A 54,218-nucleotide genomic window follows, 5' to 3' on the forward strand; every position below is an offset into this window, starting at 1 on the left:
CTCTCTTGGGACTTTTCACCATCTTCCTCCTTTCAGTCCTTGTGCATTTGCTTTTTGGCCTGAAACTCCACGTTTGTCAGTCACAGCTCTGTTTGCAAAGATTGGATGGCAGCTCACATGGTGAGAATTGGACTGCATGGATGTTTCCATTTCCATGAGACCTCCCAGGGAGCTCTAAAAAATGTAGGGGAACTGAGACCTGGAGAGGCCACAAGGGCACACAGTTTTTCTCAAGACCATTGTCTTATATGTGAGAGTTGAAATCCCCCCGGGTATCCCTGACGGTGGTCAAGAATTTATTCTCTCTAGGTTTTTCTCTTGAGAAACCCCAAACAAACAAAACACCCCTGCCACAAACCCAAGCATAAAAGCTCAGATAAAACCCCTGCACCTATTTTGGCCCACTGATAGCTTTGAAAGTTAATGTGACAGGATCTGCTCTTGGGCTTACCTGTGGATATCCCAGGGTGATGGGGTCATCATCGGTGACCTTATTGCTGTCTACAACTACCTGAAGGGGGGTTGTAGACAGGCAGAGGTTGGTCTCTTCTCCCAGGCAGCCAGCACCAGAACAAGAGGACACAGTCTCAGGCTGCACCAGGGGAGGTTCAGGCTGGAGGTCAGGAGGAAGTTTTACACAGAGAGAGTGATTGCCCATTGGAATGGGCTGCCCGGGGAGGTGGTGGAGTCGCCATCGCTGGAGGTGTTCAGGAGGAGACTTGATAAGGTGCTTGGTTGCATGGGTTAGTTGGTTGGGTGGTGTTGGATGATAGGTTGGACACGATGAGCTTGAAGGTCTCTTCCAACCTAGTCTGGTCTATTCTATTCTATTCTATTCTATTCTATTCTATTCTATTCTATTCTATTCTATTCTATTCTATTCTATTCTATTCTATTCTATTCCTTTCTAGGGGATGCTATGGGTGCTTGTGGTCACAGATGTGCAGAGTCTCCTCCTAGCTGCTGAGTATGAGAGCTGGGTCCTTTCATATTGGACCATGTTTGTTCTCTACAGTTGCTTTGGCCTCTGTTGGTGTAGCCCTGGGCTCTTTCTGAGCTTTGCATGCACAGAGGCTCCTCTTCTGCTTACCTCCTCTGAAACTGGAGTTTCACTGTCCATATGAGTTCTTCATCCTCCCCACCCACACATACAGCCTGACTTTTCTTTCCACCCATTTCCAGTGACTGGAAGCATTCAATTCCCCTGCTTGCAACCAATCTACCAACCTACCTCTGCAGGGACTTGGGCTTGGCATTACAGCCAGTGCTGATAATAGAGAGTGCAGAGGGGTCTGGAATGAGTGACACTTTAGTACACAGTGCAGGACACCGATCTGGATGAAATAATAACCCTTTATGCTTGCCACCTTCCAGTTAGTTCTTTGGGCTTACACTTCCCAAAAGGGCTTCCTTTGCTGATTGCAGTATGCCCTGCAAATTGGTAAAGAGTTTTAGTTCTGGATCTAACTGGTGGTTTAATTTTCTTTTCCTCCTTGCTGGGTAAAGATTTTCTACTTCCATGTGTTAAGAATTTCTCCACCTGGGTCGTCACTGTGTTTCTAAAGACCAATAGCAACATCTTGCTTTATCCCACATTGGGTAATTTTCTAGCAACTCTTTCCTGCAGGGCAAAGGGAAGAACTAGTCAGCCTGTCATGTAGGACATCTGATAGCAGCCTGGAAGTGAGAGCACTTAAAAAGACTTTTTTTTTTAAGCTGAAATAGGGTGTTGACAGGAAAACAAAAGGATAAGCACTGCCTGGGAACACAAAGTGCTGCTGAGCAGTCTGTGGAGAGGCTACCCAATCTGAGCAGCATGGGTACTGCTTTTTAAGGCACTTCAAGTTAAGGGTACTTCTACAGTGTTGTCTAGATTGGGGTCTTATAGCAGGATCTGGCGTGACATCTTTTCAGTTCAGGATTCCTTCCTTCTCCTGCCACTAGCCAACCTGAGGCAGGTTATGGCAGGTCATTAAAGTTTAATGCCCTGTGTGGGGCTGACTATGTGACTATGTGGCCAGGCCAACCTATGTACAAACAGTGCTGTGCCTCCTCTGCTTTTCCAGGAAAGTTTAGTTATTGGAGAAAACCAACATACTCTTTCAAGGCTTTGTTAATAATTTGTACAGGATGAAAGGGGATGGCTCTTGATTTTTGTCCTTCCAGAACAGTTGGCAGTACAGCTTAAGCACTGTGCTTCCTTTTTTCCCATTGACCCCAGCAGTCCCTGTTCAGTGGGCATCTCTCTGCTTCCTTTTGAGACTGAGCTGCTTTTCTCTGCACAGTGTGTTGCAGAGGGGTGTCTGCAGCAGGCCATCCATCCACCTGGAGATCACAAATAAGGTGAAAGATTTCCCTCTACCCCGTGGTTCAGTGACACCTAGCAGGCCCCTTCCTCCTCCCTGGTAAGTGTGCTGAGGTTGTCTGTGCTCAACTACCCTTCTCCTGGCTGGGTTTTGAGCCACAAAAATCTCAGCAGCTCTTCAGTTTCCCAGCTTTTGGCAAATATTTTACCAGATGCTTGGTTTTGCCTTGATTTTCCCCACAGCAGAGAAACTGAGAAGTTCCTCCCCACAAGGAGATAGTTAGTGTTTCTGGGGTATGCCCTGTTACATCACACATCAACAATCTGTCCAAGAATGTCTTCTGATACTCTCCCTCCTTTTAGCTGAGATTTGTTCTCACACTGCTGGCAAAGCACTGGGAATGTTGTGGGGACTGAGACAATGTTTTCAAAGCCTGGAGACTGCAAAAGCCTATTTTGAGCCACAACAGATGCTACTGGACATATGGAATAGCTGAGGGGACTTGCACCAGGGCTATAAATGTTGTGCAGATCTTTATGTCCCTGACTGGGTGGGTGGCTGGGTCTCCCGTGGGAACTGGAAGCTGGGGAGAAGTGAGCATGAATGAAAATCACTAATGTTCATAACTCTGCCATGGATAATCTGCCACAGGGAAAGGGGAATAGCATATCTTGGCTGGAATAGGGATGGTGGTGGCCAAAAAGTAGCCTGAATACAGTTCTGATGTAGGAAGAGGGTCTCATTGACCTGTGGCTAACTTGAGACTGGAGCTTTTATAGGTCTCTATGTAAATTTGAGAGTCCCAGGCTGGCATGTAAAGTCTGTATTGGTTTATTGATGTCTTTTACTGTCTGCAGTACTCCTGAAGCAGTTTTGGGCTCCATGAAAACAATCTAGACAATGGTTCTCCGATGGTAATCCCAAAGTCCCTTGCTTCTCCTCCTGTCTTCCTTGTCCTCTGCCTTCCTCTTCCTTCCCTACTATTGCCTTGCAGTCAAGTTGCACGATTTCTCACTTCCCAGCAAAATCTGTTCCCTTGCAAATACTCCCAAATCCCAAAGCAGCCCTTCTGGCAGCTGTTCCTTTGGACTAACAGCCACTGCATCAGCAAAGGTAATTGCTACTACCTGCAGCGGCTGTTCTTGTTCTCCCATCTCTCCTGGTGCCAACTCACAACTGGGTGCCACATGGCTTCTTTATTCTCTTGGCACTCTTACAGCAGAGGTGCCAAGCAATGCACATCACACAGACTTCACACTGTTTTGTGTGCAGGTCTATTGTTCACAGGTGGCATGAAGCACAAGTTGCTGGAGAAACTGAGGTGGGCTTTCCTGCACACCACTGGGCCTTTCTCTCCCTGCTCCAATATGCCTGGCTCAACTGGCAGTCAAGCCAGATTCTGTTGGCTACCAGTGAACTGTCTTTCTCCCACCCCTGAGTCCAGTGTAGAGAGTTTCCTTTGCCCAGTTCAGTGCTGGTTTAATGGCAAAATGTCAGAGCATTGCTTGTCCTCCCGTCCTCACTTGCTGTAGACAGAGGAGATGTTTCCTCCTCTGGTGCTTCACACCACAGTGTGTTCATTAACTAAATGATTGCACAGGTTTAAACCCCATTGTGTTCCCACCTTGCCAGAGTGGTGACACTGTCTGTGCCACCCCTGATGCACAGCTCAACAGTTCTCCAGGAGCAGCCCTGTGGTATCAGCGATGCCTCAGCTGGGTGTACCCAGCTGACTTGTCAGGCTGCAGCAGAGGCAGGCAGTGCTGCAGTGTGTAGTTTTTTGCACGTTTGCATTGCAAGCTTGCTGGATGCTGAACCAAGAACCTCCCATTTTACCTTCTGCTTTGTTTTCCTCAACTCTTGCTCAGCTCCATCACTCAGCTACCCAGCGCCTGTCCAGTTTGTCTTGCAATCTTGTCTGTGCAATTGACCCTGTGATTTAACTGGGTACCCAGCAGGGCTGTACAGCGTCACACTGCCCGTTGTAAGCTCTTGCTTGCTTCTGTCCCTTTGTTTTACATGTTTTTATATACAGTTATCATCAAAGCAGGAGGAACAGTCACTGGATTATATTAGTGGACCTTAAAAAGAGCCTGGTAGTTGCATCTCAGAGCTATGCCAGGCAAATCCAGCCTGTATTTAGCCCACACCACTGATTCATTGCATCAGTTCTGTTGGTAACTCACCCTGGGCTGGCTTCTTCCTAAAGAAGCTTTTCATGTGGCGTGGGGAACGCCCTGCCCAGGGGGTTTCCAGTAAGTTTTGTGCTCTGTGTTGCAGAAAAAAAGGTTCTGGGGATGGGAGTGGTATGCCTTGACCTCTTTCCTTACTCATGGTATACCTCTATAGATTAACCAACTAACCTTTCAAACCAGGCTGTGGGGTGAGCAAAACTTGAAGTGCTGGCCACTGGTGGAGGCTGGTGTTGATGGAAGAAGGTGTGCTCTGAACACAGACCACCCCTGGCCCGGGAGCAGTATTGGCATAGGAGAGGTTGGGGGAAAAGGCATTGAGAACAAGAGAAGGACCTAAAATGAAGCAGGAGGCTGAGGGGCTGTGAGAGGTGGAAGGGCAGACAGGGTGAACACTTGATAGAAGAAAGAAGAAAACTGAGGCAGGGCAGATTTCTTGGAGGGGGAGATAAGGAGCTGTAGACAGCCACCCGACTACTGCATTCATATCAGAGAGCCACAGTCCTCACCCTAATTCTTTGCTGGAGCTGCAGCCAGAACAGACATGGTCCTGTATTCCTTGTACACCAGAGTGCAGGGCAGAGACACTGTTAGACTCAGAGGCAGAAGTATCATAGTATCAGTCAGGGTTGGAAGGGACCACAAGGATCATCTAGTTCCAACCCCCCTGCCATGGGCAGGGACACCTCACACTAGATCAGGCTGGCCAGAGCCTCATCCAGCCTGGTCTTAAACACCTCCAGGGACGGGGCCTCAACCACCTCCCTGGACAACCCATTCCAGGGCTTCACCACTCTCATGGTGAAGAACCTCCTCCTCACATCCAGCCTGAATCTCCCCACCTCCAGCTTCATTCCATTCCCCCTAGTCCTATCACTACCTGAGATCCTGAGAAGTCCTTCCCCAGCCTTCCTGTAGGCCCCCTTCAGATACTGGAAGGCCACAATTAGGTCATCTCGGAGCCTTCTCTTCTCCAGACTGAACATCCCAACTCCTTCAGTCTGTCCTCATAGGAGAGGTGCTCCAGCCCTCTGATCATCCTTGTGGCCCTTTTCTGGACACGCTCCAGCACCTCCATATCCCTCTTGTAATAGGGGCTCCAGTAGGAGCACATCAGTCCCATAGCCCAGAGCTGTGTCGCACTGTGTGGTGCTTCACCTCAGGTCAGTGTTAGTATGAGCATCTTTGATACGTCACTGCTCGGTGGAGACTGATCCGAGGGCTGAGCACTAATTTGAGCCAAAATCTGCTCCATATAGGTAGGCAAAAACATATTTTCATCCTCTCCCTGCTACTGGTCACTCCAGTGCTGGCCAGCTTCTGGTACAAACTCAAGATCCAGAGTTATTTGGGTTTACACCTTACAGCAGCTGAATTGATTCTGTGCTTAAATTAGCTTGAGGTCCACAATCTTGAAATGTTTTGTGTATTACTCTCCTCCCCTTCTCTGCTTTGCACTCCTCCACAGAAGGAGCAAAGTACACACACCTTCCTTGTGAAGGAAGTCCCAGGTGATTTGGTGAAAGGGCGACACTGCCTTCTTGTCCTGTAGTGATAAAAGGAAGTGATTTGTAAATGAAAGAAGAGGGGAGGACAAGAAGAAAAAGGAGTATGCATAAAACATAATGTTCCTCGTTATACACCCTCCTTACCCCACGACCACCCCCCACCCCAAAAGACACAAAGATCTAGGTGCAAGAGTAATACAGTGTCTGCAAGGCATGGCTGTGTCTCTGCAGTGCTGCATTGCCCTGGCAAGGAAGGGCCAGAAAGCAGCTTAGGTGAAGCAAGGCTTTGGGCTACATTCAGGTGAAGCATCAGCCTTGCTTTTCTATTCCTAATATGCCTAAGCTGCTGGCAAGCACCACTGTACGTAGATGGGAGTGGGAAAAACAGATCTGCTGGAGAGAAAGCTTGTTCAGGTTGCATCTCTGCCAAGGACTGCATTTCAACAGAGTCCCATGGGCCATGAGCTGCTGAGCTCCAGGCTTGGCCTGGCAGGAGCAGGCAGCAGAGGCAGGGCTAGATTTGGTACAGCAGGAAAAGCACAGCAGCCTCTGTGGGTGATATGTGCCTGGGGCAGAGGTGAAACGCCTCACAGAGCTAAGTTAAAATCCGAGCTCTCTGTTGCCCAGACACAAACAGGGATGGCAGAAGCACAAGGGAGGGATGCAGGGAGTCTGGCCTGGTTTGTGCTGGAAGGACAGCATGGGGCGGGGGATGGGGAGTTTGCTGAGCCAACGACTCTTCCAAGCTGGAAGAAAAATTGTTCCTGCCCCCTGCCAACACTTCATGCAGGTCCAGGATACAGTTCTCAGAAGGCATGTTAGCAAGAAGGCAAGCGTCTGCACGTTTTACAGCAGGAGCATTCAGGCAACCGGTGCAGCCTTGAGCTGTGAGCCTGCGGTAATGAACCTCCTGAAGGGAAAGCTGCGGAGTACAGCGCTCCAGCTTTAATCTGCTGACTGCCAGCGAGCAGGCTGCTCTCCCCGACTCCGAGGACGCTTGCAGGCAGGACCTAGGACTGGCAGCAGGCAGGCTACCTGCCACAGAGCTGAGGTCATGTAGTACACTGCAGCCCCCTTTATTAAAGCAACCTCATTGCAGGGGCAGCAGGCTGGGAAAACTACAGATCCCAGCACGCTTTTGTGCGTGCCTCTGCAGACTACAGTTCCCAGAACTGTAATGAGCCAGAGAAGATGTCTGTGGACATAAATAATCATCTTTGCATAACACCCTGCACCCTCGAAGTGCTGGCTTGCCCTTGGTTAGTGAGAAAGGTAATAGGGGAAAACCAGGGAGCATCAGCGATGTGGAACTCTTTTGTCCACCCTAATATCCACAGCGGTATCCCCTAGCACAGAGCATCCTTCCTTCCCTCGGGCCTCCCTTGGCGGTCGCAGGCAGGACCCTGGCTCCCGGGGAACACGGCTGCTGCGGGGGGAGAGGCAGAGAAACTACAGATCCCAGCATTCTCCACAGGAGACTCCACAGCACCTGCGGCAGTCCCTGCACACCGGGGGAGGGGTGGGGGTTGAGGATGAGGATGGAAGGTGGGGAGGAGATGCAGGGCGCCGTGGGGCTGCGCCGCGCCTGGGACATCGCGCCACCCGCGGGCACCCCGGCCAAGTGGGTGAGGCTGAATGTGGGGGGCACCGTCTTCCTCACCACCAGGCAGACCCTGTGTCGGGAGCAGAAATCTTTCCTGTGTCGCTTGTGCCAGGGCGAGGAGCTGCAGTCGGACCGGGTAAGGCAGCTGGGTTGCCTCCCGCACCGTGCCCCAGCGAACATGGGGAGGGCTGGAGGGATGCAGGGACGGAGCCAGACCCCGACAGCCGCCGGAGCAACCGAGTGAGAAACGCCTGCTCTTTCTCCTCTCTCTCGGGAAGGATTTCCCCTTGCCAGGTGTCACCTTTGCTGTCTTATAGCCTGACACTTGGCTTTCCAACCGGGAAAAAGAGAGGCCATCTCCCCTACACCCCTGTTGTACTCCCTGTCTATTCCCCGCTCCTCTGGGGCTACCTCACAGCTCTGTCTACCTGACTCAGCCTTGTCTGCTCTAAAGGGGCTCTCTGCTCTCTCACACCAGGCCTGCAGGCACAGTTGCAGAAGGAGGCTCAGGCCTATATGCTTTTGCCTTTCTCAGCTGGGTTGGTCCACGCTGAGGTGGACGTGCAGAGCATACCAATACAGGAGTTAAAATCCAAGCTGGGCTGACTCAGTGAAGGACTCCCAGGGGCTTATGGTTTCCAAGGAGTGTTAGAAATAGTGGTTATGTTTGCTTAGCTTTGCACTTTATTATATTCTAGAGTATTTGAGGGTTGGTCACAGGTTTCCATGGGGTCTGTGTCTATTGCTAGGATGAGACTGGTGCATACCTAATAGACCGGGACCCCACTTACTTTGGACCCATTCTGAACTTCCTCCGTCATGGAAAGCTGGTCCTGGATAAAGATATGGCTGAAGAGGGTGAGTCTTGGAGCTCAGGAACTTTCTGCTTAACGTTGCTGCTGCAAGCAGGGTGCAGCAGGACTTGTCAGCCTTGTTGTTCCTCATTCTGCATCTAGGGACTGGTGTGGGGGGATATGAGAGGGCTATCCCTTCAGTTATTGGGAAGCTAACTGTTCTTTCCTTTACTAAAGGGGGTTGGAGTAGGTGAGGATGGCATCATACAGGTATTGTGGCTTCTTGACTGTTCATTCAGCATAGAGGTCACCAAGATGGAAGTGACAAGATCTCTCAGCCTCAATAAGCCATTTTAACTTGTTCCTGATCTACTTTTAACAAGGCTCTGTGACTGTTTTCTGTTAATGACTGAATGTTTCTAATTAGAACTAAAATCCCAGAAGGCTGAACAAAACCAAGCTCATCTCTTCTACTGACTGCAGTAAAGACCATCATTAATCAGTGACATGCAATGTATGCTAGTAAAGCTCTGATGGGTTGTGGACAGCAGCAATTCCAGTGGAGCAAGCCAGCCAAACCAAACCCTCATTTGAAGCTGAAAGGAGGTCCAGTAGGATAACTCAGTAGCATCCTGGCATTACCAGCCAGCAGTCACCAGTACCTCATTGTATTTTGGATGCTGGAATCTAACAAGTAGCCAGTTTTGAAGACAGGCTGTGCTGTCTAGCCCTTGCCAAGTGCAAGTTTCAACATGTTCATTGTTCTTCTTGCCTCTCTCACTAATGCAGGGAAAGTTTTCTTTAGAATCATCTCAAAAGTTCTAATTCCAAGAATAGATCTAAGTAATGGTACAGAATGATAATAATACACAGTTCTGAGGTCTTTCCTGCTTCACATCTCTTATAATACTGAAGTCAGAGAAAGTTCATCCACAGGTTTTAACATCAAATTCAAAGCATAAACAGGAGTCCTGTTTGTAGCTTAGTATTGCATTTTGTTCCTGCTGCAGACACTTAAAACTAATCTGCTAGACAATTCATGGCTGCTTGAGGGACTTGAAAGGAATCTGAGTGTGTCAGGTAGGGAAGGATCCATCTCCCTGCCAGCACTGTCTGTGCACTGCCCTAGAGACATCTGAATGTTGGCTCCTAGCTGCCTTTCTCTCACCAACACTCTGGAAACCCACTTGCCATTCCCTGAAGGCTTGTTAGCAAACACATGAGTCTCAGGAGATGTGATGGAGATGTGGTGTCTTTACACCACAGAAAAAAATCTAAACCACTTCTCTGTTTACCTGCTTTGAGGTGAAGCACAGGGAACAGAGCCAAAGATCTCCTGAGGTCATATAGTACTGTAATGTGGGTGCCACTCCAGCTGGCCTAGGAGAAAAGTTGGAATTTTCTAGGAGAGGCTGGTGCCTACATTTACTCTCCTTGGCCAGTTACCTGAGAAAAGTATTCACAGTCCTCAGCACAAGCCTCCACTTACACTGCCTGTCTCATAGAAAGAATGGAATGGAATGGAATGGAATGGAATGGAATGGAATAGAATAGAATAGAATAGAATAGATAAGGTTGGAAAAGACCTCAAAGATCATCAAGTCCAACCTGTCACCACAGACCTCATGACTACTAAACCATGGCACCAAGTGCCACATCCAATCCCCTCTTGAACACCTCCAGGGATGGTGACTCCAGCACCTGCCTGGGCAGCACATTCCAACAGCTAACAACTCTCTCTGGGAAGAACTTTCTCCTCACCTCCAGCCTAAACCTCCCCTGGTGCAGCTTGAGACTGTGTCCTCTTGTTCTGGTGCTGATTGTCTGGGAGAAGAGACCAACCCGCTCCTGGCTACAACCTCCCTTCAGGTAGTTGTAGAGAGCAAGAAGGTCTCCCCTGAGCCTTCTCCAGGCTAAATAATCTCAGCTCCCTCAGCCTCTCCTCGCAGTAGCAGGCAGCACAAGGAAATTGGGGTGAGCATTAGGGATGCAATGCAGAGAACCAGGAGTCCTCTTTCTGCAGTAGGAGTTTCAAGTCAACAGAAACCTGTTAAAAATTGAAGCTCCCTATGGACCTTAGGAAGCTCAGAAGTGATCTTTTGCAAGTCAAAAACAAAAGACAGACTATTAATGTTCTGTCTTTGTGGTCCTTCTGCCTCTCTTTCTCAGGGGTTCTAGAAGAAGCTGAGTTCTATAACATTGGTCCTTTAATCCGAATAATCAAGGACCGGCTGGAGGAGAAGGACTACGCCATAACTCAGGTATGGAGAGAAATGGCAGTGGGGTGGGTAAAAGAGGGGATGTCAAAAAGGAGAGATTAGTCTAGTGGAGCAACTAATTTGAGTTTATGTGCTCATGTCCCCTGTGACATCTTGCTATGACAGACTGCCACCATCTAGTTACAATAAACAAGTCACAGACTTGTTTTGCATCTGCACAGAATGATGTTGGATGCAGTCCCTGAAACCAAATCTGCTTCTCCAGCTTTTGGAAGAAAGCAGCTGGTTTCTGTGGGTTATGGAAGAATGGAGTGAAGGTTTTATGGAGAGGAGGATGCTGGTGTGGGGAATCCTGGGAGTGCAATCACAGTGAAGAGCATGGGGATGCCTGTAGAGAAACCTGGAGAGCACAGGTGGAAAGATGTCTGTGGAAGAGTCAAATGCAGCCAGTGAAGCACAAAGAATCTGTCCTGTGGCACAATCACACCTTGTTCTTGGCCAATAACCTTTTAAAAATCTCTCTTCTGGGAGTGCTGGCTGATACCTCACTTTTCACTGTGTTTGCCTCAGCTTGTAAGCCTCCAGCAACACAGCCACTTTGCCTTTGCAAAACCCCATCAGCATTTGTGGCATTTGCATAAATGGCTTTGTAACAACAAATGCAAACTCCCCATCAAAAGAGCCCAGCGTCTTCTGGGGACAATGCAGGAAGCACTCAGCTCATTACCCCCTCTCCAGAGCAGATACTCGTGTTCTTGCTGCCCACAACAGCAGAGCAGAAAGGTGGGTTGTGGTTCCCACTCCCCTTTAACCTGGGACTTGGATAAAAGGCCAGGTCCTGTCCAGAAGGGATGCTGCCACTTCATTCTTCGGGAGGGCGTCTGTAGCATCCAGCTGTTGTCATCCTGCTCTACAATTTTGTTATCAGGTGCCTCCTAAGCATGTCTACCGTGTGCTACAGTGCCAGGAAGAGGAGCTCACTCAGATGGTGTCCACTATGTCAGATGGATGGAGTTTTGAGCAGGTATGGAGGAGGTACAGAGGGTGGGAAGGAGTTTCCTACTGGGGAAAAGATCATGGATATCTTACAGACCCTGGGCAAGGCACCTTCCCTCTTTGAGAATATAAGATCAGGTTGTGGAGTTATCACACCAGCTTTCTCCTATCCCTTCTCTAGAGGTTTAGAAAATATTGTGTGAGGTTATTAAGCTGTTTTGCATCCTGGTTGACTCCTCACCTGGTTCTCTGTGCTGCCTCCTCAGCTTAGTTATGAGGCCTTTCTGTGGTGGGTATAGACTGGACTCCATGCTGCTCTCTGTCTCAATCTGTAGGTGCTGTGGATACTTGAAATAACTTATACCTGTGATTCTTGCTCTCATTTTTTTTCCCCAGCTTGTGAACATTGGCTCATCCTATAACTATGGGAATGAGGATCAAACAGAGTTCCTGTGTGTGGTCTCCAAAGAGCTGTACAATTCCCCCAATGGCCTGAGCTCTGAGCCCAGCCAGAAAGCCAAGGTGAGACCAATTTTGCTGTGGCTCTGACTGTTGCATATGTAATCCTTTGCTCTTATTTGCTTCCTCTTTCCTTCCTCTCTCCACCACACCTGTGGGGCACCTCAGTGGTGGAATGTCCTGATGTTCAGCACTGTGGCATTGTACCCATTGCCCAAAAGGAGGACTGTGTGTGTTGTGAGTGGTGGTGTCTGGCTGTGTGGCAAATGGCTTTAACAAGTCACCCTGGCATTTCTCATGCAGCTCTACTATTCCCCCTCATGCCTCTCCCTGACCATGCTGTGCCTCTAGGGTGTGATTTCCCTTAAGGTTTTACAGTGTTCTCCTGAGTCCCAGCCTAAGGGGCAGGAGATAATCTGCTCCCCTTTTGAGCTAAGGACAGAAATATGTGGGAGGAGCACTAGTGACTGAATGCAGTTGTTGGGCAGTGGGATCACAACACTTGTAAGTGGGTTAGATAGCCCTGAATGATGCTCCAGAAGAAGACAACTCTCATTGCTCCTTAACCAGAGCTGTCTTGGCCATGGGGAAAGGTCCCTTTTTATTCCAATGTCATGACCATTGCTTTATTCTCTTGTGTGTCAGAAAGAACTTCCATGGCTCATTGTAATGTGGTGGGTTGAAGTTTCCCCCCAGCATTAACATTTCATAGAATCAATAAGGTTGGAAGAGACCTCAAAGATCATCAAGTCCCACCTGTCACCACAGACCTCATGACTACTAAACCATGGCACCAAGTGCCATGTCCAATCCCCTCTTGAACACCTCCAGGGATGGTGACTCCACCACCTTCCTGGGCAGCACATTCCAACAGCTAACAACTCTCTCTGGGAACAACTTTCTCCTCACCTCCAGTCTAAACCTCCCCTGGTGCAGCTTGAGACTGCGTCCTCTTGCTCTGGTGCTGATTGCCTGGGAGAAGAGACCAACCCCCTCCTGGCTACAACCTCCCTTCAGGTAGTTGTAGAGAACAAGAAGGTCTCCCCTGAGCCTCCTCTTCTTCAGGCTAAACAACCCCAGCTCCCTCAGCCTCTCCTCACAGGGCTGTGCTCAAGGCCTCTCCCCAGCCTCATTGCCCTTCTCTGGACACGTTCAAGAGTCTCAATGTCCTTCTTAAGTTGAGGGGCCCAGAACAGCTCAGTTAGAAGCCGATGAAGCTGTATTTACAAGCAGAAACTACACTCTACAATGGAATGCAATGAATAGGTACAAAATGTCCAGTATTTACAATATTGTACAGAGATTTACAATTAGCAGACAACACAAAAACTGCCCTGGTCAGAAGACCAGAGAAGTGTCTTCTACTGCCCCACTCCAAACCCCCCTGTCCCAAGAGAGAGAAAGGAGTTGAGAGAAAGCAGTGGGTTAGACTTATCCCGAGGCCAGCCAGAAGCATGTTACCCTCTCCTGAGCAAAGCAAACCAGCCAAGATCAGAAGAGAAGAGAAAAGGAATTGGGAATGTGAAGAATTGTTATGATACAGCTTCTCTTATCCCAGACATTTATCCAGTGGCTCTGTTTGGAATGATCTTTTTGTTTCCCTTTTTACACCCAGCAGTGATTGATTTATATTTTTCTACATTTCCTGCTCGAAATCTGCAGCTAAAATTTAAAGGCATAGCCTAAAGCTACCACACTCATCTTGCAAGTATCTCCACTCTTTCTTCCCTTTGTCCTGCATGCTGGGCCACAGAGCACAGAGGAGGACCTGGAGGAGGAAGAGCAGGAGGTGGAGGACGAAGCAGAAGCGGAGGAGAAAGGTGCAGCAAATCCTTGAGGAAAATGATAAAAATACCTCGCCCCCCCCCAGGCATAGACCCAACCACCTTTCTGGTGAGAGCTCCCAGTTAGCAGCAGGCAAGGACTAGGACAGGTGTGGGATGTGGGGGCAGTCCTCTGCAGGAGTCTCTCTGGAGATAAATCCGACAGGGGAGAGCTGTTGCCATGGCTGCCGCTTTGTATTTTAAACGGTTTGGTTTATTTATGGTTATATTTTTATTTGCAGACTGTTTGTCTGCTTGGGGTTGCACTAAAATCTTTCTTCCTCCAGACCCTCCCTCCTGCTCCCCTCCATGTCCATCCCAGCCCTGCCACCTCCCTCCAGCACTGTCGCCTCCCTCCCACCCTGCCCCACACCCCAGCTTCCAGCATCCTTTCCTCTGCTCTGCCCATCAGGGCTCAGAGTGGTCCCTGTCTCTCTGCACTCCTCACTTTTCCTCCTCTGCAGGTATGTTACCTGTCTGCACTCTCAGCTCCTGCCAGCCTGAGCTCTGCATGAGTGACTCACTTTCCTCTTGTGGGTATGGTCTTGGTTTGTAGAGCTTGGGCAGGGGAAGAGGGAGGGGGAGGTTGACTCATCCCTGAGGTGGCTTTTCCAATTCTCATCCTGTGTGTGTGCCTTTACCTGCCAAGCAGGCCCTATGGCTCTGGACCAGAGGCTCTGGCAGCAGAAGGGAGAGTGCAGCTGAGAGAAATGAAGAGGGGTGAAAATGAATGCAAAGTAGGCAGGGGTGGCATGGGGAAGGAGGGGGCGTCTGCCACGTGTCTGCCTGACACACATACCACATCCCTTCTCCAGACTGCTGTCCACAGCTCTTTTGCCTGTCATCCTGGGAGCAGGTTGCAGAAGGCAGCCTGTTAGTTTTGCATTCTTGCTTTCTCTTCCCTGGGCTTTTCTCCCACTGCCTCTGCCAAGGTGAGAGCACAGTGGGAGAGGGTGGTGAAGTCACTGAAAGCAGAAGTGGCTGGTGCCTGCTCCAGATGTCCTCACAGCTGTGTGTGAAATGAGCCACTGTGTTCTGCTTACTGCTCAGAGAGAGTGCCTGGCCGTCCTGCAGGAGGTTGGGGGGCTTTTTTCTACAAGAAGCTTTAGAAGAAAGCTTCCTCTCTCATACTGGAAAACTGTGGGGCTTTGTTAAACCAGAGATGCTCAATGCAACACTCTGTCCTGGTGGAGGGCACTTGTTAGCTGGCTGACATTTCTCTCTCCCTCTGCTTGAGAGCCTCCTTGTCCATGGCTGTGAAGCTTGAGTGTTATTCTCTTAAAAGTCAATGTGTGTTAATCATGTGGACTTTTCCTTCTCTTTTCTCTTTTGTCCCACCCTTACTCCTCATCCTTCTTATTTTTCTTATGTTCTCATTTCCTCTGTCATTTCTCCCTCTCCCCTCTATGCTCAATCACTCTTTTCCCCCCTGCTGCTCATTTTATTTTTCTCTTTCCTTCCCCAGCTGTTGCAAGCCAGAGCTCTGAGGATGTGCTTGTGACACTCTGCTTCAGCCTTTTTGTTTCTTCTTTATATCTTTATTTTTGTACTGCAGTGTATGGCAGCCCCTTGCACCACAGCAGCGCCCTCCAGCCCCCCCTCACTTTTCAGGTGCAGCCACTGTTTTTTAACAGACCCACCTCGGAGGTCTGGAGGAGAGCAGATGCTCTGTGGAGTCCCTAAGCTACCGCGGGTGCTGGAGCTCACAGACCCTTCCCGTTCCTAGCACGCTGGCTTTCCTTAATGTCACAGTGGCCCCTGCTGGGGACATCTGTGATCAGCCACTGCAGCCTGCGGTCCCTTCCTCAGCGCCCTGGGTGCGACTGGGGCCCTGGCAGGCAGCGCCTGCTGCGGAAGGAACAGTCCTTGGCCCTTTGGCTGTTGGAGGCAGCTGGTCTGGTCTTGTGGTCAGAGGGGAAATGCAGAGCCTCTGCCCTCTTCTGGGCAGCCTGCACTGCTGGTGAGGTGTCCCTGTGCTGGCTGTCATGCTCCTTGGTGCCAGCCTTCTTGTCCCCCTGAGCAGCCCTGCGTTGGCAGGGTGAGGAGGACACACAAGTGCAGCCCTGGTGCCAGGAACATGCTGGCACCTGCTGTCGTGTCAGGTACCAGCAGAAGACCCTTGTCTTGGGGAGCAGGGCACTTGCTTCACTGCTGTGTCTGAGGACACTGGGTTGTAACTTCTCAATAAAATTCACAGTCTGTTCCTCCTTGCAGCCTCTCATTTCAAGTGGCAGAAATTTGGTGCTGGTAGAAGGGGGTGGGAGCTGAAGAGGAGTTTGGATTCATCACGTGGAGCCACCAGTAGCTGCTTGTGTTGTGCCTGTCTTTTGGAGGCTTGAGGCACTTCTTTCTGCAGCTGTGCTGCGTCTCCACTGCAGGCAGCTGGGCTACAGAGCAGGTTTGCTTATTGGTATCTGCATTCCTAAACGATAACAATAAGTGAGGACCGCCTATCTAGGTAATCTGTTGACCCCATTGCTCCTGGGGGCCAGCTGAGAGGTGGGGCGGGGCTGTGGAAACTTTTGTTTGGTCAAAGTGATAAAAGCTCCCAGATAACTTTTCACAGAGAAAGGCAAACTGGAGCCAAACCCCCTTTCAGATTAATTTTATTTCTAATTCCAGAGAGTGGCCCATGGTATAGACATACATGGGTGTCTTCAGTAAAAAAACCCAGACCCAGAGCAGTCACTGTTTAAGCACTGTGCCCTCAAGCCTTCTCTTTCACCTCCTGGATTATCTGAGTTAGGAGAGGTAAGCAATTGAGACACACTCATACTAAAGGTATTTCGAAGGGCTGAAGGAAGGGAATGGGAGGCTGCTCAGATGTTTATATTGAGGGCTGGGGCCTTTCCCTGAGGAAAGTGCAGCAGTGGAGGTTGGGCTCAGTGGAGGCTGGGTGCTGCTCCAGCTGGGAGGCAGGACACGCGCCTGGGGGTGTGATGCTGGACTCATGCCTGGGAGTCAGTGAGACGTGAAGAGTTGCCTGGCTGAGCTGAGCAGCACACTGAGCAGCACAAGCCAGCTCAGAAAAGCAATTAGGGAGATGGAAGAGGAGGAGTGATGGGAGGGGAAGGGGGAAGAAGGACGAGCAGCAGGAAGGAAGAGGGAGGCAGATTGATTTCACAGTTACTGGAATCTCTAACTACATCAGTCACATTTTCTTTCAGCAAAGGTTCCAGCGCAGGATTGTGGCTGAATCACATGGTTCAGGGAAAGTTCAAGTCCCCTCATTCCTTTTCTCAGAAACCATCAACTTGGGACCATTGTTGGGTATTATGTTATTGTCCATTCCCTGCCCCCTTCAACACCTCTTTTGGATGGATGGAAGGATGGATGGCCTAAAACCACCTTGGGATGCTCCCTGGAAAGCACTGAGGAGGAAGAGGGTCTGCCTGCTTCTCTCTGTAATCCCCACAGCACTTTTGTAGATTTCTGGGTCGGTTTGGTTTTGTTTTGTTTTACCATGCTCAGAAGAGCATCTTGAGTCTGGTAACATCCCACACAAACACTCTTGTCTCTGAGAGGCAAGTGAGCAAGATGAGGAATGAGTGCCATGTGAGTGTAGGTCTGATGGGGAGAGGCAGAGATGCACTTTTCTCAGCTCATGGTTTGGTTCATCCAGCTCAGCACTTGAGTGATCCTGGTGTATACTCCATAGTGATTGGGACGTGCACATCCCATTCCCCAGCTGACCAAACCTGCCAGAAACCACCTGCCACTGGGCTCCTTGCAGGCCAGAGGACCTCCAGAATCACCCTAGAGAAAAGGAGAGAGAAATGGGGTGATGATCACATAATCACAGAATGTTGTATGTTGGAAGGAACCTTTAAAGGTCATCTAGTCCAACCCGCAGACATCCACTGAATTTACAGGAACTGAAGTTGCTTAGCAACTTGCATCAAGAGGCTCAAGGAATAAAAGCACAAAAGCACTGATGATCCACCACCTTCTCTTGTTGGATCACACTGGCTTTTAGTCCCTCTGCATGAAGATTTCTGTATCCCCTTGGCTCATTCCTGGGGCATTCTTTTTTCCTTAGGCAGATGTCAAAACCCATTTCCAGTGAAAACATCTGACCCCATTGTTGCATTCCTTCAACATGCAAACTCCTCCCCCTTAATCAGGTCCCAAGAAGCTGACAGCTTTACTACTTTCTTCTTCTCAGTGTGGCCTTTCCAAATATGTGGAGGGCAAGAGAGCTGGTGAAATTTAACTGGATACTTAGAGGGATGGGAGACAGAGGAATTCCTTGGGACTGATAGTAATAAGGGAATAGACAGGTTGTTGTCTGTGACAGATGCTGAAGAGGCTGAGGGGGTTAAGAGACTAATGTAAACATGTGACTTGAAAGACTTGAAAGAGGGAGGTAAAGAGTGGAGACTGGACTGACATGAGAAAATGAGAGCTTTAAATGTAGTTGGATCCTGTTTATGGTAAAAACACTGTGAAGAAATAGTCCTGAGAGCTGCTGTTAGCAGAAGAATTGTTAAAGGAATTAAGCATTTTATGGTCTTTTCTCTCTTGTGTCAGCCTATAGTTCATCTGGGAAACTAGGACACACCCCACCTCTGGTAGTCAGCCCTGATCCCACAACTCCTCTGTCACCTGGCAGGCATCTTTTTTGCCCATTTGGTACCCAGCACACAGCATCCTTGGAGAAATCATGTAGTGATAGGCCTCATTGCAGATGTCTTGCTGGATGAGCTGCACATCCACCTTCTGCAGAATGTTGCTGATGTGCCCTGAGGGGTAGAGCACCAAAAGTAGTGCAGGTGAGCAATGGTGAAGCTTCCCATCATTTACCATGATCCTCTGGACCATGCCCATCTTGCTACATGCTGAAAACTGATATCTGAATGTCTGTTCTGCTCTTCACTGGCATCACAGTCTCTGGCTTTCAGCAGAGCTCTTCATCTGCATGGAAGAAGTAACTTTCCCCTTCTGTCCCTTTCTCTCCAGGGATGTATTATGGGGGATTGTGATTTAGGGAAACCTCTGGGATGTCAGAGTTTTGGATTTACTCCTGACTGAAATGAACATTAAGGTCTTCTACTTATGTATGCAAACAAGGAGTGTCTGTTTTCATTAGTGAAGGCAACTAAGCTGACATGGATGAGCACATCCATATTCCTGTGACAGGCACTACCAGCTTGGATCCATTTTGCTGTCTTTATGGGGAGGGAACACAAAGGAACATGCAGCTAGATTGTTCCTCACAAAACATAATGGACTCATCCATGCTACCCCGTGGGAGCAGGTCTTGGCCCGTGCTGTCCCCCAGCAGTACATGGGATGTATGTGGTCAAAATGGTTAAGTGGTACCAGAGTGCATGCCAACAATTACACAGTGTGATCCTCAGGTGACCCTGCACTGCTCTCACTGAATTTACTACTACAGGTGTTTCTGGGGGCCCCAGGTCCTAGGTTCTTTGACATAGGGAAAATGTTCCTGGGGGATCACTAATAGGTGTCTCCAGGAGGTCCATTCTCGGTTTGATGAAGAGCAGGTTTTTGATCTCCTCTTTTTCTGCTCAGTGGAATGACCTCACAGGATCCCACATATCTTGTAGGCACGCAGCTGGGCTTTGGGGCTGTGGCTGCTCCACACTGTTATCATGGGCAAATAGCCACTAGACAGACCTCTAACTCCTGAAAGGAACAAATGCTCTCCTCATATAGATTACCAGACTTCCATGCCTGCCTCTCCAAATGAGGCTTCAAGGCACTCCACAGGTAGCTTTGGACAAACTGTGAACCAAAATCAAAGGGAGCAGAGGAGGCATAATGCAATGGGGTGAACAGAAACCTATTCTGCCTACCCCAACATCTGAACATAGGATTCTGCCTTGGCTCTGCTACAGCAGGCCACCAGCAAAGACCTTGCACCTACCGCCTTCCTTGAGGGCTCCCCAGCCAGTGATCCAGCAATGAAGGCCAGGCTCGAAGAGATGAGAAGGAGCAGGCAAGCAGATGGGCTGGATTAAGGGTGAGATGATCACAGGGTGGTCCAGCTGGAGCAGCGCCACATCATAATCATGGCTGTCCTCCTCGTAATAAGGGTGAAGGAAGAGGCGGATCACCTTGAAGGACACCTCTGTGTGGCTGGTGGCATTCTGAAAGTATTTGCCCAAGTACACAGTCCAGATGGAGGCAGAGGCCAGCCTGTAGCACACACCAGAGAAGATAGCTCATCACACGGCCAGGTGGGTAAAGCCTGTCTGTTTCTGTTGCAATCTTTTGAGAAGTCTCTGGTATGGGTGACGATCTCCCTCAGAGGGGCCTCTCTCTTTATTTGGCTACTGATGTCAAGAAATTAGGTGGGATGGCTCTTTGGTGTCTCTTTTCCCCCACACATGCACCCAAATACTCATGCATGTGTCCATAGCCCTCTTGCCAGCTTCACGCCACAGAGAAGAACGGCAGAGCTGCCCTCTGCAGATGCTGCTGCCCTGCCCTGATGCTGCTGCCCTGCCCTGATGCTGCTGCCCTCGGTGATCCTCCCATCATGAATGACACGGACAGCATCGCAAATCTGTCTCCCCTCTCCCTTTCTTTACCTGTCATCCTGGAAGCAGTGTGCGGCTGAGACCACCCAGCGGTCAGCAACGAGCGTCCCCCCGCAGATGTGGCGCCCCCGGACCTGCAGGCTGGCCTGCCACGGCCATTCCCCTTCCACAGAATTGGCACCGCCCACGATCCTGCTGAGAGGGGCTTGCAGCCCGCAGTCTGAGGAGGAGACACAGCAGGAACTTCAAGGGAGGAAGAGAACATGATATACTGTGCCTGCCCTTCCTTTCCTATTTAATTGGCTGAAGACTTTGACCTCTAATCCCTGACTGCTTTACCCAGTCAGCAGATGCTTTAGGTGCTGTCCAGGGCAGGTCTAGTGAGGGTTTCCTCCCACCACGCATCCCTGCTGATGCCTGCACAGCCTTACCTCACCTCCAGCTGCAGCCTGGGGATGGCTTTGGGGCAGCCTGCTGTCTGTATTATCTCCTGCTATGTCAGGGAACACTCACAGTCATTCCCTTTCACTGCCCACTGAGGTTCCAGAAAAGCCAAGCAGGAAAATCAAACCACAAGCTCTCTCCCTGCCAGTGACCGCACAGGCACAAGTGATTTCCCTGGCTGGAGCCTTGTAGAATGGCATTACTTCACATAAGCAGACAGAGTGGTCCAACAGGCAGCCTGTGTGTAGGACCTGGCCTGTGAGATGGTATCTGGCCTGATGCCTCTGCCTGAAGGAGATGGGGAGCAGCTGTCCAAAGAGCAAATGCCTGCTGATGGCTCAGCACAGAGAGGGGGCTCGCTGCTGCTGCCTCTGCAGGATGGATCAGTGTCACTGCTGCTGAGAGGCTGGGTTAGGGTAGTGAAACAAGGGAGGGTGGGTGCTTAGGCTGGGGTGGCAAGGGGAAAAAGATGTGACTTGCAGCTATGTGGCATCCTGAACCTGCCTGGCTGAGGCGCAGCCCAGCATTTCCTCACCACAGTACTTCTCGTCGGACAGGTCCTTGCAGTCTGCCGTGGTGTCACACAGGGGGTTGGGTTTCTTCACACAAGTGCCATCCTCACAGCGGTAGGTGAAAGGACCACAGGGCACCACTGCCAAGAGGGAAGGGAGCAGTAGGTTGCAGTTGTTGCCTGAAGTCCTTTGAGTAGGGTGGGGGAAAAGGCAACAGGGAGCTTGGGGGGACTCCACAAATGATGACAGGGAATTCCCTGAGCAAGCTTTGTCATCTGCAAACCAACCAAATGTTGTGAGCAGGTCAGACACCCAGAGGGAAGTATGCTGCTGGCAGCCTTGGCTCAAGCACAGGGGAAGGTATTTGCAGCCCAGCCCTGTCCCCTCTCTACCTTCACTGCACTGCTCCTCATCACTCCCATTGACACAGTCCAGCTGCTGGTTGCAGACCCTGCTGAACTCGATGCAAGTGCTGTCCTCATGGCACTGGAACTTCGCAGGGCACACTGCATGGGAGGGAAGCACCCAGGAATTAGGCAGGGAAGACAAGGCAATAGGTGTCGGGTGAGGGTTCTAGGGGTGCCAGCTGCAACCTCTTCCCCCATCTCACAAGTTGTGCTCAAGCCCAGCTCTGGTACAGTGCAGCTGTGTAGTCTCTGCCTGATCTGTGTTGTGGGTATGCCTGCACCCCATCTTATACTTTGTTGATGCTGACCTAACTTTCCTTGACTTCTTGGCTTGGCCTCTGATCTGCCTCATGGCTGTAGACTTGCCTCAAGATCACTGGACCCTTGACAGACCTCGGGTTCCTGTCAGCAGACCTGGCCAGCTCGCCTTGTTCAGCATCCTGTCCTGTGAGGTTGCTGTTCCTCCTGCCTTGCTGTCACCCTCAGCTCATGGGTCATGTTCCCATGTAGAGTAGCTTCTTCTCTTGGTCTCTGATAGGTGACTCCTGAATAGCAATGGATTTCTCAGTGTCCTTTAGCTCTGAGAGCTGCTCATGACAGGCCTAAGGTGCCTACCCATCACAGTCTAACTTCTGGTTACACATTTTCACAGCAGGAGCTTTGTCTGTGCTTGTGTTTACCTATGCCCAGCACCAAACATGGTGGGCCAGTACCTCCTGGGCATTTTCTTACTGCAACAACTGTAATTTCTTAGTAAGTACGAGGCTTCCAGATGACTAAGGCACATGAAGGTCTGAGACCCTGTGAAAGCTGATTTTGGATGTGGAACCTATGCTATGGGACAGGGACTGTTCCATACAGACATGGAGTGAATAAGCAGAGATGCAAGAGTGGCAAGAAGACAAGAAAGGAAGGAAATAATGATGTTTCTATTTTCTTTTTCAAGCCTAGAGGGATGTTTGAAACAAGTATTTCTTTTGTTTAGTCTTGGTCTGTGCTAACCTGTGGAACACAAGATCCATCCAGGACCAAGAAGCTAACAAGATGCAAGAAAAGATGAAATATTCATAAAGATGCTTATGTGTCCATGTCTGCATGAGGGAAGCAAGCAAGCCCTCAGGTCAGACAGCTGGGTGATGGGACAGAGCACACAGTCAGCAAGACAGTGTCCCCCTGTACTTGCCACTGGTGAGGCCACACCTCAAGTATTGTGCCCAGGTTTGGACACCTGAATACGAGAGAGATGTGGAGGTGCTGGAGAGAGTGCAGAGGAGGGCAACAAACTGGTGAGGGGCCTGGAGAACAAAATCTTATGAGGAATGACTGAACGAGCTGGGGCTGTTTAGTTTGAAAAGGAGGAGGCTGAGGGGAGACCTTATTGCTGTCAACAAGTGCCTAGAAGGATGCTGTAGAGAGGCTGGTGCTAGTCTCTTCTCACAGGTAATTAGCAATAGAACAAGAGGGAATGGCCTCAGACTGCAGCAGGGTAGGTTTAGGCTGGACATTAGGAAAAAAAAAATCACAGAAAGAGTAGTCAGACCTTGGAGCAGGCTGCCCAGGGAAGTGGTGGAGTTGTCATCCTTGGATGTGTTTAGAGGTCATTTAGAGGTGGTGCTCAGGGATATGGTTTAGGAGTGAACCTTGTAGAGTAGCGTTAATAGTTGGATCTGATGATCCCAGGAGCCTTTTCCAATCTAAACGATTCTATGATTCTATTAATACAAACCCCAACCTTATCAATCCTGTGAGAGCTCTCACATTTCCACACTGTATTCAGCCTTCCTTGAGAAAGATTTCTCCTTCTTTCACTTAGACTTTGCTATACCTTCCACTGAATCTTTCAGAACTAGCTACTGTCTCCAGTGCTTGAGGGATCTTTCTGCCTGTGAAAAAACAGCTGTAGGGGACAACTAATGAAAAGTCAGTGGTGACAGCAATGTGATGAGCCCCCTACTCACACTAGGAATGGGAGAACAGATTAATTAGTTGCCATGCCTGAGCCTGAATAGCTGTTCCTAGGAATGGGGCTCTTCAGGAGCCCTGGGATGCCAGGAATGGTGTCTGCATCAGCACTAACTGCTGTTGGCATAAAGACCTGATGGCTGATCAAGGATTTCGATGCTCCAAAAATGTGGTGCAATGTATGGGTGTGGATCTCTACAGATCAAGTGTCAGAAATGGTCAGAGGGGGTGGGGGGGAAGGAGAGAGACCAGAGCAAGGGGTGTGCTCAGGCAAGTGTGGGGAGGGAGGGGGATGCTGGGTGGTGTAACAGCAGAGGGGGCTGTAGGCCAGGACTGAGGCTGGCCATCGGGCATGGGTGGGGGGAAAGCAGGACAAGATGGGGAACAGGCTGAGCAGGGGACTTCTTTCAGGATGCCTGCAACTCTTGATGCCTGGGTAGTACGGGTTCCCCTAATAAGACTGTGCTGTCAGGAATGAGAAGTGCTCTGCTCCATTCCAAGCAGGCTGAAACCAAATGGCAATGGTGTAAGTCTTTTAAGGATGCAGAGGTTTAGGCTCTAAACAGGTACAAGGCTGTACCTAGGCCAACTGAATCCTCTCCATCGCTCCCTACCTTTGAATAAGCAAGGGGCTGTGTCCTGCTGAGTCCAGGGACCAGCACAGAGAAGAAATCACTTACCACAATTTCTCTCATCCAGTCCATTGGGGCAATCTTTGATCCCATCACAGGCTGGAACACACAAACCATTTACAGAACACAGGAACTCCCCAGGGCAAGCTGTGAAAACACCAGGGAGTAGTTAGTCCCCAGTGACCTGGAAACCTCCTTGCAGAGGAGTACTGTGGCTTGAAAGTGGAGTGTGGAGCTGCACATCTTCCTGACCATGGGTGCTGCAGCAAAGGAAGCCAGGCAGGGAGAAGGCTCTTCCCCCTGCTTCCTGTTGTACCCATGGGCAAGAGGCAGGACAACCACCCACCTAGCATGCTATACCAGCAGTTTCATGGCTGCTGAATGCTGTGGGAAAGCTTTGGAGTTATTAAGCCTTGGTCAGGGTTTGGTGCTAGAGACATGTTGTCAGGTGCAGGCATTCAGGGACTGGTGTGTTACAGGCACCTTTTAGGAGGGGGAGGGAGAAACCTTGGAAAGACAGACTGTGGGCATGCATTTGCATAGGTGCATTTCTGTGTGGTTTTGGTTGTCTCTCACTTGCACGGATTCTGGGGTGAGCAGGAAACAGCTCTCTGCAAGAGCTCTTATAACCAAAATAAAGGGCACTTCAAGCTGGAGATGCTCTCTTGCTGAATTCCCAAGGCCAGTCAATGATGTGGGTATGGGGGTGAGAGTGTAGACAGCTCTCTGACCTTGAGTTTTGAGGTGTGGATACTCTGGCAATGTGAGGCAGGGCCACATATACAGAAGTGACTTTGCAGGCAAGTGAGAAGAGAAGGCTCCAGGGAGACCTAATAGCAGCCTTCTGGTACCTGAAGGGGGCCTACAAGAAGGCTGGAGAGGGACTGTTTACAAAGACCTGCAGTGACAGGATGAGGGGCGATGGTTTGAAATGAGAGAAGACTAGATTTAGATTGGGTGTTAGGAACAAGTTCTGCACCATGAGGGTGGTGGAGCACTGCAGCAGGTTGCCCAGGGAGTTAGTTGAGGCCCTCTCCCTGGAGATATTCAAGGTCAGGCTCAACAGGGCTCATGAGCAGCCTGTTCTAGTGGAGGAGCAACCTGTTCTAGTGGAGGATGTCCCTGCTGAATTCAGGGGGGTTGGACTAGATGACCTTTGGAGGTCCCATTCTATAAAGTGCCTCTTTATTTTGGGACACCAGTGGTATGTGCATCACTGCTTTGTGAGAATGTGCCTCATGGGCAGACGGCACAGGGCTCACAGGATGTCTGGTGTTTCTCCTAACACAAACATGGGGTCTGCTGGTAGCCACCACTCTACTAAGGAGCAGGGAGAAGCCTGAACTTACGGTCAGATTGGTTGTACAGGCTGTAAGCTGCCTGAACACCAGGGCCAGTTAAGGAGATCTGTGAGGTGAAGGTGATGGTGATGTCAGCAGAGGATGTGACTGGGATCCGCTCAGCGTAGTCTTGCAGGGTCCGGAGGCCACACAACCTGAGAAGCAAACCCAGGCAGGATGTCTTAGGCAGGGAAGGAGGACAACAAAGTGGGACAAGGAGGCTCAGGGGGGCTGGCTGGGAAGTGAGCCACACAAACTAGGTGTTGGGGAGGAGGCTGGGAGGGCGAAATGGCAACAGCACCAGGGCAGTGGTGGGCAGCAGACCTAGCTATATATGAATGGCTAATTTTGGGAAGTCTCACAGTAGGAAATAGCTGAAGTCAAAGCAGGAGATATGGAGCTAGGTGGAAGATCTGTACGGAGGTGTATGCAAGGCAAAGGCTCACAGAGGTAATATTGCAGAGGTTGTGACAGGCAGGTTTGCAAACCCGGGAGACGTGGGAGGACACCAAGGTTACACACAGAGGAGGAAACTAGGAAGAATGATACAGACAGCAAGACAGAGAAGGCAGGCTGGTAGCTCAGAGCAAATCTGTAAGAAATAGACACACTGGGGAGCCTATGAACAAGAGAGGCTGAAAAGAAGTAGAAAAGCCTGAGGCACCAGCATAAACAGTGGCCACTGAGGGTGGTGATAGGATCTTCTTCCTCAGACCAGGTGTTTGAAGACAGTGGGGAATTTGCAGAGGTTTAATCTCAGTTTAATCTAATGTGAAAAGTGAGAGACAGAAACGGGACCCCGGCACACACCTTCTGTTCTGAATTATCCACTGGCCTTGGGTACAGGGCAGGTCCTGTTTCTGTCTGCTGAGTGAGTAGGCATCGAACCACAAGGTGACCCCATAGCTGAGGGATGGGACCTGCAGGCAAGGAGGTCCAGAGCAGAGTGTAGATGAGTCCTATGAGTGCTGCAGCCCACTCAGTATGGCATGAAATGTTCAGGGTAGATGTGAATGGGAGAGCTGACAATTAACTCTTTGCAAGCCAGAAGGAAGCAGCCCATAAACCGGGGCCAGGCTGCAGCCCAATTGCAGTCCTGGCGATTTCAAGCAATCTGGTTCTGCCTTGAAGAAATCCCCTGAAGGTCAGATTTCAGGTTCATCTTCAGCTGTGGCACCTCTGTGCCAGCATGCAATATTAGACTCCTTCTCCTTCAGAAACACACATTATGTGGAGGCTAGGCAGGCTGTCACCCTGTGCTTGCTGCTCACAGCGATCTGACTGAGAGCACTGGCTGCACCCCTTCCTGATGCAGGGAGCGCCACAGGGGTCTCAGGGACGGGGTGGATGCTCTTGTGGGAGCTGGTCCTTACCGTCATGTGCCAGGTGCACTGTGTATTGGGTGAGTAGTAACTGGGGTAGTGTGGGGTGCCAATCTTCCCCTGCAGCTCCAGCCCCTCCTGCAGAGTTATGTTCACTTCACAGGCTGTAAATAGAGACATTGAAAGCCCTGCTACCTGTCAGCTCAACCTCAGCCTGGGCATGACATGTACTCATCCTGTTGTAAGAGAGGAAAAAAGGGGGTCTAAGACCTTATGCTGAAGGTAACTGGGATGTTCCACCATCCCTCTTCATGGGGCCATTTTAATCTGGCAAGACTTTTAGCCTTTTCCTCTTGTCTGGAGAAGGGCAGTGCTAATGTATATTGCTGCCTCAGACTCTTGAATTGAATTTGTCTGCAAGTGCATCTGGATGTGATGTCCAGGCCATATCTGGTCTGTCCTTATGTGAAAGTTTGGTCTTCTCTTAAAGTATTATGATCTTCTCTTAAAGTATTGTGAGCATTTGTGCTCTGCTCTCCAGGCTGAGAAGACTGTAAAGACTTGAGCCAGATGTTAATGTATGGGCACAGGTGAGGGAGCAACATCCAAACTGTTTTTACTGACCACCTCTGCCCTTGCAATCTAGAGTGAATTCTGCCCCTGATGTGGATGGAGCACCTCTAGGAGATGTGATGTTGTAGGAGATAACCTATCCTCTTCCTGTATCCATGGCAACCCACAAACAGCTTTCCTCACCTTTGAGGGGCACTGCTTGCACTGAGAGGATGAAGGGGTCATAGTAGCTGTACATGGCTTTCTTCCACACAATGGACATGACAGGGCCAGAGGAAAGCACTTCCACAACAGGCTCCTGCCGGCTGCAGCCGTAGACCCTTGGGGAGACAAAAGGATGTGAATGAAGTAAGAAATGAGCAAACAAAAGAGAAGGAGTTAAAAAAAGACAGTGGAAATCTCTGTTATCCACAGCACACGCCTGCTGAATCAAATGAAGAGCCAGCAGAGAGACAGCTCTTGCTGCTGCAGTCTCAGACTGCACAGCTGGCTGTGTGATGTCCCACATCAGTGACTTCAGCTAAGAGGCAGGCTGTGCATCAAAGAGAATTTCCTCTGGTGTAGTCTAACACCTTCCCCTGCTGTGGTGTGCTGTGCCATCCTGCCCAGCTTCCCTGCCATGCTTGCTCTGCTCAGGAGCTACCTACGAGGTGATGAGGTGTTTCTCCAGGGGCCCGGCTGTGTCATACATAGCCAGGCGATCCCTGCAGTCTGTGAGAGTCCACTCCAGGTGCAGCTTGATCATGTAGCCCTTCAGGCTGTGCAGGTGCCAAAGACAACTGGATGCCAGGTAGTCAGGACCCTCCAACCTTAGGACGTCATCCTCCTGGACATAGCTGTACCGGTAGCAACCTGAATCCAGAGGACAGATAAAGGAATTTAAACCTCAGGGTGATGTAAGTGGAGGCAGAGGGAGGCTTAGGGGTGGTTGTAAGGGAAATTAAGATATAGGATTGTCACTTGGGATATCAGTGGAGTCCTATTTCAGAGTAAGACTGACTCATCCCAGTGATCTCAGTTCACTTCCATGTATGTTGTGGTGGCACCAGTCCCCTCACACTGTCACCCCAGTTTCTGTCTGTAGGAACTGTCCCCTCTTCCTTGGTTAAGCTACTACTACTTCGGCCTCAAACTATCAGCACAGCACAGCTATCTTCCATTGGCTTTATTTTCTTTTTCCCCTCTTTCTCCTCTCACTTCCATATTTGTCCTGGCTTTACATCCTCCTCGTTTGATTTCCAAGTTTCAGCAGGCTCCCAGAGTAAAAGCTTAACAGTGAGTTTCTAATAGTATAGCTAATGCAAGCTGTAACACTGCCTGAAATAACTAAAAGCATCTTCAAACATTGCCAAGGCAACAGACTCCCAAATGACTGACAGCACATCCAGTGCAGAGCCAAGCAGGGAACCCCTCACCCCACTCAGAAGAATTGAATGGGGCCTGGAACTAGCACCAGTGTGCCAGCACACAGAGCTATTCCACAGGATTCATTAGGTCAGGGGCAAGACTACCATGGCTGCACTGCCTCTGCACAGTGCTGTGCTACTGGGCGTCCCTGGAGGTGTTTAAGCCCAGGCTGGCTGAGGCTCTGGCCAGCCTGATCTAGTGTGGGGTGTCCCTGCCCATGGCAGGGGGGTTGGAACTAGATGATCCTTGTGGTCCCTTCCAACCCTGACTGATACTATGAAGATGCTCAGAGCCATCCAGCATGTAACTGGATCACGTAGTTCGGATCTGGCCAAGCAGCAGCTCTGGTGTTCCCTTGCTGCTCTCCTCATCTGCCTTTCCCAGCAACTTCCACTCCAGGAAACCAACAAGCTTCCTGTCCCCTGTAAAAATCCCTCCCACAAAGTCACAAACTCAAAAGGAAAGGAAAAGATAGCCTACCCAGAGTGGATTTCAGCACTACTATGTCTTTCACACTGGATTCTGTTAGAAAAAAAATATATAAAGGAAGATAAACAAAAAGATAAACTGATAGTGTCTGAGAGCCAGCATGGCAGGGGTGACTCCCATCTTTCCTTCACAAATGGCTCACAGCTTCACTGTAGGGCATTCTCCAGGTACTTTGACTGTCCCCAGGGACTTGTTTCAGCCATGCCTTCTGCACCCCATCATGCTGAGAAATTTCTCAGGTCTCCACTCCAAATTCAGGAGCCCAAGTTCTTGCCTTCCAGCCCACCACAGGCTTTTGTGCCTTTTAATTTTTTCCTGTTGCTCATTTTTTTGTGTGTGCTGTTCCAGGATCACTTCTCCTTTCCAGGAGAGCTGGGCATTGCTCCAGGCAGCCATCTTGCACCTCTGCCAGCCACACCACAGGGCACAACCCCACTTCTAGGAGTCTTCACCCCTCCCCTGCTCCTTCACTTTAAATAACTCTCACTGAAAAGTGAGTGACTGAGGGTGGAGAATGGCTTCTTGATGACCACTAGTTGATGAGCTACTAAATACCCTTATAGAGTTCACCTGTGGAGAAGGGAGATGCAGAGAATGCAAGGGCTACAAATCTCTGCAAAACAGAGTCACAGGGTGGACAATAGGAGAGCTGGGCTTTGCTCCAGCCTCCCAGCTGAACTGGAAGCGGCCAGAGATCAGGTGCTACTGGGAATAACTGCCAAAACAAAAGGCACCCTGAGGTCAGTTGGGTGTGAGAATTGCTGTTGGGGGCTTGCCTAGGTCAGGGCTTTGGTCTTTTGTAGATCCTAAGCAGAGCATGCAATTCTGTGGGGAGAGCTGAGCAATTTTGTCATGGCAAAAACAGATGTGGAAAAGATGATCCTGCAGGCATAAGGCAGGCTCCTGAAGAAGTTTGTACTGTAGGGAAGGATGTATGCTGAGCTCATATCAAGTAGTGTTTTCTCTGAAGTACTAAACCTGAGTTCTTGTAAGGAGAGGGAAGTCTTTAAACACTTTGGGGGTAAGGGGACTCTAGAGTCTTTGTGTGAGAGCAGCTGTTAGTAAAAATCAAGTGCTGGAGAGGTTGGAGAGGTTCCTGTGCTAGTCAAGGGTTTCCCACTCTGTGTCTTAAAGCAGGTGGCAGGGAAACCTAGAGCTTTAGAGCTAAGGAGGTCAGCAAATGAGTCTGTCAGAAAGCAATGAAGTGCTAATTACCTGCTATTAGCTAGCTAAGTTTTTACTCCAGTTTTACAGAGCAAATGAAGCCAGAGGTTAAGTGACTGCCTTGCGGTCACCCCGGCCAAACAGCATAAGAGATTTCTGGCTTTTGCCTGAGTTGCTAGGCCATGCTTCTGACTGGAGAGGAAAGGACTAGGGAAAGCAGGAGCTGGAGAGACTATGATTGGTATGCTAATTCCAAAATAGAAAGAAATGTGGTCTGCTGAAATGAATAAAACAGTGAAACAGATGCGAAGGGAGTCAGAGTGAACTGGGAACAGCTAAAAGAATGGCACCGCCGGGTTTATTTGTTTGGGAGTTGTGTTATGAAATGAAGAAATGAAGGAAAAATGCTGGATGGGCTGACTTGGAAGCATTTCACACATTATCTTATGATATCTTAAGAAAGTTAATATAAATTGGCTCAGCAAAATGTTTGCTACGCTGGAAACAAATCCTAAGTAGAAGTAAGTGACTAATGGCAATGGTGGGGAGAGATGTCTTCAAGAGGTGCTCCAGAAATAAGATCTTAACATGAGGGTCTGGATGAGGGAGTGGGGGAAAAAAAGGGAGATCAAATTTTCTTCAGGGACTCCCAAAAATGAACCTCAAACCCAAAGAGATGTGGAGGGAAAAGTTCAAGAAAATAGGGGTGGGATATATTAAAAAAAAAAATACATTAGAATAATTCACCCTGGAAAAAATGCAAGATAATGTGTCTGGGGAAACACACCTTGGAGATGTAACTTTTCCTGGGAAGAAGAAACTTGGAAATGAGAGGCCCAAGGGAAAAGAAGAAACACATTGTATTCTGAAAACCCCTGAGGTTTGGGGGCTCTGTAAGAGGGATCAGATCTGGCTGAGAACTTAAGTCTCATAAAGCCCAAATACCAGTTCCACTGGACTTGGATGCAGGGAGGTCATTCTGCCCCTGTACGCTGCACTGGTTAGGCCACACCTTGAGTCCTGTGTCCAGTTCTGGGCCACTCAGTTTAGGAAAGATGTTGACTTGCTGGAATGTGTCCAGAGAAGGACAACAAAGCTGGGGAGGGGTTTGGAGCACAGCCCTGTGAGGAGAGGCTGAGGGAGCTGGGGTTGCTTAGCCCGGAGAAGAGGAGGCTGAGTGGGGACCTTCTTGCTCTCTACAACTACCTGAAGGGAGGTTGTAAGCCAGGAGGGAGCTGGTCTCTTCTCCCAGGCAACCAGCACCAGAACAAGAGGACACAGTCTCAAGCTGTGCCAGGGGAGGTTTAGACTGGAGGTTAGGAAGAAATTCCTCATAGAGAGAGTGCTTGCCCATTGGAATGTGCTGCCCAGGGAGGTGGTGCAGTCACCATCATTGGAGGTGTTTAGGGGGAGACTTGATAGGGTGCTTGGTTTAGTTGATTAGATAGTGTTGGATGATGGGTTGGACATAATGATCTCAAAGGTCTCTTCCAACCTGGTCTGGTCTATTCTATTCTATTCTGTTCTATTCTATTCTATTGAATAGAGACATATCCCAAGCCCTTCATCTAAAGTCTGGTTTACAGGTTCACAGATTTTTCCAGAGCAGTTCTGTAGGGGTGGCTTTTTAAACAGGCTGGGATCTTTGCTGTGGACAAAATAATCATCTTTGAAATCCTATGTCAAGAACTCAAGTGGCAACTTCAGCTGCCCTGTCTCAGAGGAAGACTGGTGGTGACCCAGGTATGCTGCCTTTGCTCTTCTCTCAATCAAGTAGCCTGGTGTAATCTCCCAAAGGAAAGTAGGAAACCTGATTGCTTGCTATTTTTGAGCTGAGCTGATCAAAGTCATGACTTGTGTAAGATCTTATTCCACAGAGCCAAAGCTGATGGGAGACAAAAATGTTACCTTGGTGGTTATGGTCAGCTAGACATGATATAATCTTTACTTTTTTGAAGGAAGGTTGCTTTGTTTTGTCAACCAGACCTCTGTTCTCCTCTATCAGGTAGAAATATATCTCATTGTATCCCCTGATCCTCACTTTCCCCCTATTCTCTTCAGGTTTCTCCTATCCCCCTCAGTAGTGACTTCTGACATTTTCTCCTAACTTCCCTTCATCACCTTGTGAATTTTGGAGCGTTTCAGACTGCTTAGGCCAGAGGTGAGCAGCTGGTACTTACCCAGCAGGATCAGTGAGTCTGGGTTGACTCTGTACTCCGTCTGGTAGGACAGGCTGCCTGAGCTGTTAAATCTGGTGGAGAGCTCTTGGTGGAGCGTTGTGTTTACCCTCTCAGCAGTCACCTCCTTCTGCTGGCTCTCAGGGATTTGGAGGGCAAACCAGAAGAAGAAGGTCAGAGCTCCCTCCCTAACAGAGAAATAGCGTGTTAAACCTAGCAAACCTCAGAGATTAACCCCACACTGTTCTTCCACAAGCACATCTGTGTGGACTTTTCAGCTCGCTGCTGTGAGCTGGAGGAATTGCTCTAAGAGGGGTAGGAGAGCTGCTGTGTCCATGCTGCCAGGGAATGCTCAATCTTTGGGTGGGGAGGAAGCCATTTTATACCATCTGGTTTCAGTGATGGCCATATGTAGTCACATTAATGTGATAATTAATCAAGACTGGTCTAATGAGCAGTCTTATTTCAGGTAGAAATGACCTTTAGTTACTACTGACCCAGGGCTGAAAAGAAACCCTCAAGACTTCATTGTCTCACCTCCCAGTGGTGACAACTCAATGATTTATGACTCAGTACCTTACCACAAGCCATTAATGCTGGGCAGGCTCAAGCTGCAGGAGACTGTGACTGGGCAAGCTCTGTCCAACCAGCTGGCAGAGAAAATTGGCTGAGGGAGGGGGAAGAGATGTTGAAACAAACCTTTGTTCAGTTAAAGGCTGGAGGAAGAACTGCAAGTGAAACTTCTCTTTCCCCAGTTGAAAATTGGGATTTTCCTTAGCTTGGGACAAATGTAAGGGTGTAGTTTTCCATTAAAAATAATAAAGAAATCAGAAGCAAATGTAGATGTTAGTTTGGAAGTTTTTCCTGCTTCCTTGATCTAGTGTATTGCCCTGCCAAGCTGCAGTCCATCTGTCCCATACTGTTGCCCTATTCCCAGATGGACCGTGCCGCTGGGCTGGAATACCTTTTCCATGATGTATTCTGGCCTCTCCCTTCTGGTGCTTAGAATATCAGTCCATAAAATGACTTTCTTGAATTAGAAAAATTAATTTCCAGCTGCTTAAGTTTTTACTGAGAATGCCAAGACTTTTTTCTGTCCTCATTCTTCCCAGCGATTTCCCCCCCCCCCCTTCCTTAAACTTTAGCTTGTCTGAAAAATGTCTCAGTTTTGGCTTTTCATCGTGACCATAGGTAAAGATGAACATCAAAATATCCCCCAGCTCTGTCACCAGAACAAGGGGACACCGTCTCAGGCTGTGCCAGGGGAGGTTTAGGCTGGATGTTAGGAAGAGGTTCTTCATAGAAAGAGAGATTGGTCATTGGAATGTGCTGCCCAGGGAGGTGGTGGAGTCACCATCAGTGGAGGTGTTTAGGAAGAGACTGGATGGGTTGCTCGGTGCCATGGTTTAGTTGATTGGATAGTGTTGGGTGATAGGTTGGACTCGACGATCTCAAAGGTCTTTTCCAACCTGGTTTATCCTATCCTATCCTATCCTATCCTATCCTATCCTATCCTATCCTATCCTATCCTATGATGGAACCATTCTAGATCTGGTCTGCCCAGCAGCTTGTTATGGCCAGATTTCAGTGGAGCCAGAGTACAATTGACTGGAAGCATTCACACACAAACAAGCAAATATGCTGTGGGTGCTACTCACCCAAAGGCATACACTGTGCTCGAGTTGTAATATCGACCCAGCTCTGTGGCATGAATCAGTTCCTTCAGCTGCAATGAGAAAGTCGTCCGATAACTATTGTGTAGTGTTACAGTGGCAAAGGATCTGTGGCCACCCTTATTTTTCATCCTTTTTGCTGTACAGCCCCATCAAGTCTGTCACTTGGATGGGGGTAACTAACCCCATGTTCTTTCTACTGACTGAACTGCCTCAAGGCCAGCTCTGGTTATGAAATTGCCCTCACCATGTTCTGGAGCTTCGCTGACTCCAACCAGAAGGCTCTGGACTCCAGCCGCCCAAGCTCCGGGAAGTATCGGCGGTTAAGGACCTGGAGGCTGCCACAGTAAAACTGCAGGATGGCTGGTTCCAGGTGCCATGGTCTGTAGTCTGCCAACAGAATAGAATAGAAGTAACCAGGTTGGAAAAGACCTTCGAGATCATTGAGTCCAACCTATCATCCAACACCATCTAATCAACCAAACCATGCAACCAAGCACCCTATCCAGTCTCTTCCTAAACACCTCCAGTGATGGTGACTCCACCACCTCCCTGGGCAGCACATTCCAAAGGCTAATCACTCTTTCTATGAAGAATTTCTTCCTAACATCCAGCCTAAACCTCCCCTGGTGCAGCTTGGGACTGTGTCCTCTTGTTCTGGTGCTGGCCACCCAGAAGAGACCAACTCCCACCTGGCTAGCACCTCTTTTCTGGTAGTTGTAGACAGCAATAAGGTCTCCTCTGAGCGTCCTCTTCTCCAGGCTAAGCAACCCCAGCTCCCTCAGCCTCTCCTCATTGTGCTCCAAACCCCTCCCCAGCTTTGTTGCCCTCCTCTGGATCACCTTGCTGATAGAGAGAGAGGGGTTTACACCTGTGAACGAGTCTGGAAAGATCACCCAGAGTTGGTAATTGTGCTTTCAGTATGAACATCTATCTCCTGCATGGGGTCTAAAGGTGTTGAATCTTTACCTAGGAAATACCAGGTTGCTGCAGCAGCTCCAGCCAGCAACAGAAAGGCTATCCCAAGGGACACATAGCGGAGGCAGTCTCGTGAGTTAGTCTCTGATCCGTCCTTTGAGAGGGAGCTGGAATCTTCCTCCTGTTCCTCGGCCTCCATCAGGGGCATCTGGTGATATAGCATGCCATGGTCAGCCTGGGATTTCTGCACCCTGTTACATCTGGCTCTGGAGGTGTTCTGCCACCTCTGTGCTCCTCTCCCAAGATCTACAGGTCTGTCTGCTCACCACCAAAGACTTTGCTCAGTGCACATGTGAGTGAAACCCCTACTGCAATGTGAGGCATGCTTCCAGGACACTGTCCTGTCTATGCCTCCTGGCAAATCCCTCAGTTTACAAAACCATTCCCTGGGTTTTGCTTCTACCAAACCCCAAAATGAGTACAATAATTAATTTATCTGGTTGTTCTCCCAGGCTGGGAATGGCTTTTAAACTGGTATTTCATTGACCTAGAAATCAATGTAAATGACCTCAAATACACACAGAAATTGCACAAACCAGCCACAGCCTGCGAGTGTGAAGTTGCACTGCACCTGAGGTCCCTAAAAGTGGGAAAACCTTGCCATTCCCCTGAGACCATATGTTCCTGGGCTAAGCTCATGCTGGCACTGACTCACTAACTGAGCTAGTGAGGAAGGAGCACCTGAATAATGTTCAGCCCTCTGCCATCCTTTGCTTTGTGCCAAGGGACACCTTCTGTCTTCCTTCAACCCTTGTCTTCCCCAGGCTGTTTCTTTTGCTTCCTCCTGACTGCTGCTCTTCTGTCAGCCCCAGGCTCTGTGGGCAAGAAATGCCACTGCCCCAAAGAGACAGATTAATCTTAGTTATCTCACCCACCTTCCTTCTCTTTTTCTCTGCTATCCTCTAGTGCATGGCTGCCCCCAAACTCTCTCTGTGTTTCTGTGACTGGAGAGGAAAGGGATGTGAATGCATCTAGGAGGCCACAGAGGTCTTGGGACATGCCCATGCCATGTCTCTGTGTTTGTGAGGCATCTTCAGCCCCAGAGGTGCATATGCATGTGAGGGCATGAACACATGTGAGGGACTTGCTGCAGATATGGGAAGAGATGGTTGGCCTCATGCATATTTTAGCCTGCATGAATGCCATGGAGTGTTCACACAACAGAGGTCTCCTTGCTTTCCCCTAGTTACTGAGCCCCAAGCCCTCCAGGCTGCCCTGCAACATGGAAACAACTTTGCAGAACAGAGCATGAGGTAACTGGCTCTGGAAATCGAAATCATCTTTGTGAACATCAACACTTGGACCATACAATTGCTTGCTCTAATTCACCCCTCCAGAGAGGCATGTGGCACAAACAGGCTCAGCACAAACTGCTCTCCCTTGCTTCTCCTGGATCACCTTCCATTGCAAATCCTGGGGAGGATCTCCTCTCCAGCAGCCCAAGCTGGGCAGTTCAGGAGAGCAATGGCACCTCTCTGCTATCACAACATCCCTTCAGAAACAAGAAGCACAAGCAAAGAACTGCATACAGAGGGATGGGTGGAAGAGGGCACAAAGCAGATGCAGGAGAGCCACTTTGTTAGAAGTTTTGATGGTAGGCACCAGCATCTCCCCTAGAGCTGCAGACCTACCTTTGAAGCCTGCTGATGCCTGTGAGGCCTGGCCCACACCCCCCTAGGCAAGCCAGCTCACACGTACATGGAGGGGGTAGAGAGGAGGACATCTATTTACCCAAGCTCAAGGTCTCCTCAGCAATCAATAACCTGATGCCATCTCCCTTCAGCTTGGCCTTTGTCCTGCAGTGTCCTGCTGCAGTGGGTCAGCTCACCCCGTTCTTTTCTGAAATGGAGGTTTCAGGTGCTTGCAGGGGCAGAAGATCCACAGGCTGAGCAGGGGAGCCTGGACAAGTCATAGAAGGTGCACCTCCATCTGTGCAGAGAAGAGCAACACACACAGGAAGCTGGTGCAGATAGCTTACGTTGTCCTCAGGGAATGGGGAGTTGCTGAGCAACTGCTGTATTTCTTAGCTACCTTCCTTGGTCCCATTGGAGGAAGAGGCAAAACACAGAGTGTGTGTTCCTCAGCACAGGGATGGAGCAGATGTTGGCTGGCAGAGGTAGATTGCTTGAAGGTGGGAAGAGCAGTAAACAGCGGTTCCAGTTGCTACCGTGGTCATGCAGATAGAAGCAAAGCACAGTGTCCCCCAGTCCCAATCTGCAAGACTCCCTCTGGTCTTCTTGAACTTCTTGCTAGTGAGACTCCTGGCACTGGGCTCCCTGCACTCTGTTGCATCACCACTCTCTCCTTCCTGCAGCATCTGCTTTTCTTCTGGGCCCAGGTCCTCCTCACCTACCTTGCTTCCACCATCTTCAGCTTACAGCCCCACAGCTCTGTATGTGCCCCTTTGTTTCCCACAACAAGCAGCCACACTCCAACTAGAGCAGAGCAAACAGAGTTATTCTGTCAATAAATGGGTGGAGAGGATGGCAACATGAACGACTCTTGACCTGGGACTGAGCTCCAGCCAGTGACATTCACCTGAGGTGGAGCTTATTTGGCCTGGAGCTGTTTTGGGCTCATTTTGGCAGCTGGGCAGGAATGGCTGTTTTCAGCTCTACCACTGGTTCAGATTTAGTCTTGGACTGCATGAAGACCAAAAGCCATTGCTGTAGTTGTCTCATGGTGGATTCCAGTGGATAAATGTTAAGTGTGGATGAAAAGCTGCGGTGTTTGGGAATGTGTCAGGGCTGTTATCCCACCTAACACATTACTGTAGATGTGAGAAACTGAGGCATGCAATGACAACAAGAAATGCTTTCAGAACTGCTTGAAAGATTTAAGAGATCAGATTTCACTTTTAAAAGCTACTTTCATCCAAAATTTCCCCCAGATAACTGGGGACTTGCTGCATCTTTAGGCACTTTGGTCACAACAACCCCATGCAGCGCTACAGGCTTGGATCAGAGTGGCTGGAGAGCAGCCAGACAGAAAGGGACCTGGGGGTACTGATTGACAGCTGGCTGAACATGAGCCAGCAGTGTGCCCAGGTGGCCAAAAAGGCCAATGGCATCCTGGCCTGCATCAGGAATAGTGTGGCCAGCAGGAGCAGGGAAGTCATTGTGCCCCTGTGCTCCACCCTGGTTAGGCCACACCTTGAGTACTGTGTCCAGTTCTGAGCCCCTCAGTTTAAGAAAGACATTGAGGGACTTGAACATGTCCAGAGAAGGGCAATGAGGCTGGGGAGAGGCCTCAAGCACAAGCCCTATAAGGAGAGGCTGAGGGAGCTGGGGTTGCTTAACCTGGAGAAGAGGAGGCTCAGGGGAGATCTTATTGCTCTCTACAACTACCTGAAAGGAGGTTGTAGCCAGGAGGGGGTTGGTCTCTTCTCCCAGGCAACCAGCACCAGAACATGAGGACACAGTCTCAAGCTGTGCCAGGGGAGGTTTAGGCTGGAGGTGAGGAGAAAGTTCTTCCCAGAGAGAGTTGTTAGCTGTTGGAATGTGCTGCCCAGGGAGGTGGTGGAGTCACCATCCCTGGAAGTGTTCAAGAGGGGATTGGATGTGGCACTTGGTGCCATGGTTTAGTAGTCATGAGGTCTGTGGTGACAGGTTGGACTTGATGATCTTTGAGGTCTCTTCCAACCTTATTGATTCTATGATATATGTATTTGTCTATGGCTTTTCCAAGGGCTTGCCACAGCGGGTCAGAACTCAGCTGAGGGTATTTCCCAGTGCCAGAGACCTTACTTTTTTTGCATCCAACTTTTCTGGAAAGAAACATCCCCACTCTCTGATGTTTACAGCAGAACAAAAAGTACAGAATCTCAATCTGATCTATCTAAGTAAGCATACCACATCTATCACCACAGGCTTTTGAACCAACCAAGGAGCCAAAACCTTGATCAGATTTTACTTCAGAGGAATTCCTTTGCAGCAAGTACCCTTTACTTACTGCTTCTCTACAGTGAAAAAAAGCAAATAGTGTGAGAGGGGACTGAGTGTGATGTTTCCTATAATGAACAAGGTTATCTTGGAAAGAGGGAGATGAGAGATGTGACAGCTATCTTTGCTGTCTTTGGGTTTAAGATAAAGGGAGGACTTGCATCTGTTAGCTCAGTATTTTCCACACGGTGCTGGTGTTCAGTGTCAGTTTACCTCTGGTACTGATGGACTCCCTTGTAGCATCTTTCTGTGGTTTTGCAAACCACACACCCTGCCTTCACACTGGCTTGAGAAGGGGCTGGGCTGCTCCATGTGTTGCATTTCCAGAGAGCTCTTGAGAGAGCTCCAGGAGAGAATGGTATGCCTTTGGCATTCACAACCTGGGTTAGTCACATATGAGACCACATGTTCTTGCCTTCCTGGAAGAAAGGTCCAGTTATCAGCAGATCTGATGTTGAGCACTTCCTGCCACACTGTGTCACACATTCACACCCAGCATAGCTCTCACTGCTCTCAGCTTGCCAGCTTGAAACCTGTCAGCATTTTCACAAAAAGGAGGGAAAATACTGAGCCAGCAAGATGGGCTTCAGGGACATGCAGCAGGATCACCTCCAGCTCTGCTTTCTGGTTTAGGTGGCTGAATCCCTTTGGGTAGGGAATAGGAATGGAAGCTAAAGGTATATTGGTCTGAGAAAAGATTTGCCAAGTACTGTGTTTATAAAAGCTGTTAATCCTTCCCCTCCACCCAAAAGAACAGACAAAAATCTGTGGGTTCTTTAATACTTCTTTTATTTACAGAGAGGCAAAGTTTTTCCTTTGTACTGATGTTAGCAGCAAGAATAATTGAAAAGCTTATGATGATCTACATTGGGTCAGGAGAGCCATCAGTACAGCCAGGTTCCTTGGCCCATGTGAGAGCAAATTGCCCATCAGTGGCAAGGGATTCAGTGTCTCTTTTTGAAGCTCATCTAGGAAGATTGTCAAAGCACTGCAAACAGCTGGGCAAGCCTTGTGCTTCCTTATCTAGGAAGCTGTAGCATCTTCTTCAGCTGCTGTCTCCTGGAGACAATACAGCAGTCTGTCTTTGGTGCAGATGGTGAAGAAGCTGATGAGAGAAGATGTATACCTTCCCCAGGCATCTCAGCTGCAGGCAGGCTCAAGTCCTTTGAGCAGCTCTTTTGAGGTGAAATCCAAGCCCATGGGTGACTCCCTAGCTGAGATTCATAACAACATTCAGGCTTCATAGTGTGAGGTCAGGTGATAGGCTGGGACTGGGACACAGGGGAAGCTCAATGCATGTACAGACAGAGGTAGAGAAGAATTCGTTCTGGGTGATACAGGGATGAAAGAAATGCCTACAAGCTTGATATCCTTGATATAAAAACTCTTAGAAGAAAGATCTTTAACACAGGGCTGGTATTTCCCCACTGCTGAACAGCCCAGAAACATAGCAAGAGAGCAGACAGACAGTACAGATGTTGAATGCAGGGCTGGCTGTAACCAGAACAGCTCATCTTCAGCCTTGCCACTTTTCTTCTGTGGTCTGCTGCTTTTTCTCAACCCAGATCAGCAAATGCAGAGGGAAAAGGAGGAAAAAAAACCCAACCCAAAATAAGTTATCTTTGCCATCCCCATTCTTTGTGAATGGATTGAGGGCTTCCCTTCAGGAAAGCTGCTGGTTCGTAGGTTAGTTTTCTGGGCTGGTGCACCACATCTTTGCCACTAATTAGGCAATGGTTTCCCTTGAGCAATGGAAGGAATGGGCAGCAGTGTTGAGGTGTTTTCCACTAATAGAGGATGTGGGATGAACTTATCTTATCGTAGTCAGAGAGCTGTGTTTTGCCAGCAGGGCAGAGAGAGACTTTCGATTTCATGAAAAATATTGCAGCAAGAATGGGAAATTGTGTGTCTGCTGTTCACTGCCTTCATCAAACCTGGAGGAGAAAAGGGGGAGGGGAGGGGATTTCCCCAGTATTTTTAACCTAGTAATGGGGATTTCTTTTTGACACCTCACTGCTTATACAGCTGACACGCTTGTGGCTCTGAGCTGACCTTAGAGGCTTGGGTTTAAAGCTGGACCAAGAAGCCTAGAATGTAATCTCTGATTAAAACATGAAGTGGAGACATCACAGAAAAAAAATTACACCCTTGGTCAGTCAGAAGGAGATCTTTTTTTGTCCATTTCATTACTGGCCCTGGCAGTGTTGCTGTGTCTTGTACAAAATCTCACAGCCACTTCTTCATGCACTTCTCCCTCCCATTAGAGGTTTTCAGGCTGGGATGAGGCAAATGGATCATGTGCCTGCTCAGCCTCAAAGCTGAGTGCTATTTTACACCAAGATGCAGAGCATGGAAATGCTTGCACAGCTGTCTACTGGGAGCTGGAGAGGAAAGAAAATGCTGGTGAGGTTTGGGATGGCACTTGAGCAGTGCGGGAAGTGGTTTCTGTGCCATCATATATACAGTAATAGCAGAAACAGGTTCAGTTGGGAAGGTGAGTTCTTGCTGGCATGTATGCCAGGCTTCTATGTCTCCATTAGCTGTGTAGCCACTGAACATCTTTAATGTGGCTTTCTCATTCTCCATGTGTTGCTTTACTTTCTACTGGTTATCCATGCAAAATATCTTCTCATTTCCAGTGATCTGCTTCACCAGCTCTTTACCTTGGGAACTACTGCAACCCATGTAGCCATCCATGAATTTATACCTTGTCCCTCCTATAGCTTTGCTGGTTTTGCAGCCCTCTACAGTCACTGTGTTCTTCAGCCTCGTTTAAGAACCATCCCAGTGGGTTTGATGCAGAAGTCATTCATGTCCTGAATAGAAAATCTGTCCATCTAACTGACCCTGCAGAGAAAGCCTTTTCTACCTGTGGATTTCCTCCAGGGAAATCCTAGACAGAGTGATGGCTGTACTGGCTTTGGAGGTCCCTCAGAGAAAGGTAGGCACCAGTGTTTGGGACTTGGCTAGAGAAGATTGTTCTGCATGGATCCTCATCCTGGCTTTGCTTTAGATGTTGAGGCTGAGAGAAAGAAGAGGTAGCATGTGCTGCTGGTGTACAGGAGTCAGCTGGAGGGCCTGCCTCCCTACTCCTCTCTGCTGCATCGATAATATCACTGTCCTGCAGGTCTGGTGGGTCAGGAAAGTCAGTGTCCAGCTGGCACAGGGACTCATCAGGTTGTAAAGCTGCTTTGTCCATCACCACCTCATCCTGTTTCAGAGCTGCTGTTGGTAAGGTGCCTTCACTTGAACGGAGAGCTACAGACATAACCGTGTCCCCCTGGGCTTCACCTTCTCTCTCATTCACAAAGGAGCTGTTTTGGAAGCCCTGGCTTGCCTTGATACAGTGAAGAAAGTCATGGGATAACACAGGCATGTCCTCTGCCAGTGTGCAGAGGTCTGGGGAGGGGAGAGCACGGTAAGACTGGCCATCCTCGCTGCCACTACCCTCCTGGGTGAAAGGCTCATAGGTGAAGTAGACCTGACAGGGCTCAATCTCAAAGGAGTTGGGAAGATGTAAGAAGAAGTAGCCTTGGTTGGTGAAGCAGCTGTACACAGAGTGCCCACTGGTTTCTTTGGGAGGATCAGGAGCCAAGGTTCCCTTGCAAAGTAGAAACTGGGATTCCTGGTCAGTCTTCTGTATCACCTCAAGCATGGAGATCTCTGGGGTTGTGCTGTTCACACAGTAGGAAGATGTGGAGAATGGGGAGGAGAGCCATTTCTGATGGGGAAGAAACACAGGACAGAGACTCAGTGAGGAACCAAATGTTTCTTCTCCTGGGCACTCACAGCAGTCGTGTGACCTTTTCTCTCTCCAAGCAAGAGCTCCTGGAGACTGTGGGGAGGAGAACTCACATTCATGATGTCTCATCTGCAGGATTTTCAGAGAGACTGTGTCTTTCTGTCACTTTGAAATAAGGAGCAGATCTTGCAGACCTCTGCTTTGAGATTTTTTGGGGGTGGAGTGGAAGATGGAGGATTAAAGTGAAAGGAAGCAAAGTATTGGAAGACTGTAAGATGGAGTGAAGGTGGAAACGTTGAAAGCAGTACTGAGATGTGTCTCATGCAATCTATTCATAGGTGCTGAACCAGTATCTGGTACATGGCCTTCTGCAGATTTCTCATCTAAAGTGCTCTTCCAGCCCCCTTGAGCCTAGATTTCCTTGCTCTCTCTGACTGACATCCTGCAGTGCATTATTATCCATTAAAGCAACCTGGTTTTGATAACAGTCAATTGCCTTTATGGCCACTAAAGCAACTTCTTTTTCTATTTCTGCACTGAGAAAGTATCTTCAGTGTCTGCTGCACCCCCTGCCCCCTTATTCTGCACTCTCTCCCTGTAATTATAAGCTTTCTAAGGCTTTTTACACTCGGGATTTTCCAAAGCTTTGCTGTCCTCTGGACCCTCTGCAGTTTTTTTGCCCCTTGGCATCACCTCCCACGGCTTGGATTTGACACTGCCTTTAATACTGCACAGAATAGTAATTGTCTCCTTGCAGCTACCCATATGCAGAGAGAGATTAGGAGAAGGGAGAGAGTGAGGGTGGAGAAAGAAGGGAAAGAGACAACAGGAATGCAGAAGACAGATAAGTACCATCCAGCATAATGACAATTCACATTAGGAGGGGAGGAAAGGCTCGCAGCCAGGAGGATGGGAGTGCAATAGGGAATCAAAGGAAATGCTGAGCAGCCCAGGGGAGCCTGGTAGGGACCAAGGTAGTGTAGAAGGGGATCTGAGAGGTCAAGCTCTCTCTCAGAAGTCCCTTCTTTTCTCTCAGGCTTCCCATCAGGGAAGCAGGGTGCTGAGGTTTTAGTGGTTTGCCATTTCTCAGTTCTGTAATTAGAGATTTCTTAGCTGAGTGTCAGGCTTTAGAAGGTCAGAAAATAAAACTTGAACAGAGAAAAACTCAGCAGCTGATGCTACAGGCACATGTTGGTCTGACAACTGGCTGTCCGTCCCACACATGTGCAGCCAGACTCTGCCTCCTCTCATTTCTCCCTCAGAATTACATGGCCCCATCCCCAGTCACATACCTGAATGTCACCTCCATGAACCGAAATGAGTGGGGGAAAGAACTTCTCAGGGTCTGGGATGTGAATTTTCAGGATCTTCTTAAACCTTGAGAAAAGAGAACAAGAAGGAGGAATAAAGCAGGACCTGATCTTGACCCCTCTGTAACTGTGGTGGGGGTAGGAAAGAGCACCACAGCTTATGGCTACTACCCTGATGTGGGGGAAAGGTAAAATAGGAACAAGTCTGAGTCATCTCCTTGCTCTCAAGTGAGCTACTGAAATACAGTCGCTGGGGGATGAGACACAGAGAGATTAAGTGGTTAACTGTGGCATTGGAAAACACACTGCCCTCAGCTTCTGCTTAGGGAAGCACAATCAACAGCCCACTGGTTTCTTCCCTGCCTTGGCTGGTCACCTCAACCTCTCCACCTACCCCCTCAAGCCCCTGTCCTGATGACAATCTGGGCAGGTCTCCCTCGCTTCTAAGCTCCAGCTGCTGTGAGCTGCCCAATCTTTTTTTGTTGCCACCATGGGGACTCAGAGGACCACATGGCCTGAGTGGGACCATCACTGGCAAGGCTGTGATGCAGCTCTCTGCCCTGTTAGCAAGATGCTGCATGGTATAGCTAGGACACACTGGCTGTGCAAGGCATCCAAGTATGCCTTGCATCAGTCTTGAGGCCTTCACTTAACTGGAACCAGTGTGTTGTCATCCTGAGGCAGAATGAAGTTATCTGACCTGCTTCTCAGTCCCTCAGAGACATTGGCTGATCCTGTCAGCTCTTTTCTGAAGTTTGCTGTGGGATGCTCTGAGGAAAGACCCTCATGACCTCTGGAGGCAATGCATGTACTCTCTGAAGCATCAGAATTTGCTAGTTCTTGCATATAAACTACCTTACCTCACTGCAGATGCTATTTTTATTCATGCATGTCTAATCCTTCCTTGGATCTTACCTCAGCATTATCCTCCATCCAGTTCCCCTAGGTTAATTATACTCCATGGAGAAAGGAGGCTTTTTCATCTCTCTCTGGTGCCACATAGCTAGCACTTCCTTATCTTTAGCTTATGGCTCAAGGTAAAAAACAGTGACCAGTGACTTTCTCAGTATCTATCTGGTATCTGTCTATCTTCAACATGCTTCTCCTTCTTTGCTTACAGAGAAGCCATCCAGCCTCTGCTGCCTCTTTCCTGAGAATATTTCTCCTGGCCCCCTGTCACAAACATCAGCACTCTGCCTCCTTCTCCCTGTCCTGAGATGAGAAAACCTGTGGCCATTCCTAACCTTGCCATGATGGAAGGTCACCCTCTATTACTGCACAGGGTAACATTGTGAGACACTTTTAGTCCTGAGTAGAAGTAGTGTCTGGGTAGAAAAGCTGTTGAAGAGGTCTTTAAAGCATCACATAGATGTTTACCAGCATGTGATGAGACACCTTAGAAGGGCACAGACCAGGGAGAGGAAGAATTGTGCTTCTCACTCAGGAATTTTGCCTACAGACCAAATATCATCTGAGCCCTTGCTGGAGTGTTTAAATGAGAACATAGTGGTACATAGGCTTTCTTGTTCCTCTCTACTGAGAGAGTGCTCCACCCAGTGCCATGCTGTTTGAGAGGCAATTTTGGTGCATCCTTGCCAGGGAACACCAATTTAACCCCTGGACAACAGAACTATTGAGGCAGCTGGTTTTAATTCAGCCGAGGTATGGCCCCAAGTCACAGGAGCAAGGCACAATGTGATGATGGTGTTGAAACCACATCATCTTGGGGGGTGATATGTGTCCCCAGAAAAATGTCAAGAGATTGAGCTATCAATCATGTTTTAAAGTGACTTTTTACCCTCAGTAATGCCAAGGAAAAAAAATAACCCAGGTTTGAGAAGACACACAGGATACAGGAGAGGAAAAGGAAGGAAAACGTGATTCTCATTTACCATTTCAGGGTCCGTAAGTTAATGAGGAAGGCAGTCCCAATGACCACAAAGAGGCAGGTGCTCACTACAAGAACTGGCAGGACTGTCCTGGATGTTTCTACAAGATGAAAGAGAACAAGGGAGTTGCTGTGAAAATTTAGCCAGGGTTCTGTAGGCAGGGGCTGCAGCCCTTCCATGGCTGTTAAAGGTGATCAAAATGGGCCTTTATTATAATTTTATATGACATTGCAGTATTATAATGCAATGATATATTGCAAACAGAGAACATAGCACAAGATAATGGTATTTTATTGTTATTAATCATACAGGTCATAGAATAGAATAGAATAGCATTAACCATATTGGGAAAGACCATCGAGTCCAACCTACCATCACCCAACACTATCTAATCAACTAAACCATGGCACCAAGAGCCCCATCCAGTCTCTTCCTAAACACCTCCAGTGATGGTGACTCCACCACCTCCCCAGGCAGCCCATTCCAATGGCCAATCACTCTTTCTGTGAAGAACTTCTTCCTAATATCCAGCCTAATCCTCCCCTGGTGCAGCTTGAGACTGTGTCCTCTTGTTCTGCTGCATAGCTTAGGATGCCTTTGAGACGACACAAGTTTCAGAGTCTACTTGACATTGCTCAGTAGATATTTTGTGCTGAACAGCTTGAACTCCCTGTTCACAACTGCACCACAGCTGGAGGTTGCCACAGATGAAGTACCACAGCCTACTGGCTGAAGTGTTTAGCAACCTGTCTCGTTGCAAAGGAAAGCAAGGAGTCCTAAATTCAGCTTAAGTGGAACTGGGGGCTTGAAGCAGCATTATGAGTCATCTGGAGAGACATAGGATTCATGGGTCTCTGAGGAGGACCAAGGATGGAGAAGGTTAGGGGTCAAGGGGCTGGCTGCTTTCTTTGGAGAGGTGTAGGGAAGTTTTAAGAGGCTAGGGGAGGTACAGCTTTCCACCATATTTAAGTACTTGGAAGGTAGGGTCAGGGAAAAAAGCCTGACTTCCCACACTGCCAGTGCTGCCAGTACTCCTCAGGCTTGTCTGGCATCATCTCAAACTTCTCTTAATCTCTTTCATATACATCTCCCTAGCATACATTTGCTTGGTCTTGCTGTTCTGCTGACTGTCTCCTCTGCCTGCTCCTTCACCTCCCTCCCTCCCTAGCATCCCTTGGTCTGGGCCTGCAGAGCCTCTTTGGAGTAGTTGTGAGGGAGCAGAACGAAATAAAAGGCGGAGGATACATTTTTAGGACATTCTTTCTTTGCCTGTCCTTGAGAGGCTGCTCAGATCAGTTTGTCTCTTCTGCCTCTGGTACCCTGGTTATCTTTGGGCCTTGGTTGCTATGACAACTGGTTGCGGCTGTATCCTATTCATTGACATCACACGCTGTCAAAATTTGATCGCCACAGCAACACAGTGCCCTTTCTAAACATAGCTCCTCTGTTTATACCAGCACCAGGCACAACAGGGAGGGGCTGAGCAGGGGCAGAGAGGGGCTGACACGAGAAGGAACAACCTCTATCTGCTTATTTTTCAGAAGAGAAATGACAGGGGCTACAACCAATGACTCACTGAACAGACTTGCTCAGGGCACCCATCTTTCAAGGCTGGAGGTGTCCCCCACGCTGTGCTTCGCAGCAATGACTGATGGAAGTCTCAGCAGATCCTTTTGGGAAGGACTTAACATGCATGTAAGTCTTTTCCATTCTCAGTGAGGCTTTGCTTCCTAGGCTCAGGTGTCCTTTGGTTCAGGAGCTGAGTACTCTGTTTCACTACATTTCACTGATCAATGACTTGGATGGACTGGGCCCTTTCACAAAGCTGGATTTAAGTTCCTGGGTCAAATTAGCACCTGGTAAAATGCCAGTCCTGGCCACTGCTTCTGCAGTCCAAACACTTGGCCTTACTGCTCTGGGGAAGCAGTCCCTGATTTACATCTTGTGGATTTTGCCTGACTTCTTGAAGTCAGAAAGCCTGTGTTAAGGTCGGGAGCCTTTGCGCTTAAGCCATGATGAGCTAGCCTGACCTGATGTATTAGGAAGGACAGGTTGTTTCCAGCCTTTCTATTGCTCTTTGGTCAGCGTAATCCTCTCTACCCATCTTACTCCAGCTTCTCAGCCTGCTGTGGCTCTGTTATGCTGTTTTCCCTCCCCTCCAAGTCAAACTGCCCGACTTTGATGCTTACCTTCAGCATGTGTGCTCCACAGTATTGTCTCACTCCAGTCACTCCAGACGCCTTTGCAGGTACTTGAGGCACTTGGCCTTGCACGAACAGCTGCCTCATATTTGGAGTTGGGCGAGAGGCTCTCAAACACCACCCACATCTGGTCCTGTAAAATGGTGAAGTTCCTGGCCTCCTGGGAGTAGGGCACAATTAAAGCATCGTCAATAACCTGGCTTACAGCCTCACATACCCATCTCTCCCAAGGTTCTTGTCCTAAGAGAGGACTTCTCTCAGATTCTTAAAGCTTGTGCACTGCTCGTCCACCCTGGTGGAAAATTCCTCTTTGCTTTGTTGGGTTTTTTGGTGCTGTTTTGGTTTGGTTTTAGTGATTTTTTAAAATGATTTTATTTTATTTTACTTTATCCCTTTCAGGTCTGTCTTGGAGCTATGTGGGCTTCTTTGTGAGAGCAAAAGTTCTGGGTGAGGTAAAGAAAACCAGGTTCATATGGTGACAAGTCCCACTACCAACCTCTGTACTCACCTCCCAGGACTGACTCGTGGTTCGGTACCGCACTTGATATTCCCTCTCCCCCTCCAAATAGTGAGAAGAAATATTCAGGCTCCATGTTAAGTTGTAGGTGTTTTCATTTCTGCTAACCAGCTGAAGATTTCCTGGAGGCCTCAGTTTTACTGGAAAGAGAGAAGGAGCAGGACTGGTACTCTCCACAGTGTCACAGAATCACAGAATCACCAAGGTGGGAAGAGACCTCAAAGACCATCGAGTCCAACCTGTCACCACAGACCTCATGACTAGACCATGGCACCAAGTGCCACATCCAATCCCCTCTTGAACACCGCCAGGGATGTCTGTCCATAACAGGACTCCACTGCAAAGCTCACTGCAGCAGTGGTGTCCTGACTGTGCTCTCGGATTCCAGTCAGCCACAGCCACACAAGATGGTTGTGAGCTCCCTGTCACTGTTCCTCCTTCTTCCCCACTGTTGCTGACAGCAAAAGGCCTGTTGTCTCCACTCTACATTAAAGGCAGCTCCTGCTGTGAGCCTGTGAGAATGGCTTCCACAATCAGTGCAATCAAACATGTCCATGCATCCTGTCTCATAGGGGTGATCCACAAGGCTATTCTAGGGACAGGAATGGAGCATTTCTGGGAGACAGCTGCTTCCCAACTGCTCTTTCAGAGAGCTACAGCCACAAGGGACAGAATTACACAGACTGTGTGGGGAAGAGAAATGACCTATCATTTTGTGGGGAAGCTTCAGAGACTTCAAGCCAGCTGAGTACTCACTGTTTGCAAGTGGTCTGAAATCTTCTATTTGCACAGCTATAGACTGATCCTCTCCTGTCTGGCAGTGGACAGACATGGTAAGACGGTCGGCAGCAGTGAAGCATTGAGTCTGCAAGGAAAGTTTACCATCACTGACACTGCAGCCTCATCAGTAAACATTCAGATGTCTAAACATTGCCTATGTATAAGAGGTTCAACAATACATGAAAATAAGTATGGGTAACGTTAGTGGCTGAAAAGCAGAGGCCTCAGTGGTGAGCAAGGAACCAAAGGTTTCATAGAATCATGGAATGCATCATGTTGGAAGGGACACTTGAAGGTCATCTTGTCCAAACCCCCTGCAGTGAGCAACTAGCTCCCAGCTAGATCAGGTTGCTCAGGGCTCCATCAAGTCTGATCTTTCACATCTTCAGTGATGGAGCCTTTACCACCTCTCTTGGCACCCTGTTCTAGTATTTCACTACTGTCATTATAAAGAACTTCCTCCTAATGCCCATCCTAAATCTACCCTGCTCTAGATTTACACTTCATGTGCTTGGAATGTTTGTTCATTGGCAAGAAGGACACAAAATATTGTGATATGCTTGCTTGCTTTCTAGGATTGCTGTATGTGCTGCCTAAGCAGGAAAATATTACCCATACTTTCTGTGGGTGACATTTGTTGAGTAAGACCCTTTCTACTAAAATACTCTGTGTTCACTAGCAAGACTGAGATGATGATAGTATTAAATGCAACTCTTGAAATGCAATGCTATTAAAAGGACACCTGCATCATGCAGTATTAAATATGCAATAGGGAAATTAGCCTGATTAGAATGAAAAGGCATCGGAGCCGTTTACCAACCCTGCAATTTGTCTCTGCGCTTGATGTGCAAATGTAAGAAAGCTTTTCTGTCATTAGAGCTGGTTGTGACTTAATCAATAAGGAGAATTAGCTCATATTTGGGTGAGGGTTTTTTTTTCTGGAAGCACAAGGACTGTAGTAACCCTGGGTATGACCGAAGGACTAAGCAACTAAGCTGGTGAGAGACCTATAGAGTAAGTCTTATGAAGAGCAGCTGAGGGAATTGGGGCTGTCTCATTTGAGGAAGAAGAGGCTGAGGAGAGCCTTCTACAACTACCTAAATAGACAAAATAGGTAGGTGTTGGTCTCTTCTCACAGGTAATTCTCACTGGAACAGGTTGCCCAGGGAGGTGGTGGAAGCCTCATCCCTGGAGGTTTTTAAGGCCAGGCTGGATGTGGCTGTGAGCAACCTGATCCAGTGTGAGGTGTCCCTGCCCATGGCAGAGGGGTTGGAACTAGATGATCCTTGAGGTGCCTTCCAACTCTAACAATTCTATGATTCTATAATTCTAATTAGTGATATAACAAGAAGGAACAGCTTCAAGCTTCACCAGGGGAGGTTTAGACTAGCCATTAAGAAATTTTCTTTGTCTGAAAGAATAGTCAAGCAATGGAACAGGCTGCCCAGGGAGGTAGTGGAGGCCCTACCCCTGGAGATAATCAAGATTAAACTTGATGAATCCCTGAGCAGCCTGATCTAGTTGGGGATGTCCCTGCTCACTGCAGGAGGGTTGGACAAGATGACCATGAAGGGTCCCTTCCAACATCTCTGAATGTGTTTAAAGGTCTTTTAGATGTGGCATTTATCAACATAGTTTAGCGGTGAACTTGGTGGGGTAGGATTAATGATTGGACCTGGTGATCTCAAGGGTCTTTTCCAACCTGAATGATTCTGCAATTCTGTGAAATATGTAGTGAGTCTATACAAGGAATGATTTAAATAAAGAATAATAGCTAAAGGATTTGTATCACCATTAGCTCCAGGGTTGTGTTGCTGCTGCATCTTGCATTTGACACATCTAACCAAACTTCACAGTAGTTAATGATCTGGAAAATGGTACTGCTCTCTTCAAGAAAAATGAAGTCAAGAGGTGATCTCAGAGCTGGTGGTGATGTCCATCCCTCATCAGAGGAAGGGATTAAGGCCAAATACAAGTAACTGAGTTATGGGATACTGCATACGATCCATCTGACCTGCACCCCTTTTACGTGTGTCTGGTCAACATGGCCCAGACCACAATGAAGCGAGTCCTTCCTGCAGGGGAACCCACAGAGGTGATGCGTATCAACAACACACAGCATCAAGCCCAGCTCCATAACTGGAGTCAGGGATTAGGGTTGGGGTTTTTACCCTGCTCCTGAGTGTCATGCTGTTTGTACCCCCAAAATCCACATACAAATCCTTACCACCTTGTCACTAGCCAGAACATCCCAGATGATTTACTCACGTTACTGTTTTTGCTGAAGGTCTTGATGCATCTCCTCAGTCCCGTCATGTGTTCTGCCTTGGGTAATTCACAGTGCTCCTTGAGTTCTTCAAGTAAGGGAGAAAACCTGTGTCTTAAGCAGGAGAACTCAGTGAGCTGGGGAGGCTGTTTTGTATTTAGTCAAACTTTATACACCACCAAAGGCCTTGCAAAGTATTTTGCATCCTAACAGATTTGCTGAACAGGTTACAAGAAGGATGTAATCTCACTTTCTCTCCAAATGGGATGTGCTCCTAAGTGGAGAGTCAATGCATCCCAGTCATTTCAAGCCAAAGATAACAGTAGGTTTCCAGTTTCCAAGTCTTCACAAAACCCTCTTGCTACCTCTTCTTCCTGTTGATTTCAGAGGGTTGTGCAGAGCCCAAGCACACCTGCTGCCCACAAGTGCACCAAAATGAGCCTGGAAGACAGGTGCCTTTTCAGCCCCTCTGGGTTTTACAAGTTTCCTTCAAGCCTCTGACAGTCCTGTAAGATCTCAGATACTGAAAGGGATGTATCTTCTGAACCAGGTCCCATCCCAGTCAACCAGGACCATATGTTACACTTGGCAGCACTGTGCGAAGACCTCTTCTACTCTGACATGGGTGGCTGGACAGCATAAGATGGACTATGGCACAGGGGTGATAGTGTGAGAGAGTATCCATGGGGCTGTAGGTGAGGGTGTTTCAGACTGAGCTGTCTGCTCTAGCCTTGAGAGGTGATGTCCTAGAGCTCTGGACAGACAAAGGCACAGTTCCAAACTCAGACCAAATTCAAGCCCCAGGCTCTGTGATTTACATCCATGAAGCAACATATATGTTTTGGCTCCCTAGATCCACGCACCAGGCCTCTGAACCTGTTTGCCCATCTGACCCCACTGGAGGTGTCTCTATGACAGCCACAAGCAACCCACTCCCTGCCAGAATCATACTGAGCCTCTTCTTGTGACAGGCACCCAGGGAAGCCTTGGGTTAGGGTGGTAGCTCTGTTAGCTGGGGATGTCACACACAGAGACCACAGAGACTTAGTCCTCACTGCAGTGCCAGCCACTCACCTACCCCTCTGCTGGGAGATGTGTGGGAGAGGCAAGCATCATGAACTAAGAGAGATTAAATGTACAGGGAACATAAGACAAACAATATTTTCCTTCATTTATGGTCGTGCAGGGTGCAACATCCCAGCTCATCCTAGCCTCTCTATAACTTTAATTCCACCTTCCTCCACCCCTACCTCTATCCTTTTCCATTGAAAATATCTCAGTCCAGAGGGTGGCTACCAAGGAAGAGATTTGGTTTTTTAAAAACGAAGGCAAAGCCTTAGAGCTGGAAGATGAGCTGTGCTAGACAGTTTGAAACTGTCAGATGACAGACTGAAACAGTGGCCAGCATCTCAGCCAACGCGGGGTCAGAGAGAGCGTTCAAGGCAAAGACCTTCGGCTCTGTGGCTGCTCTACACCTGGCCTGGGGAGGGAACACCTGCATCTTTGTTAGGTGGCAAACTTTCCAGGACAGTTTTTATTCAAAGCATTGGCATTCCTCAACTTCTCCAGTCACCCACCTGCCACAGAAATCTAACTTGGATACAATCTCCAGTTGACATGGTGCTTCAACCAGGTCCCTGCTTGGCTTCCAGTCACAGAATAGAGCTGCCCGTGAGTCATACCAGCAAGTCAGGCTGGAGACACCTGCCAGAGGAGATGGACAACAGTGTGGCTGAATTAATAATGATACTTGTCATCAACCACCACCCTGGACAGTTCTGCCTCATCCCAAATTACAGACTGCCTCCTCTTCAGGATAACTATCTCCAAGAGGAAAGGCAGAGACACTCACTTCTCTATGTCCTTGGAGATCGATGTGCTCATAAGAGAACTGTAGCTATTGCAGTGTCCTCTGGCTGTATGTTACAACATGAACACCACACAGCAATGCACCATGGCACACAGAGTCTTTTATCTGAACCCCTCTCCCTGCTCACCCAGCTGGCATTGGTGAAGGGAATAATTTCTTACCTTGTGCTGAATCTGATGCTTGTGAGAGAGGTGTGATGCTGAACAGCCAGAGGTA

General features: G+C 48.8%; 3 protein-coding genes across 11 annotated transcripts in view; 1 reads left to right on the forward strand and 2 right to left on the reverse strand.

The window, feature by feature from the left end:
• Nucleotides 1-7,535: 7,535 nt before the first annotated feature.
• KCTD17 (potassium channel tetramerization domain containing 17) lies at nt 7,536-16,620 on the forward strand. 7 transcript variants are annotated; one of them, XR_010987816.1, is made up of 7 exons: nt 7,536-7,745; nt 8,359-8,467; nt 10,573-10,664; nt 11,551-11,646; nt 12,015-12,140; nt 13,831-13,970; nt 15,366-16,095. XR_010987816.1 is itself a non-coding variant. In XM_068142376.1 (7 exons), the coding sequence occupies exons 1-6, from the start codon at nt 7,539-7,541 to the stop codon at nt 14,413-14,415; spliced, it is 681 nt and encodes a 226-aa protein (XP_067998477.1). In that variant the 5' UTR covers nt 7,536-7,538; the 3' UTR covers nt 14,416-14,437; nt 15,366-16,095. The 7 variants fall into 7 exon arrangements, 5 of the variants coding, with proteins under 5 accessions (XP_067998477.1, XP_067998478.1, XP_067998479.1 ...); XR_010987817.1 differs by lacking the exon at nt 15,366-16,095 and adding an exon at nt 14,365-14,426; XM_068142376.1 differs by lacking the exon at nt 13,831-13,970 and adding an exon at nt 14,365-14,437.
• Nucleotides 16,370-37,911, reverse strand: TMPRSS6 (transmembrane serine protease 6). Of its 3 annotated transcripts, none has more exons than XM_068142371.1 (19): nt 37,518-37,911; nt 37,218-37,415; nt 35,478-35,634; nt 34,756-34,898; nt 34,494-34,561; nt 32,839-33,023; nt 29,486-29,527; nt 28,246-28,450; nt 27,782-27,918; nt 27,077-27,189; nt 26,514-26,623; nt 25,713-25,858; nt 24,412-24,510; nt 21,755-21,868; nt 21,386-21,502; nt 20,458-20,626; nt 19,791-20,062; nt 18,506-18,642; nt 16,370-17,656 (listed from the first exon to the last, which is right to left on the reverse strand). In XM_068142371.1, the coding sequence occupies exons 3-19, from the start codon at nt 35,632-35,634 to the stop codon at nt 17,498-17,500; spliced, it is 2,373 nt and encodes a 790-aa protein (XP_067998472.1). In that variant the 5' UTR covers nt 37,218-37,415; nt 37,518-37,911; the 3' UTR covers nt 16,370-17,497. The 3 variants fall into 3 exon arrangements, with proteins under 3 accessions (XP_067998472.1, XP_067998473.1, XP_067998471.1); XM_068142372.1 differs by having other exon boundaries at nt 37,218-37,610; nt 37,840-37,882; XM_068142370.1 differs by having other exon boundaries at nt 37,218-37,911.
• Nucleotides 37,912-40,204: 2,293 nt separating this feature from the next.
• Nucleotides 40,205-54,218, reverse strand: part of IL2RB (interleukin 2 receptor subunit beta) — a 15,372-nt gene continuing 1,358 nt past the window's right edge. The window contains exons 2-10 of the mRNA XM_068142373.1: nt 54,164-54,218; nt 53,710-53,836; nt 52,135-52,240; nt 49,843-49,951; nt 49,078-49,226; nt 48,558-48,729; nt 46,372-46,468; nt 44,462-44,546; nt 40,205-43,148 (exon numbers count right to left, since the gene is read on the reverse strand). The exon at nt 54,164-54,218 is cut by the window's right edge and continues 43 nt beyond it. Coding sequence (XP_067998474.1) covers nt 42,321-43,148; nt 44,462-44,546; nt 46,372-46,468; nt 48,558-48,729; nt 49,078-49,226; nt 49,843-49,951; nt 52,135-52,240; nt 53,710-53,836; nt 54,164-54,218 — 1,728 coding nt within the window. The 3' untranslated portion in view covers nt 40,205-42,320. The remainder of the gene's footprint in view (nt 43,149-44,461; nt 44,547-46,371; nt 46,469-48,557; nt 48,730-49,077; nt 49,227-49,842; nt 49,952-52,134; nt 52,241-53,709; nt 53,837-54,163) is intronic.

This window comes from Melanerpes formicivorus, unplaced genomic scaffold (genome assembly GCF_026170545.1).
Source record: "Melanerpes formicivorus ecotype bairdi unplaced genomic scaffold, bMelFor1.0.p_v2 SCAF_8, whole genome shotgun sequence".
NCBI classification, from domain to species: domain Eukaryota; kingdom Metazoa; phylum Chordata; class Aves; order Piciformes; family Picidae; genus Melanerpes; species Melanerpes formicivorus.

What these genes read in the sequence shown, in the direction of transcription:
- TMPRSS6 (XM_068142371.1), bottom strand. Translation starts at nt 35,634, where the DNA reads ATGCCCCTGATGGAGGCCGAGGAACAGGAGGAAGATTCCAGCTCCCTC. An exon ending in AGCAACCTGGTATTTCCTAG is followed by an intron (nt 34,899 to 35,477) that starts GTAAAGATTCAA and finishes TTCTGTTGGCAG; the next exon opens with ACTACAGACCATGGCACCTG. An exon ending in AGCACAGTGTATGCCTTTGG is followed by an intron (nt 33,024 to 34,493) that starts GTGAGTAGCACC and finishes TTTCTCTGTTAG; the next exon opens with GGAGGGAGCTCTGACCTTCT.
- KCTD17 (XM_068142374.1), top strand. Translation starts at nt 7,539, where the DNA reads ATGAGGATGGAAGGTGGGGAGGAGATGCAGGGCGCCGTGGGGCTGCGC. An exon ending in AGGACTACGCCATAACTCAG is followed by an intron (nt 10,665 to 11,550) that starts GTATGGAGAGAA and finishes TTTTGTTATCAG; the next exon opens with GTGCCTCCTAAGCATGTCTA. An exon ending in AGCCCAGCCAGAAAGCCAAG is followed by an intron (nt 12,141 to 13,830) that starts GTGAGACCAATT and finishes GCTGGGCCACAG; the next exon opens with AGCACAGAGGAGGACCTGGA.